Source organism: Vigna unguiculata, chromosome 4 (assembly GCF_004118075.2).
Source record: "Vigna unguiculata cultivar IT97K-499-35 chromosome 4, ASM411807v1, whole genome shotgun sequence".
In the NCBI taxonomy this organism is placed as follows: Eukaryota; Viridiplantae; Streptophyta; class Magnoliopsida; order Fabales; family Fabaceae; genus Vigna; species Vigna unguiculata.
In genome coordinates this window covers 7,729,671-7,801,759 of record NC_040282.1, presented here as the reverse complement: position 1 = coordinate 7,801,759, position 72,089 = coordinate 7,729,671, and the positions used below count along the sequence as shown (strand labels likewise).

The 72,089-nt window shown below is 31.3% G+C and overlaps 4 protein-coding genes, 1 long non-coding RNA gene, 1 other non-coding gene and 1 pseudogene across 6 annotated transcripts; 3 read left to right on the top strand and 4 right to left on the bottom strand.

Annotated features, from left to right (window-relative positions):
• Nucleotides 1–22,853: 22,853 nt before the first annotated feature.
• TRNAK-UUU lies at nt 22,854–22,925 on the bottom strand. Its single transcript has one exon. It is a non-coding gene; the product is annotated as a tRNA-Lys (tRNA).
• Nucleotides 22,926–26,962: 4,037 nt separating this feature from the next.
• On the bottom strand, nt 26,963–29,489 carry LOC114182583 (annotated as a pseudogene).
• Nucleotides 29,490–33,187: 3,698 nt separating this feature from the next.
• LOC114182542 lies at nt 33,188–33,735 on the bottom strand. The gene is made up of 2 exons (XR_003604114.1): nt 33,682–33,735; nt 33,188–33,470 (listed from the first exon to the last, which is right to left on the bottom strand). It is a non-coding gene; the product is annotated as an uncharacterized LOC114182542 (long non-coding RNA).
• A 6,297-nt stretch (nt 33,736–40,032) lies between these two features.
• On the top strand, nt 40,033–43,459 carry LOC114181395 (uncharacterized protein At1g66480-like). The gene is made up of 2 exons (XM_028067839.1): nt 40,033–40,858; nt 43,147–43,459. Exons 1-2 carry the CDS (start codon nt 40,295–40,297, stop codon nt 43,240–43,242), a joined length of 660 nt encoding a protein of 219 aa, XP_027923640.1. The 5' UTR covers nt 40,033–40,294; the 3' UTR covers nt 43,243–43,459.
• A 263-nt stretch (nt 43,460–43,722) lies between these two features.
• LOC114181132 (inositol 1,3,4-trisphosphate 5/6-kinase 4-like) lies at nt 43,723–45,410 on the bottom strand. The gene has a single exon (XM_028067489.1). The coding sequence runs from the start codon at nt 45,369–45,371 to the stop codon at nt 43,932–43,934; it is 1,440 nt and encodes a 479-aa protein (XP_027923290.1). The 5' UTR covers nt 45,372–45,410; the 3' UTR covers nt 43,723–43,931.
• A 2,612-nt stretch (nt 45,411–48,022) lies between these two features.
• LOC114180441 lies at nt 48,023–49,549 on the top strand. Its single transcript, XM_028066759.1, has 3 exons — nt 48,023–48,797; nt 48,903–49,037; nt 49,127–49,549. The coding sequence occupies exons 1-3, from the start codon at nt 48,360–48,362 to the stop codon at nt 49,547–49,549; spliced, it is 996 nt and encodes a 331-aa protein (XP_027922560.1). The 5' UTR covers nt 48,023–48,359.
• Nucleotides 49,550–59,813: 10,264 nt separating this feature from the next.
• On the top strand, nt 59,814–60,427 carry LOC114182762 (protein GLUTAMINE DUMPER 5-like). The gene has a single exon (XM_028069692.1). It carries the CDS (start codon nt 59,917–59,919, stop codon nt 60,235–60,237), a length of 321 nt encoding a protein of 106 aa, XP_027925493.1. The 5' UTR covers nt 59,814–59,916; the 3' UTR covers nt 60,238–60,427.
• Nucleotides 60,428–72,089: the final 11,662 nt, after the last annotated feature.

Sequence of the window (72,089 nt, the reverse complement as noted above, 5' to 3'; positions counted from 1 at the left end):
AAGATCAAAATTCAGTATTTGGATCAATGACGTACTATGGTATAATAAAAGAGATATGTATGGTTGATTATACTATGTTTACTACTCTAGTATTCAAATGTAAGTGGGTTGACAATAAAAGTGGTGTTAAAATGGATGAATTAGGTATGACTTTCGTTGAGTTTCGAAAGGTGGGTTATCAAGGCGAGCCCTTTATCATGGAACAATAAACATCTCAAGTTTTTTATGTAAAGCATCATGCGTCTATCATTAGTATGTCACTATTCAAGGAAAAGAAAATTAATATTAATGAAGAGAATATGAGTAATCTTCATATTGTTGACACCCATCCATTTAAAACAATGATAAATTTTGATGAAGACATTGTAGTTGACGATGTAATTGCAATTTGGGAAGATCACAATGAAGGAATTTATATATGCCAGTCCATAACTTTATGTATGAATTACATATTCTTGTATAAATTTATGTGTTTTGTTAAATAATATGTTATATGTTATATGTTTCTTATTGATCTTTTGTGCTTTTTTTCTTTTAACAAATGTATGGCTGACCATCAAAATTCATTAGAGAATGAAAGACCACTTACTAGACCCACCAGAGGAGCCATTAGATTGAGACAACTCCTAATGAGACGAACTAGTGGTGAGAAGAGACATGTTGTTAGTGATGTTATCACTAGTGTGGCTTCTGGTCCTTATGAAGACGTCCTTAGAAGCTATTTAGGAGTATTGACACATACATAATATTCATCCTTAATCTATCTTTCAATCATGTATCTAAGGTTGATCAGAACATGATATGGCAAGATTTATTAGTAAATTAATTAAGGTTATTGAATTTATAGTTTGATTATATTGATAATTTCTTAAATAATGTTGATGTGCATTTTCTTTATTACAGATGATATTTGATATTCTAAATGTGGCAACGCTTAAAAATAAATGTCTATCTTTGATCGTTGATAAATTTTGTGGTTTTAAGACAAAATTGATGTCTAGATATATCTTTGAAACTAAAAAGAATGAAAATCCATGTGTCAAATATAAGGAAATTGATGAAGACCTAGGTTAGTCTACTCGAAATCATCCATTTCCCTATTGATAATTGTGTACAGGTTGAACTAATTCATAAAATGGACTTCATATGTTACAAAATGTGAGGACAAAAGGTCAAGGGATAAGTACTCAAAATAAAAGCCCACACTTATTGTCCTGTGATGGGTATAGAAAACTTGAAGAGAAGAAAATGAAGGAAAAAGAAAAAGCTAGGCCCACACCTTTTAAGGATGATTGTCCACAACTGCCTCCACCACCAACCCATGATGAAAAGTGAAAGTTAGTCTGTCTACGATGATCGAGCTCTTACACTTCTAACATCGCATGACAAATCTCTGGAAAAATTGTAAGATTTAACTTCTTATTTCAATAGTAATATGATTTTATACAGATTAAATCTTAAATTTCTTTTGTTATGTTGCAAGACTCCTTGGTTGAGAAGAGCTCCCAAGGTACTTTCACTCTAGAAGGTCGTCATGACATTTCTGCTACTACAATTGGACAACCTAAGCACCCTGATCGTGTGCGTGTTGGTGGATCAAGAGTCGGCATTTGCCAATATTTTGGAGGCTCCTCACACCAGTCTTCGTGCACACACAATGCTAAGTATGAAGAAAGGTTGATGGAGAAAATCATTAAGAAGGTTAGAGTGAAACTCTATGATGAAGTCACAGAGCAAGTGACTGAAAGGGTTATGTGCCAATTCTAGAGCAGTTCGATAGTTATGGCTTTTTTTCGCAAGTATCTCCTCCACTAGAACCTTTTGTGCCTCCTATAGGTAAAATTAAGAATCATTTTTAAGTTATGAATTTAATAATTGTTCTTTAATAAAATAACATCAACATTGTCTCTAACAAGTAAAAACAGAAAAATGGAGTAGTTTAGCTCAATCCCTTCTAGCGGATGACATGGATGATAATTGTCCATGTCAACTATATGTTTTTGATGTTATAGGGAGGACACTAGTGCTCCGTGGAACAATATTTGAGGTAGCCACAATTTTTCATGGTATGGAGCTATCAAACAATGAGATTAAGGTCACGGTACCAAATTATTTGGTTCCTGTGCCAACAAATGAGGTATATATTGCGGCAGATGCATTTCAATCTTTCCTCGCTTGGCCGAGAGATTTGGTTGATTCTATTTCTGATCCTCGATACGGACTCCCAAATCCTCCATACATTACTCAATTTTTAAGTTTACATGTTATTTATGTTTGGACTTAACTTTTTTTTTTCATGTAACAATAGTCATATCGAGAGGAAAGTCCTAAAACCAAGAAGATTTCTTTATATATGAACGATCCTCTTGGCGCATTACACCAGCTTCATGAAATCATAAGCGTTGAGTCGATGTTGGTTCCATGAGATTCTGGTGTATTTGGGAGAGAAAATGATATCTTATTGTACTTGCATAAGCAATATGTCTTAGAGCTTGCATCGAGGACAAAAGAACTAACTATTAGCCTTATTCAGTTATGGATGATGTAAGTCTCTGAACCATTCTTTATATTTAATTGATTTATCTAATTACTTAGATCGAATAAATGTTGTGTTCAGGTATATGTTTGGAGTCAATAACAATATAGGGTCGAATGTGATTTATATGGGTTCATAGACCTCCAACTCACTCATGAAGGCAATACGTTTTATGACATCCAAGTATACATCACCAAATGCTTTGAATGGGGGAAACAAATATATTTTGGCCCTTATATTGCTGCATAAGTGTAGTTTGGTAACTTGTAATTATAATACTTCATTTTAAGGTATAACAATGAAGTTATTTCCAATTCAAACGTCACTAGCAGCTACTTGTGGTTTTCCTAAAGGATAAGATTATTGTGTGGTTTTGCTCCTTGCTTAAATCTCCCTTACCATCTCAGACATGTAATAGACTAGTAAGAACCTCAATATTGTGAACTTTCTTTGTTATATAAGTGTATCCTAAAACATTCTCTTTTTCATAATTTAATTGTTAGACATAACATCTTGTAAGGGAAATCAACTACTAAGGAAAAAAAAGCTTTCATGGTTGTCCCTCTAGGTTTGCTATTTTGGTCCATATATCTATAAATGTTTGATACCTTTTCTTCTTTAATTATTTATAATTGTGTTCATATATTATAGTGTAATAAACAAATTAGCTCATATGAGTGTGATTACTATGTAATGCAATGGATGACAACCGTTGTTTATGCTCGTATTACAACTAGTTGGGAAACAGTAATAATTGCATTGAATCAAATACTTTGCAACTTTGTATTTTTATGTACTAATTGAAATTGTTGTCTTTTGTGTAGAAATTTAAGAGTCATACACCAACTCCTGATATGTCCATTAAGTATTTAAGGATAGCTTGTGCAAAATACATAATACAAATGTATAGTAGTGTACTTAACACATTTACTTGTGATTTATTTAAGACTTTACAATATTGTTGTATGTGGCTAATTTTGGGTATCATTTATGATATATATTGGTTATGTTTGATTTTATATTATTGTATCTGACTGGTTTTGATTTTGTCCAGCTTTAATATGTAACCAGAAACAAAACAAAAAAATTGTTTAAAAAAATGCATAGAATATGCTTCGATTATTACCAAAATCGAAGCATAAAAAGGAGGGGTATTAAGCTTTGGTTATGGTAATAATCAAAGCCTATTCTCTTTCTAATTTAAAAATTATTTAATTTAAAGGGTATTAGGCTTCGGTTATGGTAACAACCGAAGCCTAATCCTTTTCTGATTTTAATAATTATTTTATTCTAAGGATATTAGGCTTCATATGTTTGGAGAACCAAAGCCTATTATTCCCTTAAAATTAAAAAATAATTTAAATCAAAAAGGGATTAGGCTTTGATTATTAAAATAACTGAAGCATAATCCTTTTTTTATTATTTATTAATGGTTTTATACTTTAGTTCTTGTAGAATTGAGACTAATATTGAAGTTTATACTTTGGTTCATAATCGAAGTCAAAAAGCCACCCTTTTGTACCTCACTAGATATGATTTGGTTGTTGAAACGAGGTATTGGCCGATAAGATTTTAACGAGGTTCTTCATCAATAAAATAAGGGGTTTCTTATATATATATATATATATATATATATATATATATATATATATATATATATATATATATATATATATATATATATATATATATATATATACATTGTTTATATTTTCTTTTAAAATTACAAGTCTTTAAGCACGACTTTTGTAGTTCCCAATCGATTACCTTGTTGGTCTTAGTTGAAGATCTTTCGTAGTTCCCTACCAGCTACCTTGTTGGTCTTGGTTGAACATCTTTTGTAGTTCCTTGCTGACTACCTAGCAGGTCCTATTTGAACATTTTTGAAGTTTCCTGCCAAGAACCACCTCGCTTCTTGTCAAAAAGGGAAAATAATTTTCAATGACTATGATTACTTCGACGTTTATTAAGCATGACACCTAACAACTTTATTTATATCGGCCTTGGTATTCACTTTATGGAAAGAAATTAGAAGCTAAGGAACGAAAAGAGAAAGTAAATAAGTAGTAAGAGAATAATATTTTCATTCATAGGCCCTAAATGGGCTATTCATTACAAAATCGGCTTACGTACATTTCAGCCTTAATTAAAAAGAAAAAAAACTTAAAAGAATATTGTCATCAAGTCAAACTACTCTATCATTTTAGGGTTGACATCTTCAACATTTTGATCTTTAGTAGGGGGATCATTTCGTTCAACATCTATCTCGTCCATGTCTTTAACAAGAATTTGAAGGATAAAACTTAGCTTGTCTTAATGCTTTCAAGAAGTCATTGTTATGCTCGATGAGAATGAGCTACTAATACTCGAAGGACTTAGCCTTTGTGATTTTGCGAGCCTTTTTCTCCTTGGCCAAGGCACTCTTTAGCTTTGTGATCTTCTCTTTTGCATTCTTCTAATAATCCAAGAGTGATTCTTCCAGATGTTTAATTTTTTGTCCCGTTCTGTCTTCTCCTCCTTCATTACAATTTGTTCCTTATCCCAAGCCTTTTTGTCTAAGGTATATTGCTTCTTCAGAATCACCAACTCATTGGCCATTTTGGGCTTGCCCTCATCCCTAATCTCATTTTTCAAAAGGCTAGTTAGCTTATGGACGTATACTAGTGTCCAACTATGAGTTCTAGGAATGCTTATATTAGGGTGTTGGGGTCACTCTTATCTACCAGCTTATATTGCTCCTCGCTCAACTTTCACTGAATACTTTGTCGCATAGTGAGTTGGATGCCAACTAGTCTGCCTAGTCCAATAATATGGAGTTCAAAGCTACCCTTATGTGGGTCAATATGTACCCACATTCTCTTCCTATCTTTGTCAACTCCTTAAACATTGTAAGGCTAAACTTTTTTGGGTGCACCCATAGGAGAATGAATGTCCATTGTTTGTCCTTTCAATACGGGAATCAATGTCCCTTCTCCCGATCTCTAACTCTCCACCAACATTTTGTTCCTTAAATTATGAACTATGTCAACCTTCTCACCTTTGCTTCGTGTTGAGTCATCATACCTGCAAAGACTGATAAATAGTCACATGTACCCTATAAGTCAGTTTCAGGTTTAAGGGATAGATAGATTTTAACAATTCTCCTAGTAGGTAGTCAGTGAGGAAGCTCATCCAAAATATTCAAAACTCTCTCATCCTCATCAGTCCTGCACTGCCTAGGCCAATCATTATATCTCACTAGGTTGTTGGTCCAATACAAAGGGAACTTAAGCTTCCTGCTCTCATCCTAAAAATGAGAGTGCCTACTTGGGTTCACAATCACCCTAAAGAATTTGGTTTTGAAATTTTCAAAAGATTGGGAAAAAGAGCTAAGAAGGCAAGTCCTCGCCTAACTAACTAAAGAAAGCCAAGTAACAACATGCTGAGGATGGGTATTGTAAAAATGAAGGAAGCACTAATGTGCTAGATTTAGTTTTAAGGCTTATTAAACTAGTCAAAAGGCTTGAAGGAAACCCTAGTTGTTTGGATCGAGTTAGGTGGGAACGACATTTAAAAGACACAATACATCCATGATAAAGTAGCCAAAGGGAAGACATACATGAAGTTTGGCAAAGAAGGTCATGTTCATATAAAAAAATTCTTCTTTGTAACCCTCTCAGTTATGGCAAACATTATCTATTGTACATACTCTCTGCAAAGATATTGTATCCTATATACCTCAACCCTATCATACATAAATGTATTATTTTCCACCACATAAGGGTAGACGACCATCTAAACTTGAAAAAATTGCTCTTTAACTTTGGAATCTACCCATTCATAACCTCATCTCCTTAACAAGTTAGACTTTATCTCGACTGTAGGTTCCTCACGAGTTTCTATAATCACCTCTCAGACTTAAGAGGATGAGGTACTCGAAGACGACATAGATCTAGAGTCTTCACTAACCAACCTTTTAACACAAGAAGCCATGTTAGAGATACTAGATGACATACTTGGTGCTATTCAACACTAAAATACTAGGAATTCTTGGGGGGATATTGGCAGTAGAGGGAAGAATACTGGAGTAGGTGATCAAATGAGACTAATGTGTCTCCTATTTATAACAAAGTCTTGGTGACTCTTCATCTCCCACCCCTACAATCCCAGCGGATAGATCTCCTTAGGTCTAATAGTCAAGGGTCGCAACTGTTGGACTTCCTAATGTCACATTGATCTCTACAGGCCTGACACGTATCAATCAATCCTATTTATCGCTACACTTCTCGAGGCTGGGGGCTACCATGCTTATAGGGCAAGACGACCAAAGAAATACAAATTTTCTTTGAACATACTGGCCAATTCGAACATATATCATGTTGAGTCTGGGGGGCTAGTGTACTATACATGCTTGAGAACATCTCAACCACCTAGCCCGAGATGTACTCAGCCTTAATATGGTCAAATCAAAATGCATAACCTCGGCCAGGACGACAACATATCGACCACATCATTAATAATAACAAAATGTGGTTAAGATAGGGTAATGACTAAATCATATTAGCAAAGTATTAGGAAAAGTTAATCAAGCTAATTAGCCACGTGAATCAGGTCCATCCAGATCAAAGTCCATAAACATAATATAAATAGCATAGTACATAAGGTAAATTAATTATGTTTCGTTATTACTGCATTTATTGTCATTTAACGCTCTTGGCTAACTTAGGTGTCACAATGTCTTTTGTAGGCACATCACATTCGAATTTGGAGAGAGGAGAACCTAGGACATCCCGGCTTGAAGGTATGAAGTTGGAGTCTAAAGCACGCTAGAAGAGACATAAAAGAAAATCTTACAGAGTATATTTGATCTTGCAAGAATATAAATTAATCAGACGATATTATTTTACGAGATGATCTATATACTTTAAAAAATTATAATTGAAAAAAATTGCTTGCTTAAGCAAATAAAAGTAGTGTTTTAGGTTTTTCTTTATTTGGTAAAATTAGCCAATAATTTCCGAGGTGATAGAGTGATAACCTATATGCATAAGTTATAAGTGGAGTTGAGATGTTAATTTATTGGATTAGAAGTATTTGATAAACTATATGATAAGTTTGGCAAATGTAGAAAAAATGTAAAATGATATAACGACAATTTTTATTATATAAAAAAAATTGTCTTTTTTAAGACATAAACGTATTATTATTCAATTATAATTTTAGATTTTTAAAAAGTAATTATATTTTTATTGAATTTATTGATACTTTATTTCTTTTAAATTTGTAGAAGATTTCTTAGACAAATAAATTATTTATATTAGTTGATGTAATGAGCTAACTTAATCAAATTTAATTTTTATTTATTTTAATAAATTTATTTATTTTTATTTCTCAATTTCATATACGGTTATACTGAGTTTATTTATTTTATATTTTTTTTTGTGTAATTGTACGTAGAATCATGTAATAAAACATTAGTTTTTTTAAAATATAATGTTAATTTTTTAAATTGAAATTACATGAAAAGTTTAAAATGTAAGCGAACATTAAACATAGCGCAATAAGTAATTATTGACAAAAAAGAAATTAAGGATAACAATTAAGTAAGCTACAAGTTAGAAGCTAGCTCAAGAAGTTAGCTTAAGTAGCTTATAGTTTCCATTCATAAACTAAAAGCTCTTAAAATAAATTATTTTGCAACATACTCTGGGTCGACCATCCTTTGTCGATCATCTTATGTTGATCACCATTTGGACCGATAATTCTTTGTTGATCACCCTCGACTTGATCATCTTTTTTCGATCACTCTCGAGCTGATCACCCTTTAGACCGATTATCCTAGATGATCACATTGGCTGATTATCCTCGACCGATCATCCTCGACTGATCCTCTTTGGCTAATCATCCTTGGTCGATCATCCTTAGCTGATCATCCTAGCTGATTAGTTGAAGAATAAACATCAAATTAACCATGAATCAACTAACTAATGTTGATTAGGGTATGATTAGGTCGTGATTAGGCCAACAAAAAGGTAAAAAATCATAACATCAACCATAAATAAAGGCCTAAGGTGTGGTTATATATATATATATATATATATATATATATATATATATATATATATATATATATATATATATATATATATATATATATATATATATATATATATATATGCATTACATCACTTAATACCCTTCTAATCAGTCACCTACTGACTTTAGCATCAGAGTACCTTCTGTAGGTACCATCCGAGCGAATTCTGACGAATGAGATACCTTGGAGACTAAACAGATAAGAAAAAGGAATGTCGTAGGACAAGCTATCTTGGAGTTTTAGATACTTGTCGAGCCCATACTTAAAACTAGAGCATAAAGTCTTTGTGTTCTTAGATTGTTTTTACATTTATAATTAATATGGTTAGCAACAACTTACATCTCTTGGGACATGGGAAACCATAATTTATCATTTATCAATCTTTATTTACAAAAGACCTATCTTTTAAACACCTCTAAGATTATAGGGAAATATATTTTAAGCCCAGACCGACTTTATCAAAACTTCATTTTATTTCGTACTTGGTTATGATCGTATAGTGTTTTCTATACATGGTCTCAAATCTCTCCACTTGGTACATGGGTGTTGGCATATTGTGACAACACACATTTTAGAAGCTCGTCCACATCGTGTGGATACAATCCCTATCTTGACTCAATATATGGACATTGTCCTGTTATGGCAATACAAAACCTCTTAACCTTGAATATAGTTAGGTGCAAGGCTTAGACAATTTTATAAGCTCATCTACAATATGCTTGATCTTGACTCGTTATATGGATTTTTTTTTGTTATGACGATACACAACCACCAACCTTAAACCGATTTAGGCACAAAAGATTAGGAAATTTTAGAGGCTCGTCCATATCATAATGGTACATAAACCCTAACCTTGAGCTGAATTTGGTGAAAAGGTTTAGAACGATGACGTACAAGTTAGGGTCACTTTTATGTTTATACTATGTTGATCTTAGTTGTTTTAAGATCAACCTCTAATTGGTATAGGAGTCACTTTAGTTGTGCTAAGATTAGCCTCTAGCTTTCGTGGGATTGATTTATGCAACAAACCTTAGTTGTTCTAAAATTATCCTATAGTCGTGCTGGGAGTGATTTAGTTGGAAGTGATTTATATAGTTGACCTTACTTGTGCTATGATTAGCCTCTAGTTAATTTGTGATTGATTTATGTAATTGACCTTAGTTGTGATAAGATCAACATTTTGCCATGATGGGATTGATTTATGTAGCTGACCGTAGTTGTGTAAGATTAACCTCTAACTCTGATAAGCATGATTTACTTAGCTTACCTTAGTTGTATTAAGACTAGCCTCCGACCATGCTAGGATTTATTTATGTAGTTGACCTTAGCTATGCTAAGATCAACCTTCAACTATGTTTGAATTTATTTACGTAGTTTACCTTAGTTGTACCTCTTATGTATCTTAACAATTGTTTTGCTACATGATAATGAGATTGCATAGGACAATGCATAAATATGGACAACAAACTTGTAGTAAATATTATGTTTGGTCCAATGGTTGTAAGATACAATAGGCTACCAATTGAGCTTCTATAAATAAAGCTTCTACTTTGTTGCTGGCATGACAAATTATCATTTACAATAGGGTATGTTCACTAGTTTACAACCATTTAAAAAATGTTGATTTTACATAAAAGTGATAAAATTTCCAACCATTTTTGTTGTCAATGCAACTAGTAACCTAATTGTATCATGTCTTGCCACCAGAGCACATGTATATGAAAAATCAACTCCATGTTGTTAATGATAGCCTTTAACAACCAATCTAGACTTTAGTTTTTTTATGAAACCATTAGGGTGAAATTTGCCTCTATAAATCCACTTAAGACCAATAACCTTTTCATTACTTAGCTAGTCTACAAGTTGCCAAGTTTTGTTTTCTCAAGCATATTCATATCCCCTTGCATAACACATATGCACCCATATATTTTAGCAGCTTCATCATATTCTTTAGGTTATAGAGCATTAATGTTATACCTTTCATAAGTTTCAACAAGAGTTTTAGTGCCTCTAAAAAATCATTATCATTTAAATCTTTTTCCTCAATTTTTCAATATTGTTCTTAGAGATTGTCTATTCCAAGTTGTATTTTGTTTGAGGTTTCTCCTTGGAATTCTCCCAATTCCAACTAGAAAACTTATCAAACTTCACATTTCTACAAATAATAATGTTCTTCGTCGAAGGATTATATATCCTGTAACCTTTGGAGTTATTACCATATCCCAGAAAAGATTTCCAATTCTGACTTGTCATCCAACTTGTCTCTCTTTACATCTAGAATAAGAGTATAACATACACAACCAAATATTTTGAGATGTTCCACCAAAGGCTTCCTTCCTTACCATGCTTCAAAAGGTGTTTTTCCTTTCAAGGCTTTGATACACAACACATTCAACAAGTATGTATAGGTGTTGGTTATCATTGCCCAAAAAGATTTTTGAATATCTTTTTCAATGAGCAAACACCTTGTCATCTCCATAATTGACCTATTTTTCCTTTCACTTACCCCATTTTGTTGAGGAGTGTAAGCAACAACTAATTGATGTTGAATTTTAGCCTTTTCACATAACTTTTTTAACTTCCTAATTGTATACTTAGTTCCATTATCATATATGAGTTTTTTAAGTTTGCATCCAACCTTATTTTCAACTACAAGCTTGAAGTTTTGAAAAACAACAAACACCTTCGACTTTTATTTTAGAAAACCAAAATACCCAACTCATCCCTGTAAAATTATCTACAAACAACAAAAAGTGTCTACTACCATTTAGGATGTTGTGCTCATTGTGCTCATTGGGCCACAACAACATTTCCTTCCCTTGTTAGTGATCTTCTCTACTTAGTGGCTTACAGACCATTGACAAGTTCTGCAAGTGAAATCAGAAAAATATTTATTTTCTTAAAAAGGAGATTTTTCACTCAAACCTCTCTAAAAGACACGCTAATATTTTCTCCATAGCTTATTTCTTTAAGCTCGTCAACTAGCAATCTGATTTGAGTAACCACTTTAGAAAGTCTTTTAGAAAACTCATTCACTATTTTAGGCTCCTTTATTTGGATTTCTTGAAATTCACTTCTTAAATTCATCACATTTATTCTTCTTGTTCTTTCACAGTTTTGGAACTCCTCCTTTAAACTGCCTCAAGCTTCTTTTGTTGTCTTCAAGATTCAATATCTTTATAAAAGTCATCGTGCGTTGTTGCGTTATAATGACAAGTACTTTCCTTTGCCCTTTTTCATTATGGAATCTTATTTGCGTCAAAGTTGGGTTGTCTGATAAATGGGTTGGATTACTTCCATTTTCCATCACTTCCCATAGAGTTTGATCTCTTAAATAAGTTATCATTTTTGCAGCCCAATAATTTTCTCCTATGGTGGAGGCAAAGAATTGTTTCTTGATGTCATCCTTTCTTGTGAGTTTTTTTTTTTGTATATGACTTTCTAACTTATTTTTACTCACTAATAACCCTTAAAAAGCAAGTACCATGTTATGAAATCAAATAAACTGTAAAGGTTGTAGGGTGACAATATGGGCCTAACCTGTAGGCCCGTAAAAATAACGTGGGGCAGGCTAGGATAGTGAACCTGTAGGCCCGCAATGCCCCGACTTGCAAATCTGCAGCTCGCAAGCCCGCATAAAAGAAATTTCACTTGTGTATATCAATTACTTTTTTTGGACTCTTGCATTCGTTTCAAATTCTTGTATGACTGAAAAATACAAATATTATGTATTTTTTTAATGTGCTAAAATTTGAAGAATACATTGTGCATGTCAAAGTTTGAATATGAATATGATGAAAATGTTGAATTATCAATTTATCATTAAACTCCCTAAAGTCTTTGCTTAATTTTGTGAACTTCTTAAAGTTTTCTAATTTTTTGAACATTGAAAATTTTATCATAAGAATTAAAAAAAATAAAAAAACAAGTTGGTTGGCCCGCAGGCCTGCACTTATGCGGGGCGGGCTGGACTTTTCAGCCCACGTTGAAAATGCAGGACAGGACGGGCTGACCCGCATTGTGTGGACCAAGAGCGGATTGGGCCTAAACGGCCGGACCGATCTGCATTGTCATCCCTATGTAAAACTATAAAAATAGATTAGATGATTTTTTATTTTGGTGAAGATGCACAATAAAAGAAGGAAGAGAAAAATAATCCAATTGAATTTTTGAGTATCGTAGATCCTATGTTACAAAAGGTCTCTAAGTTTAATATACATGAAAAGGACGTGAATTTGTACAAACACCACCACTCATTCTGACCTAATCAGTGACTATGCAATCAACTTTCTCAAAGATTTATAATTAAATTCAATTAGACAACATCAAACAGAAAATAAAATCTTAAATTATCTTTAAAAATCTGAAATTTTGACAGCCTTAGGTTGAAAAACATATATCAACATAATTGAACATGATGTTGAAGATGATGTAAGCACTAGGGCATCAATGTGAGGCTTCGTGGCAAAGAATGGTTAATCTTTTGCACTCTTTCTGAATGGCATATGCTAGTGTGAATCCAAAAGTGCTAAAGAAAAGTTTATTAGCTGCACTTTTAGCTATCGTGGAGCTGAATATTTCTCAAAAAGAACAACAGACGTGGAAGATGAAGGTATGATGATAATGTTAGTAATCTGGGAATTGGAAATTGGGAAGATAAAGAAACATACTGCACTTGCATTTCCTGACTTAACTTTCGTGTTGTCATGGTCTTAGAATATTAGAATAATCTATATCTGCATTATCATTGGTTACATATTACCTTTACCTCTCAAAATTCTCCTCCACAAGACCAAGATTCATGTTGCATGGCTGCAAAGCAGTGACACCATTGCAAAGCCTTCAGTGCTTGGAATATCCTAAGACACTTTTTGTATACTAAAGTGCAAATAATGTCCACTTTATTCCACATATAATTCCCTTTAAATTTCTACATGTTTGCTTCTTATTCTGATAATTGTTTCATGTTTATAGAGTATTTCTCCATCTTATTTGGAAGGCTCAATTATGATATGATGAGTTAATTGCTATTTTAGAATTAATTACTTTCAAAAGTAACTTGTTTAATCCACATATGACAGCTATCATATTTAAAAAATCTTACGGTTGATTCGATTTACATAAAATATAAATCTGAATGCCAGTGGTTATTATATTATATAATATTACTTGCCAAAAATTGACTATCCATCTTATTTTTCAATTTGTTCTTGAGAATGTTTCTGCGGAAGATTTTAAAACATTTTCAAATCCATTATATGTAACACTAGGAACTTTAGAGATTTTTTTTTTCATTTTCTTCAATTTTTTGATTTTCATGAAGTTTCTCAAGTTTAGAAGTTTAGATGGCGTAGATGCATTTTTTTTCGTTTTCATCACAAGTCTTCTTCTTAAAAAAAATATAAATTCTTTTACTTTTTATCATAATTTTTCTAATTTAAATTTTTCAGCTTTCACCTATCTAAAAAAGATAAAATTATGAATAGCCCAAATTAAATCTCAAAACCAAGAATCAATATTTTAAGAAAATTAACTTATAAATGATTAGTTTCCCTTACCTTAAAGTATATTCTTAAAGTAGATTCCTAAAACGATTCTTCTCTTACCGGGCTTCAAAGCCTAAAATAACTCTGCTACACAAACAAGAGTTTGATCAACAATTAGAGCATGATTTTATGATCTCTAATAGATAGAGATGTGCCAATTTGTAATCAATTATAATTTTTTATTCATAGTAGTGATTTACCAATAATTTTAATTTTGTAAATTGATATCTAAATTGGTGACTATAGTTACTAATAATTATTAATCATTAAAATTGGTCACTATTTGGAAGTTTTATTGTAGTAATTTATATACACCATACAAATTTTGTTGTCTAATAAATTCACTAGTCTACCATTTTAAGTATACAATGCTACAATATAAGAAACATCTTTAAATTAAATAGAATGAGAAACTATGTTTTTAAATGACAGAAACTATAAATTACCAATTATACTAATGTGGATTAATATTCTATGTATCTTCTTCACAATAATAAAGGTTATAAATTAAAACACAAAATTAAATTGTTGAACTTATTGACAATTTCTCTCATTCTCTCAATATAACACCGAAAAACACCAAAACAATAAAGAGCATAAGTTATGTAGTGGTTCACTAAACCTATTTGAATTTAAATTCCATAGATACAAATTGATTCAGTCTTAAGAAAATTGGGATGAAATTGAGACAAATAACAAATTAAGACCTTTCACATTCAATAGTGAGACGTGAACTGGCACGATCACATCATACTACCTCTGTCATGTGGCACAACATTAACTTGACATGAGAATTTTTTTTTAAATTATATAAAAATTTAAAAATTTAAAAAAAAAAATCACGTGTTAATACGTGACACATAATTAACGCTGTCAGTGTACTACTAATGGAAATGACCTAATTATAACGAATCTTTCAAAATAAAAACTTAATTGAGACAAAAAAAAATAGACCTATTTAATATTTTTCTATGAAAATGGGAACAATGGAATAATTTAACCTAAATGAAAAGAAAAAAAAAAGAATACAATGTAAATTACCTATGTGTCATATAGTCGATTATGATAAAAATCAATAATTTATTATGTTATATGGGTAGGATAATTGATTATCGATTACGTATATGTATATATATTGATAAAAATCAATAATTTATTATGTTATACGGGTAGGATAATTGATTATCGATTATATATATATATATATATTATAACAAAAATGATTAAAAATAATATTAATAAATTAAATATTAATAAAAAGTAACAATAATATTATTATTATTGATAATATAATTATAACTTAATAATTAATTATAATTAGTTTATAATAATAAAAATAATTTTTAAATTTTTAAATTTTTAAAATAATTATATTTATCAATTTTCATAATTTTTTATTTTCTATTTTTATTCTTTTTAATCCAAATAATTTCACTTTTAATTCTATTTTCCGTGATATCGATTTTTTCTTTAAACAAACAGTCTTTGTGATCATTATTTCTGTTTAGAGTTTATTTTATATCCTTAGAGGTAGCTGTTGTTGCAACAGAAAACGACTGCATCCAATAATTGTCTGAATCATCTTTTGGCAAAAATTTATTCATGGCAATTGATTCTTGCAACCATTAAATTTCTTTCTGCACCCCATAATATAAGGAAAATATCAAATACCCTTTACTATTGGATTACACCACCACTGCCCCCGCTGCTGCCATCATCGAACTGCAAGGAAGAAAAAAAATTGGCAAAAGAACTCATCAAAAATTCTTTTTTTTCCGAAAAATATATCATATGTTTTAGAAAACAAAATTCGAAAATATATCTAAGATTATTCCAAAACATTCATTCCCAAAGGTATTATATAAGTTTATTCCAGAAATATATTTTGAAAAAAGTGTTACATAATGTATTTTATGTATTTCGAAAATTTCATTTCAAAAATTTTATTCCAAAAATTTTTTTTCCAAAAATGTTATTTCAGAAATTCCAAAAATCATATTCCAAAAAATCTGTTCCAGAATTAATAATCGGAAAATTACTTTTTCAAGGATAAAATTATCATTTTAAACAATCGATGGGTTACAGAAAGAAATCGGTAGGTGTAGGAAGCAATTTCCTATAAATTTTTCTAGATGATTTGTTAAATAGATAATCACATAGATATATTTTTGAAAGGCTTTTAAGACAAAATGTAATCACACCAATAACTTCCTTGAAGGCTTTTGAAAGTTGTGACTACATTTTGCAATGTGTAAATAAAACTATAATTCTTTTCAATATAAAAATATAGGATAAAGCATTTATACATCCATTTTAAATAAAAGATTTAATATGCATGTATTGTTATGAACTATCGACTTGGTTCATACTTTATAATTTATAAAAAAAAATACAAACATAAAAAGACTTATATGAGAAACTTATATTTAAATAATGACAAAATAAAGAATAACACAGGCTGAATATAAATCTAGAACTCATGTAACAACATAATATGATAGTATTACAAGTTAGACTCCCTACTTATTGCAGATAATAGTTTTCCTTTATAGGAATCAAGCTTTAGTTTAACTTTATCCATGGTTCCTTTGAAGTAACAAGTACGAAGAGGTACTTTAAACAAAAGAACTCACATATATTTGAAGAATAACAAGTCTATAAAATCTCTTATAATGACATAAAATTAGTGAAAAGATTGTTAAATTATGACTATTGATTACGCAGGACTCTTTTTTGTAAGGTTAAGCCATTTTGAAAAAGTTATGACAATGAAACCATGTGTCTTTTCATTTTAAAACATACAAATTGAAAAAAAAAAAAAAACATTTCATTAAGTCACACAACCATCCTTTTAGTAACAATGATTTCATCTTTTTAAGTTTGAGTGTCAATATACATTTGTGTTCACGAATTAGATTGAATAACCATATTTATTTGTAATTAGATTCAATAACAAAAGGAATAAAAAAATATGTGATAAGAGACAATACTAAAAGAGATACATCATCTTATAAATATGGTTTAGAAGCTTCTTAATTCTTGTGTTAACCAAAAATAATTATGTTAACCAAAAATTGACCGTGTTATATATCTCTCTTTTAAGAACACCAATAATGTATTAAATCATGACATTGATACGCACCATCCCTAGAATTAGGTATGTGCACTATTATGTTTTTCTATGTGTTACTAACACATATCTTTTTTATTTCAATTCATATTTACACCACCTTAACTTCGTACACAAGTTATATATTAGTACATATTTTGTTTGTTCAATCAATTCAAGAACAAAATAAATTTTATTCCATCATGAGGGACATTAACAAAAATAAATGTTAGATATATTACATTACATAAAATTTTACAAGTAAAATACTCACAAAAAGGTATACAAGACATGAATCAACTTTACCATGTCAGTAATATAGTCCTTATGAATGTCTTTCAAACTAATATGTTTTATGCCTCTTTACAACCCTCCCAAATTCACTTACTAGAAGTTTCCCTTCTCAATTAGAAAGGATTCCTAAAATATTCTACCTTAATGAGTATAAGTTCCCAAATGACATAACCCACCTAAATTACATATATGTATATCTTTTTGTCTTCTTTTCGCTTAATTCATAGTAATGACATTCATCAATATATCTAAAACAATGTTATAGGCATTAATGGTTTACATTTTAATCCTTAACTATTTTTGCACTTGATATTTTCATAATCATCCACATCTCATGAACCTTCAAGGACACAATTCACATGGTCATATTCATGTGGATTTTGAAATTGAAGATTCATGTGATGAGGATGATAACGACAACATGAAGTTATGAAAATGGTTGAGAAAGTGTTATTCACCATTATGCCTACAACATATGTTTGACTTAAAAAGTTTATATGCAAAGTTTATATATATATATATATATATATATATATATATATATATAACTTCACAAATCTTACTATTTCAAATATTTAATATAAATTAAAATAATAAATAAAACTTTAATATTAGTGTTAATTATCATTATTTTTTTCTTTGTTATTGAGATATTATGTACATTACATAAAATTAAAAGAAAAATAGAATAATTAATATATATTTATTTCATATTTGATATTTGATACTTTAATATGTATATAAAAATAATTGTTTAATTGATGATAAATAAGGGCTAAATGTGAATAAAAGAAAGGGTGATAAGTATCGAGCATATGCCATATATTACCTCAAGAATGAGATTATATGTATGATAAAGGGTAATGATGTCTTTTATTGTTTTCAAATTTATAAAGAGTACCAGAGGAAAAAGATAAATGCAAGAATCACCTAAAACTCCATAAATCAACTTACATTTGTTTTACTTAAAAAAGTATTATCAAAGAAGAGGTGAACTTATAACTATGAATACGTACACAAGAACATACCCAATTAAATAAGAATGATCAAAATAATGAGAAAAAAATTATGATAATAAATGAAACACACACTTTTATTGCTTCTTTTCCCACCACCCTACTTCTACTAGCCACTAAATTTTTTTTAACCATTGCCAATAATTACTAAAACATCTTACCAATGAAAATTTTGTTTTTAAAAAATGAATGTGTTTGAGAATCATAAAATGTAAATGAGAGTGTTATGATTTAATCACAATCATCACAATCACCACCCTAGAGTCAAAGTTAAAGAAAACAAATAAAATCGATATGATTTGTGAAACATCAAACATTGTTATGATTTAATCACAATCATCACCCTAGGGATAGTCTATGAAGATAACAACCTCCTTTTCCATTTTTTTTTCATTTCACGCACTCTATTTGTAGGCTACAAGTTCTCTACCGATATCAAATGGACAACTAATACACCACTCTCTAAAAAATCTTTATAGGTATGTGAGATTCTTCTTGTACTCTCTTAGTGTTATCCATTTCGTGTGTATTTATAGCATTAGATTACTAGTTGTTGATGCACTAGAAGACGGCCGCATCCAAAAATTATGTGAATTAGGGTTTTGAATCATATTTTGTGCACATGTTCAACCCTAATGGGCTTAGCCCAATTTAAGTTGGGCTCTTTTATTTTAGATTTTTCTTCCTAAGATGGATTGGTAGTGTCCTTTTTATATAAATTGGAACATTTGTAGATAATTTTTTAAATAGATTCTAAGACAGCCGCATCCAAAAATTATGTGAATTAGGATTTGGAATCATATCTTGTGCACATGTTCAACCCTAATGGGCTTAGCCTAATTTAAGTTGGGCTCTTTTATTTTAGATTTTTTTCCTAGGATGGATTGGTAGTGTCCTTTTTATATAAATTGGAACATTTGTAAATAATTTTTTAAATAGATTCTAAATTTATAAAAGTTATATTTTTGTGAGCCTAACTAGTGATTACAATATATTATCAAATAAATGCGTATTTTACAAAGAAAATTTATACCAAAATCAATTCATGAAAAATTCATGGTATAAGAATTTTCCATGCTTCCTATATAATACATGAAACAATCTATTTATATTAATAATATTTATATTAAAACTAAATAAAAAAACAAATTATTTATATTTAAGTAGTGAATACAAAACCGAAACAATTGATATTTTATCATTAATAATGACTTTTATAAAATACAAATTATTAACCAAGTTTTATGCCTTAATTAAATATACCAATGAAATTTATAGGTATAAATTCCTCTTTTGTTATTAGTTTAAAGTTTGTTAATAAGAGGTTTCAAGTCCTTTATTATGTATTATGTATTTCTTTAGAAAGAAGTTTTTTTTTTGTTTGATTTTTAGCATTGATTTAGTTTGATCTCCAGTGTTTTTTTTTAATGGATTTAGTTTAGTTAAGTTTAGTTTGTTGTGAATGAAAGCTGGATTGTTCGGAAAAGGCCGACTGAAATGGGAACTAAATCTAGTGTTTGTGGTTACATGTGGTGTAGTGAAGTTGAGGATTTGTTTAGTGTACTTTTTTTCATTTTAATTGAATTTTTAAATTGATATCAAGTTCTTTAACCTCTTTAACTTAATTCTACCAATTCAATTTCATTAATTTTTTTTTTCGTTTTAAGTATAATTTAATTTGTTGGAGCTTGAGATTTTCTTGACTTCAAAGTGAGCTAGCACTCAGAGTTTTAGTATTTTGTACTTCCTTTCATTTTAATTGGATATGCGTAAGTTGATTTATGTTCTTCTACCTTTTTCACTTAATTCTACCGATTCAATTTTATTTATTTTTTCATTTTAAGTGTAATGTTTCGTTCAATTATGCTATTATCTGTTATTACATTTATGTTCTTTTTCTCCTAAATCATATTTTGATTTTCATTTCTTATGGAAGTGATGCTTGATTTTGCTACCTTACCAGACTCAAATATGGAATTATATTCAATTTTAGTGAATCCAAAGTGATCATTTATATTCTAAAGAACACAAAAATGAACCTTAGCATGTGGAATTAAGAATTAGTTGAATTAGAAATAGAACTTCTATTTTCGAGTTTAGAAGCATATCTTAGACAATTGACGTTGATGTTGCTCTAACATGCAAATTTTCTATTTCTTGGTTGTTTAAACTTTATTTCATGTTTCCTTACTTACTTTCATGATTATAAATGTGTTCCATACATCAGAATCATCGTCATCTCCTTGAGTTCAGTACTGTACCAACCTTTTAAATGAATAATAATATTTAGTTTAATTATTAATTTGGTTTTTAAATTTATTAAATTTATCCATTTTGGTTTTTACTTATTATTAATTAATCTTTATTTTGTGTTAAATTAATTTACATTTTTCTATGTTATATTTGTATAAATAGTGTTAATATTGTCTATAAATATCATGTATCGCTGTGAATATTACTATTTTTACTTTTATAGATATCTTTTTTTTTCAAGTTTACCTCTTTTTTTAGGATAAAAAACAATAAAAATTACACATCTTCGATTAGAGTGTAAAATAGAGTAAGTTTACTTTTTATTATTTTTTTAGATGATTTTACTCCGAGTTGCATATGGATTGTAAAGGAAGCGCATGTGACTCGATAAAATGTTCTAATATGAATCTATATTGCTATGTGATAATAGTGATATGTTTAAATTTTTAATTAGGATTTTATTTGTCTAGTTAGGTCATTATTTGAGAATTAGAGTAAGAAACATTTGTAAAATTAGGGGTTGTTTAACCATGATAAAAGTTAATTGTAGTCTTTTGCATGTTTGATTTGTATGGTATAAATTAACTGTTTGTATCTTTGTGAATTGAATGTTGAATTTGTGCATAACATTGGTTGAATTGATATATTTGAGGAGTAATTGATAAATAAGTAAGCATGTGTTTAAATTGTTGAATTAACCTCTAAGTTGTGAAAACTTGGATTTGATATATGGAGTGGCATCCTTGGTTTTTAGCGAGTAATTTTGATTAAATTGGCATTGTTTTTTAGTTAGAGGATAAAAACATTCATTAAAGTCTATGAACCTTTTTTATACAAAAATTTGAGTCTGCGTTATGCAAACTTGCTAATCAAGCCCATTTTCCACGAGTGTTATATTTGACTTTGGCAAAAAGTTAGGGATGTATGCTCTCTTGCTTACTTGATGAGCAGACTTTTTTTGAGCGAAAGTCAAACTTGAGTTTTGTAGAGAGGTAGTAGAGTACGTTTTATTTTTCGTGCTCGACTCGTTGTGTGACCCATTTAGTCGTTGAGTGAGAGTCTTCCAAAGGTAACTTTCTAAGCGAGTAACAAGACATGTTGAGCAAGTTTGTCGGTTTTTATATAAATTTTGAAGAACATCTTACAGAATTTTTTTCTATAAAAGAGTGATATTATTGAAAGTGTGAAAGTGGATGAATGAGATGAAAATATTTATTTAATGAATATTGTTATCATTTTGACAAATATACCAAATTGTGTAACTAGTAAACAATAATATCAAAATATCGTAAATTTGAGTTTTGTATAAAAAAGTAAATTTGTTCATCGATGATAAAGATGATATTTGAAAATTTAAAACACTTGATGAAAAAGACAAAAAATGATATGAATTGTTAGTTTTGGGGTTAAAAATTCAACTACTTTATAAATAAAATAATCATCGCACATATTAAAAATCAAACGTTATTTAAGTTTTAAAGTTACTAAAATGTATCAAACAATTTCATATAATAAAAAGTCATGAATCATTCTCTTAAGTGGATATTATCGATGATAAAGATGATATTTAAAAATTTAAAACACTTGATGAAAAAGACAAAAAATGATATGAATTGTTAGTTTTGGGGTTAAAAATTTAACTACTTTATAAATAAAATAATCATCGCACATATTAAAAATCAAACGTTATTTAAGTTTTAAAATTACTAAAATGTATCAAACAATTTCATATAATAAAAAGTCATGAATCATTCTCTTAAGTGGATATTATGCTTGTTCGTTATAAGCATTTAATATCATAATAGTAATTTTGAAATTTAATATCATAATAGTAATTTTGACCTATTATAAATTCAAAATTTGTGGTGAACGTGGATCGAACACATGACCTTCAAATCTTCAGTCTGACGCTCTCCAAACTGAGCTATCCCCGCAAACAGAAATATATGAAAACCATATATATGTAACGATAAGTTTAACTAAATATAATACAAAAATCTGAAAATAAAAATTTCATTATTTTCGCCGTCTGTGGGGATCGAACCCACGACCACGTGGTTAAAAGCCACGCGCTCTACCACTGAGCTAAGACGGCACACATGATATTATTTTTTATATTTATATAACTCTGTTATGTGCATTTTTCTTATGTTTTAACTTGTGAAACTTACTATTTAATGATAGATTATGATTGAAGTTCGAGTATTATATTTTCTATTGTTTTAAACAATAAAAATTAAATCACTGACATAAAAAAAGTGGAGTTTTTTTTATTTTTTATCTTATTCATTAACATAATAATTGGTAAATTTAATTAGTATTTTAGTTTTAATATTTGTGGGTTAATTTAATATGATTTTTTTTCTTAATTCATTTTTTATTTTATTAAAAGGTTTGATTTAGTTATTTTCATTAAATGACCTGCAATCAAAGGTGGAGGTTGAAAATAATTCGAACCTATTTCGACCAAGTTCCAAGATTATAAAATGAAAGCTTCCATTATAATTCATTATACTTTGGATAATAATTCATTATACTTTAGATAATAATATTTTAATCTATTACTTTAATTATTATTAAAGTATTTATTTTGAAATTTTTTTAATAATATAATATGATAATTTAATGAAAAAATGATGAGTTAAAAATAATAAAAAAATAAATTAAAATATCATTATCCTTATACTTGTACACTAACTAAGTTCATTCTTCCAATAGCCTAAAAATTTGTCAAAGTAAAGAAAACAAGAAAAACCACTTTTCAAAATGAACAAAGTGAGATACATAGAGACTAACTATGTCAATTCAAGTATTCTTTTGATACAAAGCTCTTAAATCACTAAAGTTTTGGATACATGTCATATAAGTAGGGTCAATTCAGTACTGATAGTTAGTAAATGACTAAAAAACTAATAAAATAAACACATGTCAGAAATTTAGATAAAGATATTTAAATAATATTCTTATCGATTTGTTTTATTATAATGATAGTAGATGTCACTTCTTTAAGTAAAATATTAAATTAACATAATAATTTCAACCAATACAAATTCAAAATTAACATATATTCTGTACTAATAGAAATGTTACAAAATTCCTTTTTTTTTCTTCAATTTGAAGATAAGTTATATATATTTAAATGTCAATAATAGGTTATCCAGTACAATAAGATGCTTTTCCTATTATTACTTTTTTTTAAAATCAGTTACATCATAGTATTTGGTGATATTATAGTATTTGAATTGAATTAATGTAAAAATTCATTTGATAAACTCGAGTTCAGGTGTGGAATGACTTATTATATTTTTGTTAAGAAAAAACCTCTTGAACCAAAATGTTTTGAATGTATTATTTAAGGGGACCTTCAATATAATTTAATTAAAAAATATATTTAATAAAGTTTTGTTTAATTTTGATACTGGGAAATTTCAGGTCTAATCATTTATGAGGTTAATCTTCAAGAGGATAATAAATTGAAAGATTGGTAATACATACTAATAATTTGATGGCTTAATAAAATAATAAATTTATCTCTATATATGATCCTATTTTCCAATGGATGAAAAAAAAAACATAAAAATTATGAAATTAACTTCGCCACACAATGACAATCTGAAACCTACATTCGAATTAATAAACTTTAAAATTTTCTGCAACTTCTTATTTATTTTAAAAATTTAAATATTTTACACTTTCAAGATATTAGACATACACTTGTTAAGAAAAGTTGTTGCAGTGATAAAAAAATATATAAAAGAACACAATTTTAAATTGTGGTAATTGATCTCAAAATATGGGGGCAAAACTGTAATACCATTCACTATAACTCTCTTTTTTGTCGATAGCTATCAATCAAGTCAAGTTCACATGTCTTGCTTTTGAACACTCTTAAAAGAGAAGTTTAAGGAATATTCCTCCTATCTACATGTCAGAAAAAAAGTATTCAGCGGATATGATTACTTTTTTGAAAAATCTTATATGTATGTTTTTCAATTATTCAACACATTTTTAACACTTAACAGGAAAAAAATTATTTAAAATTATTATATTAAAAAAAATATATTTTTAGTATTGGATAGACATTGAATTAAAGATTTGATATTTTTTTCTTCATCTCTCTTGTTAATATTATTCTCCGCATCGTCTTCTTTGTCATATTTTTTCCTTTTCTTTCATTCACACATAATAATACTAAAAATGAAAAAAAATAATCAACCATAAATTTTTCATTTTATTTTAATCATTAGAAATATATCCTCACGTCGCATATATTTTTACATTTTTTTACGATAATAAAAGAATAGTTTAATTATTTTTTATCTAACTATTATTATAATAAAATTTATTACTATTATAAATTTTTAGGAACAGAATGTTAAAAAAATTGGATTTTAAATTTATCAATCTCACAAAATCTACTTATAAAATAAGATTTGTATCTTATTTATATAATATAAAATTATCTTCTAACGCTGTTATCATTTCAGAAAATAATGCACTGTAAAAATTTCTTGAGACCGTGACCTTAGTATTCCCAAAATCCAAACTCAACACAACACTGAATCACAGATAATTGACACTAGTCTCACATCAAGTGATAGATATTTAAATTAATCATGTAAAGTTAGGGCTTAAAAGAGCATTTTAAGAACATTATTTATATAATAAGGGTTCAAATTGAAGCATATAGAGGTTATTTTCTTGAACATGTAATAATGTGGAATTGAAGCATTGAAGGAGATTCTGGGAATCTTACTATTCAACAGTCAAATGTACAAAGTTGATTCAAAAGGGGCATGCATGCGAGTGAAGGAGCCACATTCTGACCCAGTTTGGTCCAATTCATGTGGAATTAAATTAAAACGGTTCTAAAATTGGACTAATTATTATTTACTTAAAGTTGTAACATGAATTATAATGTGACGTTATGAAGGTTGGTCCATAGTCAAATGTTGAAGGCATCGGCGTTCATGACGATGCTCCTCGATCTTCCAAGAATGAAAAATATGTTCATATTTCACGTGTGAATTTATAACAATGTAGGAGCGAGTCTAAATCTTATTTTATAATTTAATTTTATGAATTAAATTTAAAATTTACTTTTTAAGATGATATTTAAATATGAGATAAGATTACTTTAACAAAATTTATCATTTAATTTAATAGATTTATTGTTTTACTATTGCACCAACTACAATATATAAGTAGATTTGACTTGAAGTGAGCTGGTCCAACACGATCTAGTCCGATTTGGTTCAACCTTCAATCTGGTTCAACCTTCGGACCGACCTGGGGTGACATAGTTTGTTTTTCGGTCCGTTTTGGGTTAGATTGGCTCCACCTTCGGCTCGACTCGACTTGAATCAGTTCGACTTTCGATCTGATCTGACCTAACTTGTCCTTTGACCCAACCATCCAAGCCTAACCTTCTACTCAACTTGGACTGACTCGACATTTAGCCTGACTCGACCTTCGATCTGAATCGACTCATCTCGATCTTTTGCTTGACTTAACTTTTTAGACATATAACGTTCTTTTTCTAACAAATGAACAATTTTACGACTTTGAGAATTTTAATTTCTTTCTTTTTTAAGTGAATTTTAAATTGTACTATTTTAGTTATTTGAAATCCCTGCTTAAAAATTTTCAATTTCAATTTTTTTTTTAATTTCTTTATCACAACTTATCGTTTTTCTTGAAAAAAAATTTCAAATTCTCCAAATAAATAAAATTGGTAATTAAAAATATTTTAAAGTCATGGATAATTAAAAATATTTTACATATTTATATATTTAAAAAAAAGTAAATGATATAGGACCACTGGAAGCAGTGGAAATAGAGCATAACGATGCACATAATTCTCAAGGTAATTCTTCAATTCGGTAGGAGTTTCCAAACATGGTCCCAGAACTATGCAATTCTCATTCAAATTTTGCCACATGTTCAAAGAAAGATAGTTGAGGCGTGGGAGAAAAAAAAAAGTGAGAATGGAAGATAACTAAAAATTCTCTTACTAATATAAAGAAATAAAAATCTGTACAAGTAACAAGCATGCATGCTTTCATTTCATGCTACACAAAGTGCCATCTCTATATATTACTCGAAAACAACGCAAATCATAAAGTTGGTCTCCTATGTACGAAGAGGAGAAGGAGACAAGCTAGAAATAGGAGTGCCACCGCTGCTTGAGCTATGACCATTTATTTGTGTGTCATTGGAATCCTGAAGATGTTCCAATGATCTCACCACACCACCCATGTTTGGTCTAAGTTTTGGATCTGTGGAGAGGCATTGAATTGCAAGGTGAGCTATTCTCTTTGCTTCTCGCTTTGAGTATTGCCCTTCTATACGTGCGTCCATCACTTGGGAGATCTTGTGTTTGTTTATCAGAAGTGGTTTCGCCCATTCAACTAGATTATGTTCCCCACTTGGCCTGTTGTTGTCCAATGCACGTTTTCCTGACATAAGTTCCAGAAGAACAACCCCAAAACTGTATATGTCACTCCTTTTCGTTAGGTGACCTTCAAAACATACACAATTCGAAGAAGGTTAACATAAAGGATCATCTTTTCCTAGAAATAAAGGTGATTTAATAGTAAAGTTGAAAACTTTCTTTACTAACATTCGAAAGTTACAAGGTTGTCCTCAAGAGAACTGAAGAGATAGGAAGGGAGGATGAAAGAGATTGTTGGTTCAAGTCTTTCTCAGATAAAAATAAATCTTTTCCTAAAAATGTTTGTGTAGAAACTTTTTCACCCATATTTACCTGTGGCAATGTACTCAGGAGCAGCGTAGCCAAAGGTGCCCATCACTCTTGTAGAAACATGACTCTTGTCACCTTCTGGTCCATATTTTGCCAATCCAAAATCAGAGAGTTTTGCATTATAATTCTGTCATTCACGAAAACCAATTTTAGAAAGCCAGGGCTAAGTAATAAACCTATCTCTTACTCTTGTATGATCAATGTGATTTCACTTACAGAATCAAGTAAGATATTAGAAGTTTTGAAGTCCCTAAATATTACATCTACTTCATCACTATGAGGAGCTTAAGGTCCTAACAAGTAAGAAAAGCAACTCAAAAAGAAGCTTACTCCTAAACAAGTGATTATCCAAGCTACCCTTGGCCACAAATTCATACACTAGAATCCGGTGATCATCCTCCAATGAATAACCAATTAGCTTCACAAGATTAGGATGACTGAGCTGCCCCAGGTAGTTGATTTCTGTCTGCATAATACAGGCTAATCAGTTACAATATTCACAAAAAGACTAATGTTAAGAACACATCTCTGACACTCTTTTGGACACACTTTTCATTCTTGATTGAAATTTATTACAAATTACTTCTGATTAATTGAGCATCACTGAAACTCCTCACCATTGTTGAATGTTCTAAATTGTGAAAGGAAATGCGAAGTGAAAGTGAGACACTCACCAACCATTCAATGTGTCCCTGGTTGCTTTCTTGGTTAAGCCTCTTGACAGCAATGACCATTCCTGTGCCTGCTTTAGTCGGGGCAAGTGTCTGCTCATCAATCCACCCTTTGAACACACTACCAAACCCACCTTCACCTACCATACTATCTGGACGAAAGTTCCTTGTAGCAGTTCTTAGCTCATTGAATGCAAAATCCTTCAAATTGCTGGCTTCCAATATCTCAACCTCATTCTGAGGAGTTAGAAGCATAGATGAAGAGGACACCGTCACACTCAGATCATTCTCTTCTTTGCCACCATCTTTTGAATTCAAACCTGCTCATGTCAGAACAGAACATCATTCACTCAAGACAAGCACTCTACTAACTTCTACTTTCTGCTTCATTCAGAAAACCACATAAGTCAAAGGGGTACAGAAACAGTTTTTCTACCATTCATGTCTGTAATGTTATCACTGCAATTACATTCATACTTCTCTCATACACAGTTCCCCTTTTTAAGGATAAGAAAATGTTGTGTGACATTATAATAGTCTTATGTAACACGGCATGAAACGAAAAATCTTGCATACCAAAAACATCTTAAAAAACAAACATGGAATAATCTATATTGTCAAAATTTTCTGTCTTTCTTCTATACTTTAAACTTCTAAAACCAATGGTTGAAGAGATCATATCTCTGAGTTCTCTTGTGAACTGCATAAATCACACCCGTCTTTATTCTGTTGCATCTTAAACTTGTAATTTTGAACTGAATTTAACAATTTTCGGATCCTTAGTTCCTTTAAATGTGTAGAGGATCCAAGTTCACTGCAAATAAAAGAAAGCAATTCCAACCAATAAAAAAAATCTCATTTGATATCAGGTGTTTGTATTTTTATTTAATTTCGTTGATCAATCTGTGCCAATTAAATCAAAGTCTTTATATTTTGCTTTGGATGCGCACAACTGATCACGTATCGTTCATCCGAAGCAAGTCTTGTACGGTGTTTGAGTCAAACATCGAACACAAACAAGCAGCAAAATTTTATTCACAAAACCACACAAATTTGGAACTTTCAAAACTCCAATCGAAATGGTGTCCAGCATAAGCAAACACAGTTCAGAATCAAGATGTTCAAGTTAAGAAAAAGGAGGTGGGAAGAGCAGAAAAAGAATGATACCATTACGTGGAGGGCTCTCGGCTTTGATCTTTGGAGGAGCACTAAAGAAGCAACCCATGAACACTATTCTAGAGAGAGCTAAAGAAAAAAAAAAAAGGTACCCTCTTGTATCTTTTTCTTCAGTGTAATCAACAGCTGCTACAAGTTGAAGTTTTGAATTTGGAGGATAGAAAGAAAGGCTTGGAAGAGAAGAAAAGGAGTTGCACGTGTGAAAGGAAGAAAGTTTGGACGTGAAAGATAGCTGTCAGGCATGAACTTGTGTATTATCTGCCGAATTTACAAGGCAATATTGAGTTGGAAAGTTAGTGGTGTGTTGGTGTGTTGGTGTGAATGATGTTATGTTATGGTTTGTGATGTGGCTATTTTTTTTGGAAATTTCATGTACTTTATTAGACCATCGAGAAGGATTAATAAGAACAGGGTTGTCGTGGCCGCCACCCTAGGTTACGGCTGGGAGCAAGTTGCAGGATAAAAGGGAAGACTTCATAATTGCTTTGCTTTGACTTCCTCCTCTCACTCTTATTATGGATGTGTTGCTTAGTTTAGGAAAGTTAATGAAAAGAGATGAAGAGAAAATGTCCATGGTCAGATTACTCACCTAAACGTTTCCTGTAGTTTTGTTAGAAAAGGGTTTAAAATTTAACTCAATCCCACAAAATCGAACAATGACTTTAATACTATGTTAGAAGTGGGTTTAAAGTCTAACTCAACCCATAAAACTAGCTTATAAGATAAGGTTTGCACCCTCACTTATATATTATGAGATTGTCTTATTTTTAGTCGATGTGAGACTTCTAACAAGTTTAGAAATGAAGATTAAAATTAATTTATATAAGTTTTTTTTTCTTCTAACCTTAAAAAAAATGATGGAAATATCAAATTTTAAAAGAGAGAGTGTTATCTTAGCCACTATAAAATCGAAACATTCTTTTCCAAATAGAAAGAAACAAATGGATGATATGAATATTGTAAATTTAGAAATGAAAATCAAAGTGCTTTTGTCTTTCGTTTCTAGAAAAGCTTTCTTCTACCGTGTTTATGCCTAAATCTGAATGGAAGACTTTTTTTGTGGTGCAAGACCCACATAAATCTTTCTCTTTTTGTTGTTGTATATAGTCTCTGCATGTAACAGGGAAAATGGAAGAAGGAAATTCATTAGAAAATAAATATAAGTTTAGAGATTTAATTGTAAAAAATGATTCAGGACGTAGTTAAAAATTGTTGACCAGTTTCAGGACATGCAGATTAAGTTAATATAATTTAAATTATTTAAAAATAAATACACGCTTAGACCATTAGATTTGGTATTACTTGTCAAATATCATCAATTCAATAAACACTTACGCACGTTGCGCCTTTTATTTATTTATTTATCATAATATAAAAGAGCGCTAGAATGCCTTGACTAGCCTATTTTTGGCACTAAAATATGAGGGGAGAGAAAGATTTATTTTGGACGACATTGTGTTTTTAATTAAAGTAGTTAAATAAAGGCACGTAACCAAACTTTATCTGGTCCGTTATTCTATGTAAAGAATTTGAAGTCAAACAGAAAACATTGTTTTTGTTGCATATTTTTTCTATAAAAATTTCCACTCCAAATAATAATTAAGAAATATACGTGAATATCTCAAAGCTTTATCAACCAGATGTTAATGGAGTAGAATAAATACATTTAAACATAGCATTAGAAGTATTCTTACTATTTTGACATTACTTGCGAATAGACTTTTCCGAAACAGAGTTGTAATTTTACGAACTTTCTTATCAAGTATCGCTAACTATCGCTAACTATGCCGTCAAAAGTCGCATTGCCGTGAAACAAAATGATGAGACAAAAAGAAAACATTATCATAACAATACTCTCTTTTTTTGGCTGTGTTACTTATCAACCTATCATGATTTAGAGCATGAGATGGAGATTAGGAAAAGAAAGAAATAAAGAAAATATTTATAAATTATTATAATGAGTAAGTTGTTTAGGGCAAACCATTAGTGGGCCTGAACTGGGTCAAACCCATCGGATGAAAATTGTCTTATTTTTATAGCTATGAATGAGTCTATTTGTTGCGCTTCATGAATACTTACTTTCTCAAACTTGGCTTCTCGTGACCACAACGACTAATTGAAGGTAAGGAATGAGAAAAATATATCGTTGGAATGAGGCATTGAAGGATTCTCTTTCTCTGTTTTGTAATTTGTAAACTTTGATTTTCTTTAACATATTTTGAGTATCAATTATCACATTTAAATTATACATATTGAAAAAAATAATTAAATTTAAAAAAGATATATCAAAATAAAACTAATACACACTCTAATGATGAAATTGAGATAACGCAATTATGATGAATAAATCGGTATAATACTTTTAATAGTGGAAGCTGAGTCAAAATAGCCACAAAGCGGAGTCAAATCACAGTTTTTCAACCATCTCTTACTCCTCCAATCATGGCTGAACTAGTTAGCTTTTCTTTTGTTTTGAGAAAGTCGTGAGCTTACACTAGTGGACCTGGTTTCTCTTGAGTTATTTTGCTAATTTAGCACTTACAATGGATAAAGGGAGCGTGCTTCATCTAAATAAAACAAACAGAGAAAGAAATTATTTTCCAATATCTAGACACAAGCACTATAAAAAATGTGGACGACTGATTAAGACGAGTTATTAAAGATTGAGGTTCCACGTCTTGTCACTCTTCCTAGTAAACTTTTTTATTTAATTTCTAACTAAATTTATTTACATTTAATCTGATATGTAGATGTGTGTGTAAGAGTTCGTACTTATTTCTTTCACATACGTCTGTTTTAAAAGTACACATGAACTGTCAAGGAAGCATGAACAAAGGAAGAAAAGTATTCCAAAAACTTGAAGGTAAAACTTTTATTTTGTTCTTCTAAAAATGTTTACAGAGATTTCTTTATACAAATTCAGTGTGTAGTTTTTTTTTTCTTTTTCAAAAACAGGATGAAAGATACTAATGATGCTAGAATGAATATTTAGGCAATCAGAACAGTGTCAGATAACAAAAAACAGAAGATAAGAAAAATATGACACGATAATACCTTTAAAATTCTATTCCTTGTTTGAGTCATTTTCCATTGTGTATCTCCAGGTGTGTGCAAAGTAGATATTAATGCATAAGAGGGGAAAGTTAATTGTCACAGACATGATTCCTCCTTCATCGGCGAAAACCACTGGGGAGCCAAATGGATTTTTAATCAGGATGTAAAAAGCTAGATTAAATCATTTTGAAGCACCGCTATTTTTGGATAATGTCAACAATAGAACCACACAAAATTTCACCATAATTAATGAAAATGGTACATGGGGGAACATACCACCCATATGATAAGACCTCTCAAACATTTTTTTTTTTAATTAGAATAATGAAACAACTTATTCTCACTTATAAAACCACAAAGGGACAGGCATCGGAGAATCATCAAGTACACGTAGTCCTCAATCATCTTCTATGGCCAACATACAGAACTATAGTCTGGCATACTCAAAACAATCAACATCCACATGTGATGGAATGATCAATGCATACAGAAAAAAGCCAGACATGGTGAATATGGATTCTAATACATACATACATATATATATATATATATATATATATATATATATATATATATATATATATATATATATAATGTGTGTGTGTGAATGTGTAATGTCCTAAAAATATGTATAAGAATATTTAATGGTTAGACTCTATTTCTTTTACTTTCTAATCATCATATTAGTAATCATTAGATTCTAAAACTTTCCCATTTCTAAACTTGATCAATAAAAAACAAATAAATAAACTTTCCTTCTCAATTTATCATAATTCTCTTCATTCTTTAATAATAATACACATTAATACATACATGTCCAAATTAAATCGCAACTTTAGCTGTATATTTCTGCTTTAAAGTTGACTTCTGGGTTGCGAATATCATCCTGGCTTTGAATTAATCTGATCTCTAAACTGGTTGACTGGGAATCATGTCCAGCGTTTTTGTAGTCACTGAGCGTCCTGTGTAGAAGTGCCTGTACATATTGATGATGCTTGAACGGTTAATTATCCATTAAAAATTGTGGGCTCACTCATCATGTTCTCATGTTGCTCGTAAGAAGTAATATAAATTATTCAAAATATTTTGAATGATAGAAGAACTTTACTAACCCAAAAGTACTAGTACCACAATATCAGAAGTGGAGAAACAATAAGATTAATGACACACATCAAGAAAATAAATACCTGCAAGCTTGACACTGCAAGTTCTGCAGCAATCTCAAGGTTGTCTCTGTATTTCTGAAATAAATAAAGATATAAATGAAATTATTAGTAAGATGACACAGGGCTATAAATAGCACACTATAGAGGTGTAGCAGTGTGTAGCGGCTCTTACAGGGTAGTAGCGGACCAAATAGCAGGTGCTATAACGGGTTGATTTCAAAAAAATACCTTAGAACAGATACATCAGAGCTTTTCTTCAGTGTTACTTGAGGGATTTTAATTTTCAAAACTATATGTATGTATTAAATGCGAAAACTATATAAAAGACTTTAATTTAGAACATGGGGTATTGATAATACCAATCTTGAAAAGCTTGCATTTAACTTTTGCTGGTGTTTACCCGTGTTTTAAAAACACCTATGTCTTTTTGTTGCTAATTATGAATGCTATTGATTTAGAATAATTTTAATCATTCTTGATAATATACATTAATATAAACTATAAAAAAAATTCAAAATAGCACTTATCCCCCTATACGATATCTCACTACAGTGTTTTTGCAGCCAGCCGCTACGCACCGCATTCCGGGATTTAAAACATTGGTAATATCAAACTATAGTAATAACTCCCAAGTAAAGGTAAATACATTGCTCCAACCAAGAAGAAGTGCAGTCATGAGATCTCCTGTTCCCTACAAGCATAAGAACATAGTTAAGGGTTCTATTCACTGAATGTTGAATCTAAAGACAATTGGATTAAAGAAATTAAGATAATAAATTTATAAGTTGGTCGTTAGAAAAATTTCTTGAATGAATTTCTTTCCTGTTATCTTTTGGGCTTTGGATAAACTTCTTACTGTCTAAGGAGCACCAGGTTAAAGCGATTAAGAGCAATTAAAGTTTGATGTTCTGTTGGACGTGCCTTTTTGAATGAAGAACCATGTGAACAGTCAAACAAGGCTAGTTTGTTAGATGGGTAATGATGATAAAAGGGTGAAATATTTTGTTGGCTAGTTTGAAGAAGTGTTTACATAGTGTTTTACGGTGAAGATGAGCTCTTAATCACTGCATTCTTCTCTATTTATCCAAGGAGCATATAGCATTTATGTGAATTGAATATTGATTGTTACCCAAATTATTAATGCTGTGGTCTTACTAAACCCGAAGAAAAATTGGCATAGCCGTTAACTGATTCAAAGTTGAAGCAACATGAAATGAACCAACATTTTGGAGACCATTTAATTTGGTCATTTTGATATGAGCGTTGGGAAGATTATTATAATAATAACAATGTGTTACTCATAAGAAGGTCATAATCCACCTTTGCTGCACGTCATTCTTGCCATCAGCTGCAAAATTCTGACCATAATTCATGTAAGTCATTTAATTTGTGAGGCTTTAATGGATCCAAACAAGGAAGGAGTTTTAATTAATACGAAACTATGAAAGTGTTTGGTTATTTTTATTTGTAAGAGGGTTATTTTTACTGAAGTAATTATATATGGATTTATTTTAGAGCGAGAGTAATCATATGAAATTTGAATAACTAGGTTTATGTTTATATAGAAGTTTGGAATTTTGATGATTTTATATACGAGATGGAGTGTTGGAAAGTCATTTCTATTTAACTGAGATCTAATATATTATTTGAGTTGTCCTAGTGATAATGTTTGAACTTTATTGAATGTTCTTTTAAACTTTGTTCTCAATTTGAGTTAAAATGGGTTTCATATGAAATTTGTGTAAGGAATATTTGCATCAAGGTATGATTAACTTGTTAAGAAAGTATTGTTAATAGAATGAATTGTTAGCTATGTTGTTGAAGTTCTTGCATTTTTTTTTTTACATTTTCATTTAAGTCAAAATGTGAGTGAGTCAAATATAGACATTTCCACCAAGGCAAGAAGACACTTCTTGTTCAAGAAAAAAATGTGAGCGAGAGTTCCACCTTATTTCTATTGTGCATCTCGATCAAGTGACACTTTTTGAATGTGGGTTTAATTGCTTAATATGATAATGGAATGTGATTTATTTTCATGTTGGATACATATAAATAGTCACTAGAATATTCTATGAACAATTCTCCCATGTTAATATATGGTTACTTTAATCATTTCAAGGAATGTAGTGATATTATGAATTTGAATGAAGTTAATTATCTTGATTTAATTGTTATTAAAAGGTTAAAATATTTCTTGAACAAATTTTCGTCAAGTTTTTTCAAATAAGTCATAATTTTGGTCTTGTGTTCAAATAGGCCTCAATTTTCGTCAATTTTGTTCAATTGGGTCCTTTTTTGCTAATATCGTTTAAACCATTAACGGTCATGAATAGTGACTGCCACGTGTCATTTCGTGGTTTTTTTGAATTTTTTTTTTGAATTTTTTTTAAAATTTTTTTAAATGTCCACGTGTCAATCCAATAGCATGCCACGTGTCAAAGTCAATGTTTTATATTCAATTTGGTCCCTATATTTGTTATTTTTGTTCAATTTAGTCCCAATTTTTATTAACATTAACCAATTTGGTCCCTATCGAAGATGTGACCAAATTTAATTTTTATATCAAAGTTATAATGGTGTGAATTTTAATATATTATATAAAAATATTTAATAAAAAATGTGAATTTTAATATAAAAATTAAATTTGGTTTCAATTTGGAGAGGGACCAAGTTGGTTAATGTTAACAAAAATTGGGACTAAATTGAACAAAAATAACAAATATAAGGACCAAATTGAATATAGAACATTGACTTTGACACGTGGCACGCTATTAGGTTGACACGTGGACATTTAAAAAAATTCAAAAAAAATTCAAAAAAAAAATTCAAAAAAAAATAAAAAAAATAAAAAAAAATTTAAAAAAACCACGAAGTGACACGTAGCAATCACTGTTCATGACCGTTAATGATTTAAACGGTGTTAGCAAAAAAGGACCCAATTGAACAAAATTGACAAAAATTGAGACCTATTTGAACACAAAACTAAAATTAGAACTTATTTGAAAAAATTTGACGAAAATTGGAACTAAAAAAGTATTTTAACCTTATTAAAATATGAATAATATATAAACTGGATTTCAATTGAGGCCACAATTTTGATACAATATGTGAATCCTAATTTAGTGTATCTATAAAGTATACATGAATCTATGATATAATAAAAATATCTTTAGTAATGGTTTAAATCATATACAGATTAACACATCGTGTGGTAAGCAAAGGAAGAGAAGGAGGAAATTTTACATACTCATAATATTTGTTGATGCACAAGTATCTATAATTAGAAATACACATCTTTTCTTTTTGTTTTTTTTTTCAATTTTATCATCTTAATTACTAATTTTTAAATTTAAATATTTTTTTATAATAAAAAATAATTTTTTTAGTTTTATTATTATAGTAGTTATTTTTTGAATTCAAATAATTACTTATTATAAAAGAATTATTTTTTATCATTATTAAATTTAAATAATTACTCATAATAAATAAAATTTATTTACACGATATTGCTCATAATATTTTTGAAATAAGATCATGATAAGAATTGTTATAAACTTTGATATCTCAATTTTATTTTTTTTTATTTTATCTATAGTTATACCTATATAATTATATATACCTTTTATTTTTTAATTTTATCCTTTTAATTATATATAACTTTATAAATCATTTATTAAATTCAACCACTTTCGTTTTCTTAGCTATTTTTTAACATATTCAATTATGAAGTTTGATCAGATGTATTTTAAAGATTGGTTCAAATTATAACTTGTTGTTCATGCTAACAGGATTTAATCTTATATATTTTCCTAAAATATATATTTTTAAATTTTGTAGTAGTAATATTTGTTAATTTAGTAGATAATATTTGGTATAAGACATATTACACTTATGATGATATTATTTTCTTAAAATAATGTCATTTACAGATATATTTATATTATTTAGGGTTAAATATGTTTTTAGTCCTTCAAGTTTCAGTGAATTTTGAAATTAATTCCTTTTTGAAACTTTATACCAATTTAGTCCTTCATCTTTAGAAATGCGTGAATTTAGTCCTTCTTACCAATTTTTGTTAAGTTTATTTGACATTTTAAACGCATTTTCTGATAATATTTGAGTTAACATTAAAATGAAGATGTGTCAAACGATGTAAACAATTCAAATATTATTATGAAATGTGCTTGAAACGTTAGATAAACTTAACAAAATTTGGTTAAAATGACTAAATTCACGCATTTTTAAAGATGAAGGACTAAATTGGTATAAAGTTTCGAAGATGGACTAATTTCAAATTTCGCTAAAAGTTGAGGGACAAAAACATATTTAATCCTATTATTTATAATACTTAAACCATATATCATGTTACAAGGTTAGATCAATTCGTTACGGCTTCATATGTTTTTAGTGCCGACAGAACTACAGAGAGAAAATAAACTTACTTTAATCCATACCTTGTTCATCCTATAGTGCATGGAATATTTGTAATTTGTATTCATAAAAAGCATTTTATGGAGAAGATGTGAAGTGGGTCATGTTCCTACCTATCCCATCTCCCTTTCACAAATTTCACAATTTCATGTGCTCCTCTGAATTTTTGTCTTAGACTTCAACTTTTATAGCTTTCCACATATATTTTTCTCACCTTTATCAATGACTACACACTATAAAATGAACGTTAAAAAGGTATAGCATTGAGGTTAGGTTGAGGTTTGGTCCAAGCTATAAGCCTCCATGTCCCTACTCAGGTTTCTTTGGTACATATTTTTCAGTCTTGTTGAAATGAACGTAGTTGGTAGGTTTAGTTTGTTGAAATAGGGATGTTCCAATATTAAAACCTAAACAAGTTCATGTTTCTTCTAACTGAAAACTATTTCAGCTAAAGACGGGTAAATCTGCAGAAAGCTTTGGGTATTTTTGAAAAGCTTGTTTTGAAAAGCTTTTAGTCCATTAATGCATAGGAACTTACCGCGATTTCGGACAACAATTAGTATTTAAACATCTGAGTTACTTTAATATTGTTTCATGTGTGTCTTATTCATTCGACCTAGTTGCTTAGTAGAAGACTAGTTGTAACTACAGACATAAGAGTAGTTGTTTGGTGAGATTACTTCAGATTTGTCTCTAGACTTGGATGTCTGGTTACCAATTTGGTCAAAGGTTCGGTTTTCACTATAGTTCCGAGCCTTCCAGCATCATAGCAGCTACATTTTTAATAAGCATAATTTCTTGTTCATCATTGGTTTCCAAACATTTAGTTAATATGGTTAAACCAATGAAGTTTTACAAAGAAAAAACGATTTTGCTGGTATCACGTCAATGTTAAATATAAAGCACCTACTCTTAATGTTACCATATTATATTTGCTCATTATTAATCAATACAAGTGAGTTGATACCTTAAATTACACCACAAAAATGAAGGCTGTGGTGTGAACTTTGCTGACAGAAAGTATACAGAAACTGATGAAAGTTAAAGAGAGAAAAACTGTTTTTAATTTGAAAGTCTAAATTGGACAGAACCATTTAATGTAAGTGTGACTGTGTGAGCACCTTTATTTATGAAACAGACGTATATTTCTTAATAAAAGTTGAAAAGAAAAGTTGAAAATGTAAAAAGGCCTCTATAGCGCCTTATCCCTTTCAAAAGTTGCCTAGCATGCCACTGGTCATGCAACATATATACGTAGTTCTGTGATCGAAGAAGTACTCTATATATGTCAAAATTAAGTAAGTTTATTGAGAAAAAAATTTCTTGAAATAATATATTCTGAAAATTAATGATTGCTTGATTGCATCATCATCGTAGATTTCATTATTAAATAATATTAAAACAACAAAAGATGTAAGGCCGATGAAGATCAAAGGTTTCAACAATTTAATGTACGATAGAATGGGTATAAAAAAAATATATTAGTTATACAGCATTAATGGTAGTTAAAAAACTATATACTGAAGTTGTTTTCTTCGAAGTGATCTAGACAAAATCATATATGCAACATAGGTCACTTTTTTTTAATGGAAAGACAAGAGTTTAAGATTTGAAGTTTGGCTAAGCTCCACATCTTCAAGGAAAAAATCTTTAACGAATTAGTTTACGGAAGCAACTACTTAATTCTCATACAATTAATACGTTTTCAAAGACTTTTAAGATTTAGAAACACTAGAGTTTTGCTGAATTTGAGCGAGTCAGATAAATTCAGTGAACGAAACAAAACTATTTAACTATTTTTTTCATTCTCACTAATAAGAAAAACTGTGAATCATAGTTTAAAAAAGGTGAAGTCGTTGGTGATGAATGAGGTGAATTAAAAATGTGGTCCCATGTATAACCATGGAAGTGAAATTAAACCCCACCAAACTTAACTTTGTTCCCTGTTAATTGTATCAATGGTTTCACACCACTATTATAGATGAACCCTCTCTTCCCTTATTTGTATGGAATCTCTACCAAAATTCCACTAATTCACACACACAAACACAAACCTCGTAATTTGTCAACTTCTTATATTAATTGGAGCAACACAACCTATTTATGATACCAATATAAAGAGCAAAAGAAGCAGCACCGCCACCACCCTTTGTGGAAATTAATCACAAACAAATTCCAATCAAAGAAAAGTGAAGGAAAATCGATGGGGAACGCTATGGGGAGTAAAAGAGCAAAGGTGATGAAAATAGATGGTGAAACGTTCAAGCTGAAGACTCCGGCCAGAGCAAACGACGTCGTTAAAGACTACCCCGGTCACGTTCTGCTGGACTCTCAAGCGGTAAAAAACTTCGGGCCTCGGGCCAAGCCCTTGGAGCCCGACCACGAGCTCAAGCCCAAGAAGCTTTATTTCTTGGTGGAGTTACCCAAGGTTCGGCCCGAGCCACTGACGAGGAGGGTGCGATCAAGTGGGATCCGTGGCATGAACGCCAAGGATAGGCTTGATTTCTTGATGCTGTCGAAACGCTCCGTTTCGGACCTCGCCGTGGTGAAGCATGGGCCGGGCCCAGACACTAGTAGTGGGCCCACGAGGGTGAGAATGAGGGTGCCCAAGGCCCAGTTGGAGAGGCTCATGGAGGAGAGCCACGACGGGGGTGAGGTGGCGGAGAAGATCTTAAGTTTGTACATGGGGAACAATGCCGCCGCCGTGGACGGTGGCGCATCGGTGGTGGAGGCCCAAAAGGAGCTTCGCAATCGGAAAGCACAAAGGGTATGTTGTGTTTGTTTAATTTTGTTCGATTATTTTAATGTTGTCAATTGTGTTCTCCAATCTTTGACATTTTGTTTGAATGTTTTGCTTGGTATAGACGTGCACTAAAATTTTGTTGCGTACATACACACACATGATCCTATCTTGAGTGAATTTCGCAAAATAATTTATCTCAACATTCATTTAACATAATAATGGTTTTTTATTACATGAAGATTCATATCGTATATTTGATCAGAATAGGATCAAGGTTGTGTTTGATTCGACCTACTTTTAATTATGTAATAGTTTTATTTTATATTTAAAACTTATATTTAAATGGAAAGTTCATGAATACATTCCCAACCAATTCTAAGAATTGGACTAGAGAATATCGTAAATACAAGAATTAGAAGAAAGAAATAGAAGGGGGTGGAATAATTCCGAACATGTAAAGTCTGTTTGTTATATGTTTTTTTTTTTACTGTACAGATCTTACTATTATTTAGTTTTTGTATCATTGAGTTTTTCATAGTTTTTTTCCCTTTTGAAGAAAGAAAAGATTACAATGAATTGGATTAAATATTACCCAAAAAAAGTACAATTTTAATGCTCATTTTAGTAAACTTGAGAGACCCTTAAAAACCACACATAACTTGTTGATGTTTTTAATAATCATAAATCATTCAAAATATTTTAAAGAAGTGGCAATAAAAGTTAATAAATTGTTAATAAATTATTATGCATGATAAATAACTTGTAGTTATATTGGCAGTATATTCCAACTGACTTTTAAATTTTTTATTAACTGATGTGATATCTTAGATTGAGTTGTTCTGTTTTATCTTAATAATCACAAATTTTGTGATTCATCATTCCAAATTGCCGTTTTTCTAGTTGACCACCTGAAAGATGATATATATGGATAAAAATGAAATTTTAATGTTAAGTTTTGACATTTTCTAACTCAAGAATAAAAATAGCGGCAAACCAAAAATGTAGACAGAGATATCTTGTGAACGAAAACACAGTTGAGATAAATTAGACTTTAATTTTTATGAGTACAAATTATAGTTAATGATAGAGTAGCAATCAACTTTAGCTTGCTGATGCTAATGATAGTGTTTGGGAAAATAAAATTATATTGCAAGTTTTAACTTCTGAGGATGATGCATTCAGTCATGACTTGGGTGTTTCACGTTGTTTACGAGATTTTCTTTTCTTCTTATTTTTGTTTTTTCTCTTTTGGTTGTTCTGTGGTTTCTTCTCAAGTTATCTTACATGGTGAGTAACATGCCCTCGCCCTATTATTCTAAGTTCTCATTCATTTTTGACCATCCAATCCAAAGATGCAAATATTTACAAGTCAAACGTGTGATAGCATCAGCAGTCGGTGTTTGTTTTAATGACTTTTTTTTTTTTCAAAAGTTAAATCACACTTGTGCATTAAACTAAAACATGTTACATAAATTATTCTTCAAATAATGGTTTTACCACAGAATGATGCAATGAAAACTAAAACTCATTCCAGCTTGGTAAGAGTGAAACCATTAAAAGTCGCATGTTTACGTTTTCATACCAAAAAACGATTAAAAAAATTTCACTCAAATTTGTCAGACTTTTTTTTCAGTAAAAATTAGTCAGCAATCATATTTCTCACTTATAACATTTAAAAGAAATGCAATTTGTTAATGATAATTATCTTGGTATTTTCTAACTTTTGAATATTACTTTTAATACAAAGCACCTTTCAACAATTGTATTCATAGTAATGATTATGCAGATAAGAGTTTTGAAAGTAAAGGGTATATACGCGCTAAACTAAAATGGCACTTCATCCATTACATTTAGAAGCAACTTTATATATATATATATATATATATATATATATATATATATATATATATATATATATATATATATTTGTGATATAAAGTCTACTGTGGTTTTGGATTTTTACACTTGGCAGCACTTTCTGCATCATTGTCTCCCATAATTCATGAGGGTAATAGTTAGCATGCCAAAATGTCAACATTGTCGGTTTGTCAGCAACTATGACCAGAAATGTAGCACTAGGAATCATTATAAGTATCCTAGTTTACTAGTTGTCTGTAGCAACTCGATGAAATGTGTTGCTTGAATGTCTTTGGAAGTTGAAACCCAAGTTGGCAAGAAAAAAGTGTAGAAAGTTTCATGGTCTTAAATTCGCCTAGGATATTTGTATCTTTGTTCACACATATTAATTAGTTAATTGTAACTCTTCAGGGAATAGAGTTAATGTTCTTTATTTGATTTCTTTTGTTCTTCAGAAGAAGGTGAGTTTCAGTCCAGTAGAACATGAGGAAATTCACGAGGAATCAGCAGCACCTCAAAAGTCACTTGTCTATACTAGCCCTTCCAGATAGTCATTTATGCAGAAGCAAGCCATTATTTGTATGGTAAATGCTTCTGCTTCTGTAACAATTTAGTTTTGTTCTAAAATCTGTAGCCTATATACATAGACATGTCTATACATTTATAGATTAACAGTGCTAATATCAAATGTAATTTTCCCCCCACTGTAGTCAAATCTGGAAATGTATTTTCTAGAGACATGTGCTTCTTTAAATGTTTTCCTTGAAATTTTGGTCTCTACCTTCTTAAATTTACGAATTTGATCCCTCCACTATGTTGATTATGTAATGTTAGACCATTTATTAATAATGTTTCATTTAAAATATTAAAATTTATTTTAACAGATGAACTAAAGTTTCACAATTAAAATAATAGGAGATCAAATTCGAAAAAATATGGAGAAGAAAATTTGTAAAATCGAGAAACTAAGAAATCAAAAGTGAAATTAAGTATTTCTTAACCCACAGAATCAAAAGTTAAAGTGCCAATAATCATACCCAAAGCTTTCTTGCAAAGTTATATAACATCAAACAGCAGAAGAAACATTAGACTGCATCATTCGTAACAAGTGTAAGTATTCCAAACTTCAAACAAGAAATAACGAGTTATTCAATCTCATTTCAGCTTGATATGATCGATTGGTCTGATGCAATCATTGACATTATTCCGTGTCAAATAGTCACAAAGTTCAAACAGATAGTTATTTAGACATCCTACAGTCAAACTTATTTCTAATGGCCTCCCAGAAAGCAGGAATAGCGATGTCATCAGGAACTTCCTTAAATGATGGGAGATAGTTTACATCCACAATTACATGGTCATGAGTACCTTCCTGAATCACAACATCAAAACCAAAGATGGTAAGATGAAGCCTTCTCCTAAGCCAATTTGCAGCATCTGTAACCAACTTAAGGTCAATAGACTCATTACTTGTGATACTGTCAGCAGTGGGCATAGATTTTAAGCTATCAAACAGAAGAGGTTTGTGCTCATCACCATTAGATGATTTCATCAAAATATCGGAATTTGGTATTGACTTCTTGACAGCATAGAAAATCTTTTCACCCAAGACATAAAATTTGTACAAAGTGGATGAATGATCCACATATTCCTGAATAATAGCCGGAAGAGGAACACTTAAATTCTTAAAATCATCAACCCTGAAAACAATTGCCATCTTATGTGCATCACTGACACCACAAGCAACTTTAGGTTTCACTATGCATGGAAGAGACAATCTAGCTTCAGATAGTCCAGTTGCAAAATCAAATTCATCAAAGTTATCAACCTTACTAAAATGAGCCCCTCTGATGAGACATTTGCCTTCAGTGTTCAGTTCTACCAAGCCAAGTAGAACTTGTTGAATTTCTAGCCTATCCAACAATGGATAGACGTAACTCAGTGGATCAATCACACAGATATCCTGGTGCTGATCCAAATATTTCTGCAATGCTCGCATGTTCTGTGTAAAAGTAGGTTTATCGTCTTCAATAGATAATATTTCATCAGTAGCTTTGTGGAGAACTATGTCAACATCCTTCAGCTGAGATGATAGAGACAAATTGGATGTGAGAGGCACGAACATCAACCCCTGTTGAGTAGGACACAAAGGAAATGCACCCCTCTTTGCAAAATCTTCCACACGCGAAGGCTTCATTGTGTAACCCACAGTCACAGCATTGGTTCCGATTAATTTCTTATTTATGCGGCATATGGTCAATGGCAACTCTTCTAAGCTCTCAATCTGATGTATATTAGGATCGTGACATGAACTTTCGCCTCCAACATTCAGAACAACAATAAGCCAATTATAGCGGTTTAACTTAGGTGAGAACTCCTTATTAGAAATCAGATAAATAACACTGCCTTCATCGGTGTTACTCCATCCAGGCTTAGCCTCACTTGCAGAGTCATTTAAGGCAAAGCAATCAAGTGAGTACAGATCAGCAGTTCTTTTAAGAATACTCACCTTGTCGTCCAGAAGACCCGAGTCATAAGCAATTCCGCAATGGATTTTGGACAGGAAGAGTATGCGGGTGAGAGACTCAGTTCCTGGTCGTAGAGTGGATGCAGTTTGATCATCACCACTTTCAGCCAAGAGTACTGATTCATCCAATATCACCCCCCTCACAACACCCATCTGAAAGTGGTTGCAGAACTACCAAAACAAAAAAACAAACTATAGTTATTACAAGGTTAAAAACATAGAAAGTGGAAAAGTGTGACGTAGTTATTTCACCAAATAAGCAATGTACAAATATATGTAAATTTTTGAATCAATCTATTGAATTAGCTTCACAAAGACGAACACCATCAAACCACCCTAACTTCCATGTTTAATATAACCAATTTCCTATAAATGCAAAGTTAATGTCAAGTACAGCCACATCTCACTCAGTTTCCTTTTCATCAGAAAATGAGGAAACATCCTGCTTACTGATAGATTACTATTAGGGATGTCAAAACGGGCCAGCCCGGCCCGATTTTGACCCGATTTATACGGGCCGGGCCGGGCTGGCCCGCAAGGGTGAAACGGATTACACTTTTGAACCCGGCCCGCAAACTGGCGGGCTGGCCCGCGGGCTTTTTTCCATATGTTACATTTTCAGTCCAAAATCAGATTTCAACAAATCAGTGGGTTTTACTGCAGGGTTAGTCTCTGGTTTTTCAGAAGGGAAGGGATCAAATCTTCTTCTTCTTCCAAAACACAGTGTTGTTGCAGTTAGCAATGGATCATCGGCAATGGCGTCCCACTCCACCCCCAAATCTCTGCCCCACTTGCTCCCTCTCCCACTTCCCCTTCTGCCCCGCTCCTCCGCCCCCACCCTATCACCACCCACACCAACCCCCTCTTCCTTACGCCTCCGCCAACCCTAATTTCCAGAATTTCAAGAGACCCCGAATCCACGACAACAACACCCACCCTCTCAATTTCTCCGACGACCAGCGCAGGTTACAGCTCATTCGCGATCACGGAACCAACCCCTCTCTCCCCCACACTCAAAACGCCTTCCATCCACACGACGCCGTTCCGCCGCACCACCCTCACAATGCCCAATTCAGATCTTCCCCGCACCCCTTCCACCCTTATCCAGACCCCTCGCAATGCTTTCCCGACGTTTCCCCCGCCCCTTACCATCACACTCACGCTCCTCACGTTGGCATGCAGCCACCATAACTTCCAATTACAGGAAACCAATTTTAGGGTTACGAAAATCATAAATTTAGGTTACAAATTGAAAGAAAAGGGAACCAGAACGCAAATTACAAACAAATCTGTGTTCGTGGTGGTCGTGGCGGTCGAAATCGTTCGTCAATCGCAGTCCGATGGTGGCGCTGCTGCCCCTGCCAGCGACGTGGTGGATGTCACGGTGGAGGAGAAAGGAGACGCCGTGAATGGCCTGCACTCTGCCTTCGTGTTTCTTGGCCAGCGACGTGGGTGGAGGAGAAACGAGGGTGCTCTCTTCTGGTTTCCCAAAACGCGGGTGGTGGAGGAGGAGGAGAAGAGAGTGTGAGAGGAATGAAGGAATAAGTCTGGCAGTGGCAGAGTAGAGAAGAGACTTCAAAAAAATTAAACACTCCACCCACCTCCTGCTGCTACACTGCAAGTGTTTTTTTTTTCTATTCACTAATTTATACGGCCCGCGGGCTGGCTCGTTTTGGCCCGTGGGCTGGCCCGACGGGCCAGCGGGCTTGACGGGCCGGGCTGTCATGGGTTGGCGGGCTGAAATTCTTAGCCCCGGCCCATGCTTTTTCAGTCGGGCTGGCGGGCCGGCCCGTCGGGCCTGGCCCATTTTGCCATTCCTAATTACTATAACAAAGAATTCTTCCAAAACAAAAAATCAACTGCTCCTGTATTAATCCTTCATCGGAAAGGACAATTTTTGTTTCCCTTTTTCAAATATTTCTAATCTTTATCTATGGTTCTCAAGAAACAATGCAAGCAAAGTAGTACTAATGATGATCAATGTCAAATGTCTGTCCTAGAGAAGTGGTTCCAACTGACTTCTGAACACCAATAGCACTTGTACTTTTACACCATGGATAATGATACAATGCCCCGTTTATTTGACCCCCAAGTTACCCGCCTACGTGGCACTGAATATTTTATTCATTTTAAAGCAAGCGGTAGCAGAAACGCGTGAGAGAATTTGGAGTGAATGGTGAGGTTGTGATACACGCGCAAGAGAGGAAAAATGAGAAGTTAAAAAAACAGAACTTTGGTTTGCGGTTTATACTAAAGGCGAGAGTGCGGGCAGAGTGCGGCGACAGTGCGACGTCTGCGGCGTGCGACGACAGTGCGGCGAGAGTGCGGCGAGAGTGCGGCGAGAGTGTGGCGAGAGTGCGGCGAGAGTGCGGATTGCTGCCATAGCTTCGTGCGTCGAATTGGAAGCCCTAATTTGAAGTGTTCTTGTTCTGCAAATTAAAGGGTGTTGTGGTATGTTTTACTATCCTATTAGAAACACCTATTTTTGTGATGTTGTTCCGCAAATGAAACCATTATTTATGTGATGTTTGAGCGGAAATGAAACCCCATTATCTTCCCCAAACTGATGCTCTGTAAATCGTAAATGTTGTCGTGGATATTTAATTGAAAATGTGAACCGTTTTATGTAAGAAAAAATGCGAATTGTTTCGGCAGTTAGGATCGGGTGGGTACAAAATTGGATGTGCATTTGTGTTGTTGGATGTTGGTTTCGACATTTAGGATTGGGTGGGTAGAAAAAGCAAATTGGATTTGTGTTTTTGAATATGCGTATTATAATTGCAGGTCAGTTGACATGAGTGGCATCAGTGAAGGTTGTGAAGGTAGTTCAGGTTGTGAGGTTGGAGATTGTAGTGATATAAGTCAGGTAATTAATTTTTTGATGATTTGTAAGTTAATTTATATTTGAGTACAATAAGTTTAACCTATGGTTTTTAATATGTCTATTTGCAGATTAGTTTCAGACATTATTGTAGAACACAATATATTGGTTTGTTGAACAAGAAGTTAAGTGTGGAGCAAAAACAATGTATTCAACAAACACCATTTTGGTGGTTTGTTTTGTTGCATGAAAGAGTTAAGATTAGTCGAAACCTTCTTTGTGAGTTAAGTAATGTGTGGGTGGAGAGTAGAGGAGGTTTCATGATTAACTCCGAATTTGTATCATTTAAGTTATTAGATGTATGTGTAGGCCTTGGGTTGAGGGTTTATGGAGATAGAATTGATTTAGAGGAGGTTGGCGTTGATAGTGTTTGTAGGAAGAAATTTTCTGAAAAAAAGGTAACAATTAGTATGGTCTATAATTATCTATTGACTGAGTGTGAGTGTCTTGATGTAGAAGATTATTGTCGGTTGTACATTCTTTTAGGCATTTCTGAGTTTCTGTTGCCTAATAGAAATGGAGCAGTGTTTGTTTCACTTTTTGGAATTGTAGATGATTTGACTAGTCTTGTTAAATATAACTGGGGTGGTGTGGTTTATTCGTATTTGGTTGGTAGTTTGAGTTCTGCCTCAGTTGTTTTAAAGAAGCAATCAGATCAAAAACACTTCCATGTTGTCGGATGCGTATATTTATTGCAGGTAAGTTCGTTTGTTTTTCTCCAATATCGTGTTGTGTAGCATTTTGGTTTATTGTTATGAATGACTAACTTTGTTTGAAATGAATTGTAATATTGTATGATGTAGCTATGGGCTTTTGATCACTTCCTGTTTGTGAAGAGAAAGAGAGCAGTTATTGAATCCAAATTTCCAAGGTTGTTGCGTTGGATTGATTACAAAGTTGGAGATGTGTCCATAAGAAATAGTTTGAAAAATAATGTGGTACTTTTCTATTATTTTATCCTGCATTGTTTGTGGTTTAAGTTGTTTTTGCAATTTATTGATGTTGTTTGTTTTAAATTAAATTTCAGATTGTGCATGATCTTTGTCTTTCTAAGGAAGAAATAAGCGAGTTAGTTGTGAAAGAAGCTTTATCAAAAGGTGATGGCGAGCGTGACAAATGTAAGAGGAAAGAGTGTGGTGGAATGAAAAAGAAGGAGCAGCTTATGGGTGTAATTGAGCAGCAAGAACATGATATTCGTGAACTTGGTAGAGCGATTGCTAAATTGAAATCAACTCTGGCTGAGAGGGAAAATAGAAGTAAAGATGAATTTGTTTCTCCTGTGAATTTGAATGAAGTGGATGTTCCAAGTGAAGCTGCAGAAGACAGAAATGCAACCAACAGTGATATGTACGTGCGTATGAGGAATGATCCACGGTTACGGTTGAAAAGCCGTTTAATCCAAACTCCGTTCGCAGTTTATAGTCGGAAGAAGAAAACGATACCGAAATAGTTGTTGGAGTATCAGCAATATGTATGTATTTTGTTTTGTTTGATGGAAATGAAATATCATTTTCATTTGTTTAATTGTAACAAGACATGTAATTGAAACCTATGAAACATTAAGTTGTGTAGAATTGTATTTGTTGTGTTTTTGTTCTGTTATGGTGCAATCAATAAATAAAGACTTTTCTTAAGTGTTTGTGGTGTTATGTACTGCATGTGCAAAAAGTTAATTCGAAACGCAGAAAACTTCCTTTTTAAGTGAATCTTGAATTCCAATAACTTATTTAGGTGGTTTGGTGATGATTCACGGTGGTGGAAATATCTGGATGACCATTCCATTGTGTGGAAACCATATTTGAAGTAATAATACACTGTAAAATCAGTTGCAGTAGTGCATGTACAAAAAGTTGAATGTAAAAAGGCAGTTATGGACACACAATAGGACAGTTAATTCGAAACGCAGAAAACTTCCTTTTTAAGTGAATCTTGAATTCCAATAACTTATTTAGGTGGTTTGGTGATGATTCACGGTGGTGAAAATATCTGGACGACCATTCCATTGTGTGGAAACCATATTTGAAGTAATAATACATTGTAAAATCAGTTGCAGTAGTGCATGTACAAAAAGTTGAATGTAAAAAGGCAGTTATGGACACACAACAGGACAGTTAATTCGAAACGCAGAAAACTTCCTTTTTAAGTGAATCTTCAATTGCAATTACTTATTTAGGTGGTTTGGTGATGATTCACGGTGGTGGAAATATCTGGATGACCATTCCATTGTGAGGAAACCATATTTGAAGTAATAATACACTGTAAAATCAGTTGCAGTAGTGCATGTACAAAAAGTTGAATGTAAAAAGGCAGTTATGGACACACAACAGGACAATTAATTGGAGACGCAGAAAACTTCCTTTTTAAGTGAATCTTGAATTCCAATAACTTATTTAGGTGGTTTGGTGATGATTCACGGTGGTGGAAATATCTGGATGACCATTCCATTGTGTGGAAACCATATTTGAAGTAATAATACACTGTAAACTCAGTTGCAGTAGTGCATGTACAAAAAGTTGAATGTAAAAAGGCAGTTATGGACACACAACAGGACAGTTAATTCGAAACGCGGAAAACTTCCTTTTTAAGTGAATCTTCAATTGCAATTACTTATTTAGGTGGTTTGGTGATGATTCACGGTGGTGGAAATATCTGGATGACCATTCCATTGTGTGGAAACCATATTTGAAGTAATAATACATTGTAAAATCAGTTGCAGTAGTGCATGTACAAAAAGTTCAACGTAAAAAGGCAGTTATGGAAACACAAAAGGACAGTTAATTCGAGACGCAGAAAAGTTAGTTTTTAAGTGAATCTTGAATTCCAATTACTTATTTAGGTGGTTTGTTGATGGTTCATGGTGGTGGAATTACTTGGATGATCATTCCATTGTGTCGAAAGCATATTTGAAGTAATAATACATTGTACAATGAGTTGCAGCACTGCATGTACAAAAAGTACAACGTAAAAAGGCAGTTATGGAAACACAAAAAGACAGTTAATTCGAGACGCAGAAAAGTTCGTTTTGAAGTGAATCTTGAATTCCAATTACTTATTTAGGTGGTTTATTGATGGTTCATGGTGATGGAATTACTTGGATGACCATTGGATTGTGTGGAAAGCATATTTGAAGTAATAATACATTGTAAAATGAGTTGCAGTACTGCATGTACATGTACAAAAAGTTCAACAAAAAAGGCAGTTATGGAAACACAAAAGGACAGTTAATTCGAGACGTAGAAAACATAAATATCAGATTTTTATGAAAAGCTTAACTTTCATTACATATCATGAAATTGTTTGAAGATCATAATTAGTCGTCACACAAACATTTGTTGACAAAGACTGTAATGAATTCATCAGCATCAGCGTGATCCACTTGAAAGAGCACACGATCCCCTTCTTTTAATTGATGTTGATTGCAAAATTCCTTCCAGCCCTTCCCTATCTTCGTCGAGCGGGGTGAATCTGAAATAAGAAGTTTGCAAACTACCGCAGTATTGGGGCCACTAAGAACGACTTCATTGATATGCTTGCTCCTTATCAAGTTAGCAAATTTGGTGTTTAGGTCCTGAATGGCAAACATTTAAAAAAGAAGTATTAGGTATCCTAATTTATGTTAGGTTCACGTGTGGTTAATGAATATTTAAAACTTCACATATACCAGATGAGATCCTCGAGTTTGATATTGGGTCAACCTAACACAAAATATTGTGTCATTAAACTTTGTGGCGGCATGGCGCAAATACCTCTGCATGCTAAGTTGACTACATGTCCCTGCAAACACGGTGATCTGAAAACGGCTATTCCCAGTGTAGCTGAACTGGACATCACAATCACCGGAAATGTGAAAATCTCTTTGAATGTCCATCCAGCCATGAGTGATTCTGGGATGATCGACGTCCTTGTTATAGGTAACGAAGTGTATTTGGCCTTTGCTGTCGACCAACTCCCAATCCTCAAGAAGTTCATCCTCGAAGGCCACCGCAAAATGGCGATCAATATACGCAACGCTCTAATTTCAGCAAACATCAGTCATGGCAATTGGACAGACATTAATAATGATAAAAAACGTAATAATATTGTTCCACAATTGTACTCACCAAATTGGCGATGTGAATTGTGTTGAATGTCCACAATATATCGCTGTTGTAGCCGCTGCCCCTACTTGCCATATTTGAACAACAATGTGGGTCCAAACGCAATCTTCAAACACAAAGAGGTAAGGAGATGACTTCCCGCAATCATCAACAACCTATCAAAATTTATTAATAATACAATAACGAATAACAACAAAAGAAATTCAACAAAAAATACACTTCACAACATGCTAAGTAAAAAAAAAAAACCACATTAAATCTTCGAAAAGGGGTTTTCCACCATAACCTATCGGAGAAATGTTCGTTCCGCCAATGACCTTAATCAACCAACAAGAGAGCGCCCAACCAATGAATCGAACGCTACCCACCAGTTTTCGCGGAAGCCGCCGCCTCCAACAACCCAAACCACTCTCCACACCTCCGCTATCCGCTTCCACTGCGACCCACAACACCAACCTTTATGGAACGATAGGCTTTTTGGGAAGACAAAGCATTGCGATTCAAAATAGGTTTCTGGTTGCTCGTGCGTCTCTGGTCGAAGAAGAAAGTGCAGGGGAAGAAACGAGGGAACTTGCGAATGAATGTGTTTTTTTAAAAACTTAATCCAATGCATAGCGCGTGCAAATCACGCAAACTATCCCTTCTCGCTGCCTTCATTTCCCGTTTCCTTAAAAATGAATAAAATATTCAGTGCCACGTAGGCGGGTAATTTGGGGGTCAAATAAACGGGGCATTGTATCATTATCCTTTACACCATGCAGAGCTCGCCCTCCAATCTTAGTTAACTCAACCTTTCATACATAACTTTATAAATCCCATGTCATGATGCACTATAACAGGACATAAAATGGCTTGGTGTAGAGTGTGGACCATTAAATGCAATAACACATCTTCTATGAGATTCTCAACCCAAGACCAACATAGCCAGAAGTTATAATTCATCCAAATAAATAGTAGAAAAATCCTATTTTCCAGATTCCAAGCTTCACAAAACCTATTCATTTTCACCACGACATGAGTAATTCCACAATATGTTTCATTACTTACTCTTCATTTCAATTTAATGTCCAAACCGTTCTAAAAAATAATACCGTTTCCTCAAATTAGTAAATACCAAGTTTCAATTTTTGACGATTGATGCAACTTCTAGCAAAAATTCTCACAGATTTTCTGTACACTGTGAAACTGGGTGCGTGAAATCGACCAAAACGAACATTTGAAAAATAAAAGCAAAACAAAGTTTGGAACTGAGCAAGAACAGATGAAGCAAACGCAATGTAAAATTAGAAAATCCAAACATGCAGGCAAAATTGGAAAAATGAGGAAAAGAAGAACCACGCACCTGGTACAAAGATGTTCTCCCTCCCTCTGATTTGAGAGAATTGGTTCCCCAATTCCTAATTGGAAGCTTAATTGAAGGTAGACGAAAATGGATGCATTCTCAGATCAGAAGTTTCAAACTTTAATATGTGAACGTGTTTGCAGAAGACAGAAGAAGCAAGGAAAACCAAACAACACTGAACTCTTCAAAGCAAAAAGGAAAGCGGCTTCATCAGACGTACCTGGTTTTAAAAACAATCATAAAGTCTTCAGAAATTTTCCTATATTCTTTTTCAACTATAAAAATAGCTATTATTATAATCATATAACGCACAGTTTTATGTAAGGATGTCAAAAAAATCCGTACCCGCAGATATCTGCGGATAAAAACCGCAACGAATAGGAAATGGATATCCGCTATCCGTAGGTATGGGTATTTTGATACTCGCATGTTAACGGGGCAGGTACGGATATCATAGTATCCGTACCCGTAAATACCCGTACCCGCTAAACTTTAATTCAGAAAAATTATTACCCCACAAATGAGTCAAAACATTATGAGTCTTCATTATATTAGTAAAAACTTTATTGAAACCCTACTACTTAAGGTTTTAGCTTCTAAAGTTAGTTAAGGTTGTTGTTCTGTTATGAGATGTAAAAAGGGATCTATTTAAGAGATCTTCCCTCTCTGTTTTCATAAGGTTTTTGACACAATCATTAAGAATAAAATTTCTTTCATGCTTACCTCTACTGGCGCTTCCATTCTTCTTTCACGCCTTTCGTTCTCCTCTTTTTTCTTTGCTTTTCCCCAAATTTGAAACTCTAGGGTTTCTGTTCTGAAGAAACCAGGAGCTCTCGAGTGTTGTCTCCCGCTCCATGGTGCCAGGGTTTACGCTTTCTCATTTTATGACGCTGGGGCTACAATATGGTATCAGAGCAGGTTCATAGCCTGCTCTGTTTCCGTTGCCCTCTCTGATCTCTGTCCCAGTAGTCAGCAGCGTGCAAGAAAGGATCTTGCACCATGGAAGACAACAATAACAGCAAAGAAATAAAATCAGAGGTTAGCAGTGCAAGTCATCAATTGCAAAGATTGGATCTTGATCAATCTCTTATCCCTACCAGTCCATATTACATACATCCAGGAGAGAACCCAGGACAGGTTCTTGTATCTCCCTCTCTTAATGAAACCAACTACAGCTCATGGAGCAGAAACATGAGAAGGGCTCTCATGTCCAAGAACAAATTAAAATTTGTTGATGGAAGTATCAAAATGCCTACCAAGGATGAACCCATCTATGAAGCTTGGGAAAGGGCCAATGTTATGATTTTATCTTGGATCATAAGGACTCTTTCTCCCCAAATTGCAGAAAGTGTTATCTACATTGAATCAGCCAAAGATCTTTGGGATGACCTAAAGGAAAGATTCACAAAAGGGGATTATTTTCGTATCTCAGACCTGCTTCAAGAGATGCACTCTGCTAGACAAGGAGAAATGAGCATCACTCAGTTCTTCACTGATTTAAAGATCATCTAGGAAGAATTAGAATTTCTAAGGCCCATTCCCAATTGCATTTGCGGTAAGCCTTGTGAATGCAATCTTGCTAGAATCTTTATCAAACAAAGGGAAGTGGAATATGTGATATGTTTTCTAAAAGGGCTAAATGATGGTTATAATACTGTAAAGACCCAAATTCTGTTGTTAGATCCCCTACCCAACATGAATAAAGTCTATTCCCTCATTATGCAACAAGAAAGGCAGAACAAAGGTACGGCTGGAGCGAATACTGATAGTAAAATCCTCTTTAATACATCTGAAAGGCATTACAAGTCTCAAGAACAAAACAACTGGAGAGGTCAAGGCAGAGGCTCTAGTTCAAGGACCCAAGGAAGGGGAAGAGGTCGAAATCCCAACCATGGCAAACAATGCTCGTATTGCCATAAGATGAATCACACTATAGAGGAATGTTACTCTAAACATGGCTTTCCCCCTTGGTACAAACAAAGGAATGAATACAGCAACAATCCCCAAGAAAACAAGACTCGGGATAAAAGAGAACAGCAACAGGCTTGCAATCTGAATATAAAGGAAGAACCAAATGACAATCAGAATGTGAAAGATGAGGCAATGAAGGGCCCGACATCTGAACAAATGCAGAAACTGTTGAAGCTCTTGAACGAATCTGATGAAGCTGGACACAGCATCAATCAGATACAAAAACATACCAATTCCTCTGATAAGATTCATGAAGGTAAAAGTCTCTGGATTTTGGACACTGGCGCAACTGATCATGTTGCACAAAACAGAGAAAATTTCTCCACTTTTTTCAGAATAAAACCTGTTAATATAAAACTTCCTAATAACAGTATTGTCACTGCTAACTTTGCTGGAACAGTACAATTTTTTGCACAACTAATCCTTTTTAATGTCTTATATGTTCCTGAATTTTCTTTCAATTTAATTTCAGTTCAAACCTTGATAAAAGATTTGAACTGCAAACTAATATTTTCCTCTGAGTGCTGTCAGATTCAGGACACTATTACATCTCAGATGATTGGGCAAGCTGATTTCAACCAGGGTCTATACTACCTTAATGGCTTCCCAGTTACTGAAAACTCTAATTTCTCTCCTTGTAATAGGCTTAATTGTGCTAAAAGTGATATTGATACTTGGCATTATAGGCTTGGGCATCCTGCCCGTAGAATTACTGAACACATTTGTAAAACCTTTCCTTATATTCACTCTAAATGTTCTGATGTTTGTGATGTTTGCCACTTATCCAAACAGCACAAATTACCTTTCTCCAAAAGTGATACTATTTCTGATTCCTGTTTTGATCTTGTTCATCTTGATATATGGGGACCTATAAGCATTCCATCCATTCATGGTCATAAATACTTTCTAACTGTGGTTGATGATCATTCTAGACACACTTGGATTTTTCTTATGCATGCCAAATCAGAAACCAGAAAACTCATTCAGAATTTCATAATCCACATTAAAAATCAATTCAACCAAATCATTAAATGTTTTAGATCTGATAATGGGCCTGAATTTAACTGTATTGATATTTTTGAAACCTACGGTATAAATCATCAGAAAAGTTGTGTAGAGACTCCACAACAGAATTCTATTGTGGAGAGAAAGCATCAACATATTCTAAATGTTACTCGTAGTTTACTGTTTCAATCTAACATGCCTAAAGCTTATTGGTGTTATGCTGCTGCTCATGCCATTCATATCATTAACAGATTACCCACTGTTGTCTTAAATAACAAATGTCCTTATGAAGTTTTGTATGAGAAGCCTCCTACTTTCCTAAATCTTAGAGTTTTTGGAGCCTTATGCTTTGCTAGTACTCTAGATAATAATCGAACCAAACTTGACCCAAGGGCTAGGAAATGTGTGTTTCTAGGTTTTAAAACTGGAATTAAAGGATATGTCCTTCTTGACACCTTAAGCAGAGAGATCTTTATCACTAGGAATGTAGTGTTCTATGAAAATATTTTTCCTTATAAAAATATGAAACAGTGCATTCAGGCCAGTGGTGATCATCATGACTCAGATTTCTTACTAAAAGAAGGAAGTAATTCTCCTTATAGTAATGAAAATTCCCACCAGGTCATTCCTAAGGAAGCTACTAATGATAACATTGAGACAGAATCCATTCCTGACATTGTTAGCAACATTTCTACCGAAAGTGAAGACGTTGACATTGCTCAATCTATTAACAATGATCAAGACCCAGAAGATTCAGACCTACGAAGATCAACAAGGGAAAGAAAGACTCCTTCATACCTGAAGGATTATGTACACCAGGTGAACCATTCCATGAACCCAAAACATTTTGTAAATCACAAATCTGTTTATAGATCCAATTATCCCATTAGTTCTGTTTCTTTCACATAATTCTCTGTCTAAAGAACACCTGAAGTACACTCTCGCTGTTTCTGCTCATCATGAACCACATTCTTATACAGAAGCTTGTAAAGATAGTAAGTGGGTTGATGCTATTAACAGAGAAATAAAAGCCCTAGAAAGTAATGAAACTTGGCAGTTTTCAGATCTTCCTAAAGGAAAGAAACCTATAGGATGTAAATGGATTTTTAAGATAAAATACAATTCTGATGGAACTATTGAAAGGCACAAAGCTAAACTTGTAGCCAAGGGCTATACTCAGTTAGAAGGAATTGATTTTATTGACACATTTTCTCCTGTTGCTAAACTCACAACTGTTAGACTTTTGTTAGCCATTGCAGCCACAAAGAATTGGTATTTACACCAACTTGATGTTGACAATGCCTTTTTACATGGAAATCTTGATGAAGAGGTATACATGGATCCTCCTCCAGGACTCAAAATCCCTAAACCAGGTCAAGTATGCAGGTTGACCAAATCCCTCTATGGTCTAAAGCAGGCCAGTCGACAATGGTTTGCTAAATTGTCCTCTTTTCTTATCTCTATTGGTTTTATACAATCCCAATCTGATCACTCCCTTTTTACTAAAAATAGCTTAAGTTCTTTTACAGCCCTTCTTGTATATGTGGATGATGTGATTTTGGCAGGAAATTCTATAACAGAGATTGAGAAAATAAAGAATTCATTACACAAAGCCTTCAGAATTAAAAACTTGGGACCATTGAAGTACTTCTTGGGTTTTGAAGTGGCAAGATCCATCAAAGGAAGTATAAGTGGTTTAGTATTTCACCATCATTTATTTCTTTCGGTAATCATTAATTGTATTAACAATTTAGCTTTTTCTTTTTGGATTTTACACATAGCAAGAAATATAAGTGGTTTAGTATTTTGTCATCATTTATTTCATTAGATTTTTTTATAATAAATACAGTTTTGTGCAATGTAAAATTTTATAATGAGTTGGGTGTCTTTCATGTTTTTTTTTTGTATTATTTTATCTTTACTTTTATTTTTAATAATATTTTTTATGTGATAATAAATGATAAATAGACTTTTGTGGAATATAAAAATAACATATAATATTTGTTGTACAAGACTTGAATTAAGTATTTATTAATTATGGTTAGGTCAGTAAACTTATTTTACTAATATATTAAAGTAATATGTCCTATCATTTTTTTTAGTACATTTTATAAAATTCATTTTGATACTTAAGAAAAAATAAACTAAAGACTAGTAGCTTTTATATATATATATATATATATATATATAGCTTTATTATGTTTATTATATATTTAAGTGCCTATTTGGTAAGTAACATTAAACAAGTTTGTATAAATTCTCTCGGATGCACAGTGCGCGTAATCCAAATTATATTGTCTGAAAGTATTATATTAAAACTAAAGCAGTTTAGTTAATTGAAAATGTTAAAATGATCATATCAAAAATTGGTTCAATGTAGTCCCTTCTAACGGGAACAAAAAATTTCCGACTTCAATACTATCAAAAAATTTTGGTCTGATATTTTAATTTTATTTTATAATTATTATCTTTTTTAAAAATGGACCAATATAACACAACCAAACAATTAACTAAGCTTTAAAAGTAAAACTTCATCTATCAATATAAGATTTATTTTTTAATAGATATATTAATGCTGAGTTAAAAAATAAATTTATTTTTTAAAAATGTTAAAAGAAACTATTTGAGAAAATGAAAACACGACAATATAGTCTTTTACTTCATAATAGTACAACGAAACTTTGTGAAAATTTTTAAATCAATTTATATACATTAATAAAATAAAATATGAATATTTTATTACAAATATTATCATTTACATAGAAAAGAAATATTGATGGGTTAACAAAAATATGAAATAGACCATGCTTTAAACAAGTGTGATTTCTTTTATTGTTATAATTATACTAATTATTATATATTTATTTTTATTGAATTAGTAATGATATATATATTAAGGGAAACTGCTCATCATTAATATTTCATCCATGTAAAATCATAATTAAAAAGAAAATCTCTTTAGAAGTATATAGGGGCCCTGGTTTGACTAAAATTGATATAAAGGAATTAATCCATGGCCCCAAGAGTCAAGAAACGTCATCCAAAAGACAATATATGATGCTTCAAAACATATCAAAGAATCAACAAATATTATAGAAATTCCAACTTCAACCAAAATTTCAAGAAAAGAATATAATGAAATTTCATGCAGAATTCAAACATGTGGGGCCACTCATGAGTAACTTCACAATCCCTTCCCTTTCATCATCATCATCATCCAAACAACCATTGCGTGTCACTTTAACTTCCACTATATAAACCTCTTTCTAATGCATATATTATTGCCTTACTAGCACCCCACAACCCCAAACCCTAGCTCAAACACAAGGTAGAAATCAACAAAAAAAAAGAAGGGATTTTTCTTTTTTTTTCTTTTTGTTTTGTTGTGAAAAAATTATATCAATGGGGCATGGAAGTGGAAGCAATTACTCCTACTCCATGGCTGAGGCACCAAGTGGTAGTTTCAAAAACTCTACTTCTCCCATTCCCTACCTCTTTGGTGGGCTTGCCCTCATGCTTGCACTCATAGGCTTGGCATTGCTAATCCTTGCTTGTTCTTATAGTAAAAGTTCTTCATCAAATGCTGATGCAGAAAGAGCAAAGAGAATGGGAATGGAGGTGGATTCAGAGCCCAAGATTGTTGTTATAATGGCTGGAGAAACCAACCCTACATACATGGCCAAGCCAGCACCATCCATTCACCATCTTCAAGAACAAAACTGATTCATTTCACTCATTCAAATCATGGAGAGAAGCACAAAGAATAAAGAGAAAAAGAAAAGACAAAAAAAAGGAAAATTCTTCTTCCCCCACTATATGTTTCTAAGCTCACGTCTCATTTTCTTTGTTCATTGGCATTTATGTATATACCATTTTGTACAATTCTTTACACATATGAAGTTTTTTTTTTTTATATCAATAAATATTAATAGTTAGGTTTTGTCGGTAAAAGAAGTTGAATTCACAACATTTCGTACCCTTCTCTTCCTTTTAAATTTACTAAACCAACTTTATTATTCCAAATTGTTAGCGAGGATAATATTCATAATCTTTCCCTTCTATTTAACTACTAAGTCACGTTATCACTCCTTTTAAGATAGAACTTGTTGTATTTTTATTTTTTTCTCTCTTCTTTTAGATCTTTCTTTTGTCAAATATTTTTTTCATTTTTACTTTCTTATTTGTTAGTACGAAAATTTTGATTGTTTCCAATAGTTAGATATCTTTTCAGATATATATTAGTAATGTATGTATAAAATCAATCTTTTTGAAGAGGTGAAATTTATTAAACATCATGAATTTGTAAGTTTTTGTAACCTCGGTCTCGGTTTAATGTTTCATCTCGAGTTTTTATAGTTTAATAAATTTTATTAATGGTATAAAGGAGGTTAAATTGTGATATATATATATATATATATATATATATATATATATATATATATATATATATATATATATATATATATATATATATATATTGGTAAAATTCACAGTTATGAAACCCATGAAACCCAGACAATATTATTTATAATTCAATGACATCATAAAAATAAATGAACAATCTCATAGTTATTGCTCCAATGATGAATATGTATATATTTGTTTTATCTCATCCTGTTTTTATACATGTTTCTGTTTTAAATTATTATAACACTTTTAATTTAATTTATTATGTAATATAACAAACTTATATCAACTCTTTTTAGCTTTTTATTATGATTATTTGACCTTTTTAAATTTTATTTGATATTCTTATTTAATATTTGTACAATAATTTTTTTTTATATTTGACACTAGAGAAAAAAATATGTATATTTTATTCGTTGTCATTTTTATTTTTAATAAAAAAATTAAATTAATATTTGGAAAAATAAACAGACAGATACTGATAAAAGACACGTACAAGCATGATACAATTATATTCGTCCTTCATGAGAATGAGGATGAAACAAACAAATTTACACTCAAATTCCATCAATTAAAACAAAAATGAGAATATAAATAAATTTTTTTCTGCAGAAATAAAAACTAATAAGCATCTTATTTGTCTAAATCCATCCTATCACTCAAAATTCAATTTCCTAGTGTTTCAATAAATTTTTTAATTTAACTACCAGTAATATTTATCACATAGTTTTACTTTAAATTATTGTTCCAAAAATAAGTAAAAGCAAAGTTGAATTAAATTGATTATGAAGAAATTTTTGTTTTTATTCCCAATCCAACAACTAAAAATAATAACTTTGTCCTATACAAATAAGTAAGAAGGTTATTTGAGGAGAAATAGTAAAATGATTCTATTAGAATAAATAATAAATATAATTATATAAAAAATGAAAATATTACTTTAAACTCAAAATATCAAAATAATAAATATATAAATATTTTCTTTTTGTATATTATTTATTTTATCCATTTGTATTTAATTTAAGATTCTTCATAAGGTAAACCAAACTTAATACCAAATTGGTGTAGATTATTTTGTGCCAATTTCATCTGACATCTGATGATGCCTTCACCGTAAGAAGCCAAATCACAATACCATAAATATTAAATATCACTCTAAATTGATTTATGTTTAGCAAATTCATATTCATTTTATACCGTTTACAAATTTAGCATGTTTGCGTGTTTTTCATGAATAACCATTTCAAAATTTTAACTATGAATTTATTAGAATTTTTTTCATAATAACATAATTTGCACCTTAAGTTATCTAAAACTAACTTTCTTATTTCATGTTTATATTTAACTTATAATTTTATATTAAATCTGACTACTAATCAATCATACAAATATATAAAACGTTATATATATATATATATATATATATATATATATATATATATATATATATATATATATATATAAATAAGTTAACATACGATGATCATAAGATTTTCTATAAATACAATACTCTTTTTTTTCATCCTGTAATTCCTTTCGAAAATTCAATTAAATATGTAATTTTTATTTGATTCAATTAAATTCTTTAAATTTTAAAAATAATTTAGTTTGGTTCTTTTAATTGGATTAGTGTTAACATCCTATTCATATATGTTACGTCTCAATGTCAATGACATTTTTAAATTTTTTAAATTTTTTAAATTCTTTTGTTATTTTTTTATAAAATAAAATTGTCATGTGTCCATTTATTAGTGTCACGTGGAAGTATCAATACCACCTGACAAACTCATATGTCAGATATTAGTGTTGGTGATAACAATGTCTTGTATTTGTTATGAATTAATGGTCGTCCATTGATTTATACAATCACTCATATGATTGATAATCATATTATTCATTACTCTTTATGATGTAATATTTTGTATTTACTATTTGATTTTATATCCTTTCTGGGTTACCATATTGTACCTATAAATAGGACTCGTCCTATCAGTAATGAGACACACATAAAAACAGAAGTTGCTCCCTACTCTCTCATTCTCTATTCTTCCTCTCCTTTGTCTCTCTTATTACCTTTATTTTATAACACGTTATCAGCACGAGGGTTATCCAACTGAGCGTGAAGGCATATTTTTTTCTCTCTAAGAACAACGCTCTATATTCCTTAACCGAGGTTCTTTCTAATCTTTTTCTCATTCACAAACTTTATCTCATTTTCTTTTTTTTTTGTGTAATGATAATTGTTTGATTTATTTTTCTCTGTCATATTATTATTATTATTATTATTTGATTTTAATAATTTCATACATGAAATTTGATTATATTAATATTTTATGTGTTAGTTTTAAACACGCGAAACGTTGCAAAATTTGGATTTGTGACCCTTGATATTGTAAGGAAGAATTCCTTATATTGGATTTTAAATGTTGAAATATATTTAGATGCAATGGATATTGGGATACCATTAAATAAAGAAATAAAGCAACTAATTTGCTCATAACAAAAATATTGTGAAAAGAGACTTCACAAATATTGTGAATTTATTTCATGCCTATGCATGGCTGGCTGGACAAAGCAATAAAGCTTTTGATGAAAAATCATGAGATCCGCCTAATCTGCTCCATTCCCAGAAGTGAATGGAGCAATCAATATTATGAATTGATTTCATGCCTTCTTGTGGCTGAACAAAATAATGAGCTCTTGATGAAAAATCATGAGGCCCGACCAACTGGTTCTGCTCCATTCCCAGAAGTGAATGCAGCAACATCTGATCCATATAATCATGGACGAGGTCAAGACCATAATAATAATCGTGGTCGTAATTTTGGCCGTGGTCGTAGCCATGGTCGTGGTCGTGGTCGTGCTATTAATCATGGTCGTGGACATGGTTATAAAGGAAATTTTCAAAGAGAAACTTCATCAACAGAAGTGGAACAAGAATGCGAAAAAGGAAAAAGAAAGGGGTGAAAATAATGGCAAAAAGGCTGAAAATATATGTTACCGTTGTGGTAGTAAAGGTCATTGGACCCGTGCCTGTTATACACCAAAGCATCTTGTTGAACTCTACCAAGAATCACTTAAAAAGAAGAATGTAGAAACACACTTTGCTTATGAAGATGGTGATTCTGATTATGGTCATATGGATACTACTCATCTTGATATTGGTGATTTCTTTTCTAAACCCGATGGAAGCATTGATCACCTTATTGGTGATGGGAGTGTTAGAAAATAGTTTTATTTTATGATTAATTTTTAAGACAATGTTTTATATTTAATTCATGTTGCTTTTATATGTACAAGTTTTTATGTTTTTATGAATAAAATCCTCTATTTTATTTTTTTTTTTCTTTCTCTCCTCTTACAAAGTAATCTCTAATATTGATATTTATGTTTATATGAAGAATGAATATTGGCATTAACACCAATGATGAGGATCTGTGCCTTGCTGATAGTGCAACAACTCATACAATTCTCAAGAGTAATAAATTTTTCTCTACTTTGGTAATGCGAGAAGTCAATGTTAGTACTATTTCTGGTACTACAAATATAATTGAAGGCTCTGGAAGAGCTACAGTACTTCTGCCAAGAGGTACAAGATTGCATATTAAAAATGCATTTTATTCTCCTAAGTCCAATAGAAACTTATTAAGTTTCAAGGATATTCGTCTAAATGGATATCATATTGAGACAAATAATGAAGGAGATGTTGAATATCTTTATATCACTCAAATTGAGTCAAATAAAAAATGTGTATTGGAGAAATTATCAGCCTTCTCTTATGGCTTGTACTACACATATATTAATGCGATTGAGACGCATGTTATTGTAAGCCAGAAGCTTACAAATAAGAATGAATTTCTTGTTTGGCATGATCGGTTGGGTCATCCTGGATATATCATGATGCGAAAAATAGCTGAAAACTCATGTGGACATCCACTTAAAAGTCAAAAGCTTCTTCAGTCCAATGATTTCTCATGTACTGCATGTTCGCAGGGAAAATTGATAATAAGACCATCACCAGAAAAAATTAGAAATGAGTCAATCTCATTTTTAGAACGAATACAAGGTGATATTTGTGGTCCAATACACCCACCATGTGGATCATTTAGATATTTCATGGTATTAATTGATGCGTCCACTAGATGGTCACATATTTGTTTACTATCAACTCGAAATCAAGCATTTGCTAAGTTATTAGCACAATTGATCAAGTTAAGAGCCCACTTCTCAGATTATCCAATTAAGAAAATTCGTCTTGATAATGCTGGTGAATTTACATCTCATGCTTTTAATGAGTATTGTATGTCAATTGGAATTGAAGTTGAACATCCAGTAGCACATGTTCATACTCAAAATGGACTTGCAGAATCATTGATAAAACGTCTAAAATTGATTGCACGACCTTTACTTATGAAAGCTAATCTTCCAATGACTACTTGGGGATATGCAATTCTGCATGCTGCAGTATTGATTCGCATCAGACCAACAAGTTATCACAAATACTCTCCTTTGCAGTTGGTTTTTGGTCAACAACCAAATATTTCTCATTTAAGAATTTTTTGGGTGTGCTGTATATGTCCCAATTTCCCCACCAAAAAGGACTATGATGGGTCCTCAAAGACGTTTGGGAATATATGTTGGATATGATTCTCCATCGATAATAAAATATCTTGAACCATCAACAGGTGACTTATTTACAGCTCGATTTGCTGATAGTCATTTTGATGAATCAATTTTTCCAACGTTAGGGGGAGAAAGAAAGAAACTGGAAAAAGATATTGGTTGGAATGAATTATCATTATCTCATCTTGATCCTCGTACAAAAGAGTGTGAACTAGAAGTTCAACGGATAATTCATTTACAAAAATTGGCCAACCAATTACCAGATGCTTTTACTGACACAAAAAGGGTAACTAAGTCGCATATACCCGCTGCTAATACTCCAATCAAAATTGATATTCCTGTTGGACAATCTAATATAGCAAATGAATCTCAAACACGCCTAAAGCGTGGTAGGCCTTTGGGTTCCAAAGATAAAAATCCTCGTGTGAGAAAAAGGGAAAAAAGGCAAGATGGCCTAATCGAGGGGGTAAAAGTCCCAAAAGATTCTTTTGACATAATCAATGATTCGGTTCCAGAAGAACCTCAGGTACCTGAAATTGTTGAAAATGATGAGATCTCAATAAATTATGTCATGAATCATAAAATATGGAATCGAAATAAAGTCAATATTGACGAGGTTTTTGCATATAATGTAGCAAAGGATGTCATAAGTGACAATGATGATCAAGAACCAATGACAATTGAAGATTGTCGGCAAAGAAATGATTGGCCAAAATGGAAAGATGCAATCCAAGCAGAATTAGATTCGCTTGCTAAACGAAAGGTTTTTGGGCCTGTAGTTCGCACACCTGAGGGTGTAAAACCTATTGGGTACAGATGGGTTTTTGTACAAAAACGAAATGAGAATGGTGAAATTGTTAGATACAAAGCACGGTTAGTTGCTCAAGGTTTTTCACAAAGACCTGGTATTGATTTTGAGGAGACATATTCTCCAGTATTGGATGCAACAACATTTAGATATTTAATTAGCCTTGTTGCACAAGAAGGTTTGAATTTGCACCTCATGGATGTTGTTACAGCCTATTTGTATGGCTCTTTGGAAAATGATATTTATATGAAACTCCCTGAAGGATTTAATGTGCCCAACAAAGCAAATTCTAAAAAGGATTATTCAATAAAATTGAATAAGTCCCTTTATGGATTGAAACAATCAGGACGTATGTGGTATAACCGTCTAAGTGAGTACTTATTAAAGGAAGGGTATAAAAATGACCCTATTTGTCCTTGTATTTATATGAAAAGATCCGAGAATGAATTTGCCATAATTGCTGTTTATGTAGATGACATAAACATAGTTGGAACTCCTAATGAGCTCACAAAGGCAATTGATTGTTTAAAGAAAGAATTTGAGATGAAGGATCTTGGAAGGACAAAGTTTTGTTTGGGATTACAAATTGAGTATTTAAACAAAGGTGTTCTTGTACATCAAGAAGCTTATATAACGAAAGTGCTTAAAAAGTTCTATATGGACAAATCACATTCACTATGCACTCCAATGGTGGTGAGGTCATTAGATGTTGATAAAGACCCTTTTAGACCTCAAGAAAAAGATGAAGAACTACTTGGTCCTGAAGTACCATATCTTAGTGCTATAGGAGCACTAATGTATCTTGCTAATTATACTCGACCCGATATAGCATTTGCTGTAAATTTGTTAGCAAGATATAGTTCTTCACCTACAAGAAGACATTGGAATGGAGTAAAACAAATACTCCGTTACCTTAAAGGCACTATGAATATGGGCTTGTTTTACCCAAATGATTCAAAATTAGATCTAATGGGTTATGCAGATGCAGGTTATTTATCAGATCCTCATAATGGTCGATCACAAACAGGATATTTGTTCACATGTGGTGGCACAGCGATTTCATGGCGATCTGTGAAACAAACAATAACAGCAACATCGTCAAATCATGCAGAAATTTTAGCATTACATGAGGCAAGTCGTGAATGTGTTTGGTTAAGGTCTATAATTCAACATGTGCGACAAACTTGTGGTTTATCCTTGGGAAAAATGAAACCAACAACGATATATGAAGACAATAGTGCATGCATTGCTCAATTGAAAGAAGGATATATTAAAGGAGACAGAACAAAACATATTCTTCCAAAATTCTTTTTCACTCATGATCTTCAAAGAAATGGTGATGTAGAGATCCAAAAGATTCGCTCATGTGAAAATCTAGCAGATTTATTTACAAAGTCTTTGCCAAGGAGAACTTTTGAGCAATTGGTTCATAGGATTGGACTCCGCCATCTTAATGATGTAAGTTTACATGAGGGGGAGAAATTAGAAGATGCAAAGAACAATATTATATAGAATGATGTACTCTTTTTCCTTCACTAGGTTTTTATCCCAAAGGGTTTTTCCTAGTAAGGTTTTAACGAGGCACATTCTTTTATCAATGGACACCCAAGGGGGAGTGTTATGAATTAATGGTCGTCCATTGATTTATACAATCACTCATATGATTGATAATCATATTATTCATTACTCTTTATGATGTAATATTTTGTATTTACTATTTGATTTTATATCCTTTCTGGGTTACCATATTGTACCTATAAATAGGACTCGTCCTATCAGTAATGAGACACACATAAAAACAGAAGTTGCTCCCTACTCTCTCATTCTCTATTCTTCCTCTCCTTTGTCTCTCTTATTACCTTTATTTTATAACAGTATTCAATTTATAAAACTTAATTGGATTTTTTAGAAAACTAGATGACTTTAATTGAACTAAAAAAAGTTAAGGATCTAATTTAATTTAATTTTCTTTTTGAAACATAAATCTAAAGTAACTTGATATCCCTTGAAGGATAAGTGAACTAGTTAAACAAATTTAAAAAAATATGCAAATAAAAATATGCAAATAAAAAAATTATACATAACTTCTTCCTATCCATGGATTAAGTTTATTTACTTTAATTTTTCCTCTTTATCTTATTTTTTTAGTTTAAATTATGAAAAAATAATATTTTAAAAAAATTTATAATATAATGCAAAATAAAAATTATAAAAGATAACTTTAAATCAATACTTACACTCACTATTTAAATATAAAGAATTAGTTTTTTTATTTAGTTATGATATAAACATTATTATCATTATTGTAAATTGAAGGCTTAATTAGTGATTTAGTCATCTAATTTATTACTTTGGTTCATTTTGGTCCTCTTATTATTTTTTGATTCAATATAATCCTCTAATTTAAAAAAAAAATGTTTAACTTGGTCCCATTATTATTTTTAATTCAATTTAGTCCTCTTTCTTTAAACGTTGTCCTCTCTGATTTGAGACCAAATTAAAAATTAAATTCAATTACAACTTATATATACATATTAAAATAATTTTTTATAATTTTATACATCAAATCACTCCACCTAAATACTCAAATTATTTAATTTTTTACACCTCACCTAAATACTTACCTTTTTTTACACTTAAGTGCAGTGATTGATGTACAAATTCTAAAAACTTATTTTAATATGTAAACATAATTTGTAATTAAGTTTAATTATTAGTTTGGTCTCAAATTGGAAAACACAAAATTAGATCGTTTTAAAAAAAAAGACTAAGTTGAATCAAAAATAATAAGAGAACAAAATTGAACATTTTTAATAAAATTAGAGATCTAAATTGAACCAAAAAATAATGAGTCAAAATGAATCAAAACAATAAATTGAAAGACTAAATCAATAATTAAACCTAAATTGAATTCAAAGTAGCACAAATGTTTATACCATCAAACAATACAAATGAAGTTGATATAACTTTCCTCTAACAATACACATTTATTTGTTAATATCTAGAGGCAATTAAATGAACTAAGTGAGTATATTATCTATTTAACAAATCATCTACAAATATTTCAATTTACATCAATAGAAGCCCAGAAATCCAACATTTGAGTGAAAGAAGAATGTTACTTTTTCTTGCACTTCCGATTTTTCTTCAAGTATCTCCAAAAAACCTGATGTATCCCTTTTACTCCTCATTAAAATTATATTAAAAATCCTAAAGGATATATTAAAAATCTGGGAGGGTGGTAGTTTTGGAGTGGGAAACGGCTGAAATGCGCTTCTTTCATGTAGTCAATATTAATAATAAAATGTAATTTTTTTATTCACTACTTAAATATAAATAATTAGTTTGTTTATTTAGTTATAGTATAAATATTATTACTATAAATATAAATAAAGTGTTTCATTTATTACAAGAAGCATGACAAATTCTTATACCATGAATTCATCATGAATTGAATATGGTGTAAATTATCTTTATAGAATATACATTTATTTGATAATATATTGTAGTCACTAAATAGACTCACAAAAATATGACTTTTATAAATTTAGAATCTATTTAAAAAATTATTTACAAATGTTTCAACTTATATAAAAAGGAGACCACAATCCATTCTAAGAAAAAAAAAATCAAGATAAAAGAGCCCATATTAAATTGGGCTAAGCCCATTAGGGTCGAACATGTATACAAAATGATTCAAAACCCTAATTCACATAATTGTTGGATGCGGCCGTCTTTAAGTGCGTCAACAACAAGTAATCTAATGCTATAAATACACAAGAAATGGAGACCAGTAAAAGAGTACAAGAAAAGTCTCACATACCAATAAGGGTTTTTAGAGAGTGGTGGACTAGTTGCCCGTAAAATGAGGTTATCTCCATAGATCATCCTCATGGTTGATTAGGGTCAAATCGTAAGAGTGATTGGTTTTCACCAATCATATCGGTATCATTTATTTTCTTTAACTTTGACTCTGGTTTTAATACACTTTTATTTACTTTTTATGATTTTCAAACACATTCATTTTTGAAGAACAAAATTTTCATATGTAATATTTTTTTAGTAATTTTTGAAGATGGTTAAAAAGTTTGTAAGTGGTTGGTAGAAGTAAGGTGGTGGAGAAAGAAGTAATAAAAGTATGTATTTTATTTATCATCATTTTTTTCTTATTATTTTGACCATTTTTATGTAATTAAGTATGTTTGTGTAGGTACTCATAGTTATGAGCTGACCTCTTCTCTGATAATATTTTTTTAAATAAAATCAAATGTAATTTAATTTATGGATGTTGGGTGATTGTTGAGATAACTCAAATACATTCATACACCTGCTTACTATATTTTTGGTAAAGAGTTAAAATGGATATTGGTTTTATTTACAAGAACATATTCTTTCTTTGCACAATATTTTTTATTGATATATTTAATGTGCAAAGTTGTATCCCTTTTAGCTTATACTTTTGGTACTCTTTATAAATTTGAAAACAATAAAAGATATTATTCCCCTTTAACTTACATATAATCTCATTCTTGAGATAATATGTTACATTTGATCGATACTTATCACCCTTTCTTTTATTCACATTTGTCCCATATTTATCATCAATTAATTTGTTTATTTTTATTCTCATATTATAGTATCAAATATGAAATAGAGATAAAATCATTATTCTTTTTTTTTTTAATTTTATGTAATGTACAAAAGATCTTAATAGTGAAGAAATGGTGATAATTAACAATAACATTAAGGTTTTTTTATTATTTTAATTTATATTACATATTTCAAATATTAAGATTTGTGAAATTACATGGTATTATATATATATATATATATATATATATATATATATATATATATATATATATATATATGTATGTATGTATGTATGTATGTATGTATGTATGTATGTATGTATGTATGTACATTTTGCATATAACACGTTTTAGGTCAAACATATGTTATAGCTATAATGGTGAATAACAACTCCTCAACCATTTACACAACTTCATGTTGTCGTTATCATCCTCATCACATGAATCTTCAATATCAAAATCCACATGAAGAAGAAATAACTATTACTTACCAAACTGTGGTGGTGAATATGAATATGACCATGTGAATTGTATCGTTGAAGATTCATGAGATGATGATGATTACGGAAAATATCAAGTGCAAAAAATAGTTAAGGATTAAAATGTAAATCATTAATGCATATAACATTGTTTTAGATATATCAGTAAATGTCATGACTATGAATTAAGTGAAAAGAAGAAAAAAATTATACATATATGTAAGTTGGGCATGGGTTGTGCCACTAGAAGAAAATGTTTCATTAGTAACCAATTTTAGTAAATAATAGTTGTTAGTCACTATCATGACTAATTTAGATATCAATTTACAAAATAAGAAATTATTGGTTACTAACATGGTCACTATTATGAATAAAAAATTATTATTGGTCACTAAATTGGTTTTTAAAATTAGCTACTATGGTTTTGGCTATCCAAAGAAATTAGTCACTAAAAATTAGCTACCTATGTTTTGGCTACCAAAATGACTTAGTTACTAAATTGGTCTCTAATTAATTAGTAACTAATTTAGTGACCAAATATAATTTTTTATTTATAATATTGACTATTTTAGTAACCAATAATTTTTAATTTTGTAAATTGGTATATAAATTAGTCACTATAGTGACTAACAACTTTTGGTCACTAAAATTAGTTACTAATGAGAC

Coding starts and splice junctions, on each gene's coding strand:
- LOC114181395 (XM_028067839.1), top strand. CDS start 40,295: ATGGGGAACGCTATGGGGAGTAAAAGAGCAAAGGTGATGAAAATAGAT. Junction 40,859..43,146: donor GCAATCGGAAAGCACAAAGG/GTATGTTGTGTT, acceptor TTTGTTCTTCAG/AAGAAGGTGAGTTTCAGTCC.
- LOC114181132 (XM_028067489.1), bottom strand. CDS start 45,371: ATGGGTGTTGTGAGGGGGGTGATATTGGATGAATCAGTACTCTTGGCT.
- LOC114180441 (XM_028066759.1), top strand. CDS start 48,360: ATGATTAACTCCGAATTTGTATCATTTAAGTTATTAGATGTATGTGTA. Junction 48,798..48,902: donor GATGCGTATATTTATTGCAG/GTAAGTTCGTTT, acceptor TGTATGATGTAG/CTATGGGCTTTTGATCACTT. Junction 49,038..49,126: donor ATAGTTTGAAAAATAATGTG/GTACTTTTCTAT, acceptor ATTAAATTTCAG/ATTGTGCATGATCTTTGTCT.
- LOC114182762 (XM_028069692.1), top strand. CDS start 59,917: ATGGGGCATGGAAGTGGAAGCAATTACTCCTACTCCATGGCTGAGGCA.